The sequence below is a fragment of the Vipera ursinii genome (assembly GCF_947247035.1).
Source record: "Vipera ursinii genome assembly, chromosome: 1".
In the NCBI taxonomy this organism is placed as follows: domain Eukaryota; kingdom Metazoa; phylum Chordata; class Lepidosauria; order Squamata; family Viperidae; genus Vipera; species Vipera ursinii.
In genome coordinates this window covers 293,409,938-293,482,026 of record NC_139512.1, presented here as the reverse complement: position 1 = coordinate 293,482,026, position 72,089 = coordinate 293,409,938, and the positions used below count along the sequence as shown (strand labels likewise).

General features: G+C 41.3%; 1 protein-coding gene across 1 annotated transcript; it reads right to left on the bottom strand.

The window, feature by feature from the left end:
- Positions 1-19,402: 19,402 nt before the first annotated feature.
- Positions 19,403-70,470, bottom strand: CDC42EP3 (CDC42 effector protein 3). The gene is made up of 3 exons (XM_083349423.1): positions 70,028-70,470; positions 26,035-26,086; positions 19,403-21,601 (listed from the first exon to the last, which is right to left on the bottom strand). Exon 3 carries the CDS (start codon positions 21,307-21,309, stop codon positions 20,539-20,541), a length of 771 nt encoding a protein of 256 aa, XP_083205549.1. The 5' UTR covers positions 21,310-21,601; positions 26,035-26,086; positions 70,028-70,470; the 3' UTR covers positions 19,403-20,538.
- Between the last annotated feature and the right edge of the window lie 1,619 nt (positions 70,471-72,089).

Here is a 72,089-nt window from a genome sequence, read left to right as displayed (position 1 = left end):
TAATTAAAGTCCCCCATTACTGTTGTGATGTCTTCTTACATACCTTAGTTAACTGACTAGCAAAAAGTTCATCTATTTCCTCTGCTTGGTTGGGCGGCCTATAGTATACACCTATGGCAATGTCATTTTCCCCCCCCTTTTATATTGACCCAAATGCATTCAGGTTTACAGTTTTTGTCATTGTTGTGCTCTATTTCTGTAGAGATAAAGTTATTTCTTACTGTATATATAGAGCAACTCCACCTCCTCTTTTGTTTAGTCTGTTTCTTTTAAATAGTTTTAATCCCTCTAGCTGTGTGTTCCATTTGTAGGTTTTGTCCCACCATGTTTCCGTAATGGCAACAATATCATATCCGCCCTCATTTACCTGAATTTCTAGTTTACCCTGCTTACTGTTCATACTCTGTGCATTAGTGTATAGACATTTGAGTCCTTTATGACTGACCCTGTGTTTACTTCCTGCATAACTTGTGTGGTGTCTGGCTTCCCCTATTTTCTTAAATTTCTGGGGACAGTGATGTTCTGTATCAATTAACTCACTGTCCCCATTGTTTAGTTTAAATGTTCCTCCAGAAAAGCTGTGAATTTATTGCCAAGTAACTCAGTCCCTTTCTTGGATGGATGCAGACCATATCTTTTATACATTTTTTCATTGGACCAGCTACAGACATCGTGACTAATATAACCAAAGCCTTCTCCTTTACACCACTCCTTTAGCCACATATTAAATTCTGCTATACGCTGGCCTTTTCCATTTTGCTCCTTATACACTGGTAAAACCTCTGAAAAAGTAAGCCTACAGCCTATTCTGCTAAGTTCCTGCCCCAAGCTCTGGAAATCATTCTGCACAGAGAGGAAATCATTCTGCACATAATCTGGAATTTGCAGTAAGGAGCCAAGTTGTCCACTGTAACATCAATGTGGTGGTCAGAAAGGAGAACATTGACAGCCAATCATTGAAATAACTCCTTCCTTCTTGTCTTTAAGTTTTGCCAATGAAACCTCAGCCTTAACTAGCTAATTCTTGGGTGCAGTAGAGGCAGTCCACTAGTTATTTCCCACTGGGGAAGGGTAGAACTCTATCTATAACCAATTCTCTTTTCTACTTAACTGTCCTGGCCCATTGCTGTCAGATATGATGCAAAATGCCACTCATCACCAGTTTGGAATAAGATTTAGAGGCTCTCTAGTCAGTTGCTCAACATGCTATAGAGACAATGAGCTCTGCTCTGTCTAAGAGTACAGAATGTCTTTGGCCAATCACAGGGCTCAGGAAATTATGCGAAGCTCAGGCTTTTAAGACAATCTGCACTCTGCTTTCTTCAACAGTGGTTTAATAGGAAGAGAGAACACAGGAGTTTGATAAAACAGAAATCTGAAAATAAAACCAAAGAATAATTCCAAATGACAAAGGGATTTGGAAACAATTCCTCCTCCTACAAATGAGAGAAAGAAGAGAGAGTGGGATAAATGAAAGGAAATGGCTTATGACAAAAAGATGACACTTCCAAACAACTGCCAGCCTCTAATCCTTGGCACCAGTTTTATACTATTACTAATGTATTGCCGAACACACTCTCCAGTTCACCAATAAGAGAGCAGAAAAAATAGCAGTCAGCCAAAGGTCTGTCTCCCACTTTTTTTCTTGCTGCATTTGCTTTTTACAATCAGGGGAGAAAAGGAAGTCTTGTCATTTTAATTCAATGTTCCAGGCAGCCTCTGTTGAATTTTATGACAAATGGAAGCATAATCTTTGCTTAAGCTCTTCTAAAGTAATTTGATTTTAAGAATTAGTGGCTTTAAAATGGATAGCTCTTTGAATAACTTCTCATTCAATTGAGAACAAGAGAATAAAACAGAAATTCTCTTTCAACTACTTGCAATGTAAAACTTGGTTTTTTTAAAAATCTCCTTGTCTCTTTACCTTAAGGCCATAATGAAGAAAATAGCCAGTAAAGTTTTTCTTAGCAAGAAAATTGTCAACAGGATTTCTGTAATTTTGTGCAGGCTTGGACAGCTGGTAGACCTCCTTACCTATGTTTCTAATTCAGATGTATAATAAAATTTGTCTTTAGAGGAGCTCAATCACAGTACTGGATGTTTCTTTCCCCATCAAGACATGCTCCATTGTACCCAAATTGCTGACAACAAGAAGGCCCAGTCTTGGAAAATGTTCACTCAATCATTTTTATTGACAGTTCTCAAAGTGGGCAAAGCTTATTTTTACCAGTAGCATAATACAGACAAGCTTATTGGACTAAGGCAAATTGTGATAATAGATTGCCTGTTATGATTTTTTTTTCAAGGCATGGGCCCAAGGAAACTGACACTGCTTTTATTTTTAAAGGTAGCTAGTCATTTAAATCTGTGTAAGATGGGAGTCCACTGTTCCTTAGAATTTCTATAGGAAAATCGAAAGTAGATAATGTTGATCATTATTGAAGCAGACATCTGGCAAAATTGGTGCAATTTGAGGAAATGGCTGAATGGTTAATTGCCTATAATGAGAGTCAATCATTATATACGGAGCCTTAAAAATAATATCATACAGTGTAGGATATTTTAGAGTCAAAGATAATGTACTTCTCATTGATATGTAAGCTCAGTAGAGTTGTTTTTTCAGCTGCTGTTACAGCTGTTATGCTTCAGACTTCTATATTGGAAATGTGAGGACACATGAGCTTACCCTCCACATGAGAGGTCTAATTTCATGTGACATGGCTCTATCACAAGTCGCTTGCACCGCACTAGAAATCAAGTCGTTCATAACTGAAAGGCTTTCAGCTCACATTACCACATAGCTAGAGTTTTGCCACTGAAGCTGTCAGAAAGTTTAGACAGCATTTCCAGATGAATTTTAGCTTATGCACCATAATCACGAATCCCATCTAGTTCATAAAAGAACAATTGTCTGCCTTTTGTGGCGCAAAGTTTGCCTATCTATGGCTCAGTGTCAGCCAAATCCAAAACATGTGCCATTAAATGCTGCTCTGACTAAGCCACACAGCACATTAAGCTACAATGTGGTTTTAGCTCAGTGTGCATATAAATGACCTAACTGATTTATTTAATGAACCACCCTGCTGAAATCATTAGATCTGTATGAACTAGCAAACAGCTAAGCTAAGTGAGCCAAAATCTCAATGTTTGCGATATGTAATGTATGCAATTCTTAGGAAACCAGTGTCTGAGCTTAGCTTCCAGATTTAGTATGCCATTTAGTATGACAACTCATACAACATGTGGAGTCCACTACAAATTAGCTTGACACAAAGCATACACCCTGGTTGAGCGTTCACAGGCTGCATCAGAACTGAGATGGTGTGCCTGTAACAGTTTCTGAAAACTGGCAAAAATCACAGTAGTTGGATTAATGCCTAAGCCATTCTTTCCCCATGCAATAACTTTTGCAGCATCACGAGGCAGAAAATTCTAACTCTGAAGGCCAGGACGGGTCAGATATCCCACCTGTAATTTTCCTTAAAAAAACCCTGACCCCTGAAATTGGACACAGCGGGGACCAAAGCAGCAACTTGTATAGCCACTGAGTGCATCACTTTCTGAAGCAAACCGTTCCAGTCCCCCTGAACAGATTACTGGCAAAGTGCAGGCATCATGTGAAGTTTTATTTGCTAGGTAGCCATTCTCACAGAATAAAACAAAATATTTACCTGCTTTAAATTACCGGTATTTCTTAAGAAAAGCTAAAATCTAAAGTTGTACTTTGTTCTTGGTTGCTGGAATATTTTGACCTGACAAAATATAGTCTGTGGCAGAAAGAAAGAAAGAAAGAAAGAAAGAAAGAAAGAAAGAAAGAAAGAAAGAAAGAAAGAAAGAAAGAAAGAAAGAAAGAAATCAAAGCTGACCAGCAGGAGAAAGAATTTGGGGAACACATAAGAGCAGGGAGGATAAGAAAAGGCAAGATGATACTCATGATCATACAATCAAAGCCACACCTTGTTTTAAAAATTTGATTGCATATTTTGATCATGCAGTTACAACCACCATCTTGACTTTTATGACACACAAATCCCCATGGAGGCACTGGAATTAGTAGAATAGTATACATCATCTAGGATTTTATCAATAAACCAGAATTCTGACATTTATGGTTTACAGTTCCACGAAGATGCTGCTAATGTGTCTGCTATTTCAGTTAGACACAACAAATCACTTCTTGAAATGAGATTGAAACATGTGATTCAAAAATAATTCAGAATAACAACGGGATGCTGAACTAAATTACCAGTAGGCCATACAATATTTTATGGGGAATTGAAGGCCATAGTTAATGGAATGATGAGTGATGAAATGAAGTAGGCAGGGACATATATACATGGGTAGAATTAGGATTTCTCAGTGTTTGGGTTAATGGCCTTTAAAAAAAAACGTTCACATTGTGTCTATTTTAGGGCTTGCACTAGCTGTTCTTTTCAAGAGTGGGAAAGCAAACTTGGTTGAGATGTAACACCAGAAAATTGGACGGATTACCAGCTTCCCCTTTTATTACTGTATTTGCAAGTCATTTTTTTAAATTCCATTTATATCCCGCCCTTCTCCGAAGACTCAGGGCGGCTTACACTCTAAGCACAAATCCATGTGCTTAGCAATAGCCTTCATTCTATGTATATGCCTGCTTATTAGGGCTTTCGCCCCCCCCAGCAGCATTATTACAAAGTCAGCTTATTGCCCCCAACAATCTGGGTCCTCATTTTACCTACCTCGGAAGGATGGGAGGCTGAGTCAACCTTGAGCCTGGTGGGATGCGAACCTGCACTAATTGCAGGCAGCTGGTGTTACTTAAGGAGGCATTAGCCCACTGCTCCACCAAATTTGATGGTTAGTCCTGATGGTTTCATAATAGGTCTCACTAAGCGGTATGGCACATGCAACTGAAGTTAGCAACTCTGAGAACTTCCACTGTTATCATTCATCAAATATGCCTTTTGGAAATAGACACCTGCATAGACCTTTGAAGTGCCAGCTGCTTTCTGTGCTTGGCTGGAACGCACAGCGGTGAAATTTCTTTCTTACCCACTGCTGGCCAGCAAGAATTGGTCAAGGGTATGTTCATCTATTGAAGAGTTAGAGAAGGAAAAAGCACAGAAGAAATGCTTTGATATATAAAGTGCACACGGAAAGTTACTTAACAGCCCAAGAAAGGCCCTTTGTGGTCAGCAGGGTGCATTTTATCCTGCAGTTTTCCAGACTCCTCTACCTGGTAGTCCTGAACGGTATTCATGCCTCTGTGAATTGGTGCAGATATTAACACCTTTGTTAGGTGGTGCAAATATTTGGTCTGCCTGTTGGGTTAATAACTGGGAGCAATAGCACAGCCATAGATTTGCACTTTCCAGAACCCTGCCACATACAGGTGGCCCTCAACTTATGGCCACAATTGAGGCCGAAATTTCTGATGCTAAGAGAGACAGTTAAGTGAGTTTTGCCCAGTTTTGTGACCTTTCCTGCTGGAGTCATTAAGTGAATCACTGCAGTTGTTAAATTAGTAACATGGTTGTTAAATGAATCTGGCTTCCCCAATGATTTTGCTTGCCAGAAGGTTGCAAAAGAGGATCTCACATGACCCCATGACACTGCAACCATCATAAATATGAATCGCTTGCCAAGCATCTGAATTTTGACCACGTGACCACGAAGATGCTGCAGTGGTTGCAAGTGTGAAAAACGGCCATAAGTCACTTTTTTTTACTGCAGTTGTAACTTTGAACGGTCACAAATTATTGTAAAGTTGAGGACTACCTGCACAGTCATTGCCTTCTACTCAGACTGCTTAGCTCTGAAGCCAAACAACAGCTCTGTAACCAATCAATGGCATTAACTTCTTCTCTAATAATGTATCAACTGGGCCATTTGGGGACTGTTGTAGTCTACTTACTCTTGGCAGATGTAAATGATGCTTTAAAAAGGGGTTCTATTCTTACAATACCAGTCACGTCTATTATTTTTTTTCAGGATTTTATACCATAAAATTTAGAGCCAGGAATGCAAGTTGAAGGAAGAGGTGGCAGAAGATGGATAGCCAAGCCAATAAATTGCCAGCAGTAAAGAAGAATAGGAGGCAATCCTCCCAATCCATTATTATTGTTGATTATTAGTTTAAATAGTATTTTTTAAAAATTATTTGCATATAATAAATGTTTGGGGGCCAATGAACAATCTGAAAGCTCATAAAGGAGTAGACGAGTTGAACAGTTTGGGACTCCTGATCTAAAGGAATTTTTGATGATGTAACCTGAGATATGTACTAAAGATTTTGTTATTGAACTATTGACTTACCCAATCACCACACTGCTTTCCAAATACTCAAATGTAAAACTGGAAAACCAATAAAATTTGTTGTAAAGTTGGTATTCGTTCATTCATTCATTCATTCATTCATATTACTGACCAGAAAAATCCCTGGGCAGTTTACAATTAAATATTTAATAGATGCACCCCGTTTTCAAAGGCATTTAGAGTGAAATATTTTTTCTTTATACCAATATTATGATATGGTTGAGAAATAACTACCTATTCATGGCCTGAGGATGAATATGACTGGGTCCATGGATGGAAGGTTTAGAAGAATGAGGAACCTTTCTTAAATAATCCCCCCCTTTGTTTTCTCTGATTCTTGAAAATTTGGTGAGCTATAGTAATCACACTGAAGCCAGTGAATAATCCTGGTTTCATTATGTTTGTTCTGATCCCACATCCTGATCAGAAGAAAGTGAAGAACAAAAGCATACAAACCAAAGGATGCTGCCTGATGCCAAATCAAACCACACTTCCTTCTAAATTAGCAAGATTGAAACCAACTTGGATGTGGCTTTTCAAATGTTAGGCTTGAGGGTTTTGTTTTTGTTTTTTGTTTTACTTTACTTGGACATGCCAAGAACTGAACCTGTAACCTTCTGCATGTGCTATCCCAACCAGATTAGTCCTTCCTGATATAGGCCAAAATCAACCAGAATAACAGCATGCAACTTTTTCCAAAATTAAAATACCAATGAAAATACCATTGCATACTGTGGAATGAGTATTTACCCACCAGGACCCTAAGATCATTCCCCTAAGTTCCTTCACTGCATGGGACAACCAATAACCCCAAAGGAGAGGGCTTTTCCTGTTAGGGTGCCCATCTATGGAATAAATGGCAGAGAGAGAGAGAGAGAGAGAGAGAGAGAGAGAGAGAGAGAGAGAGAGAGAGAGAGAGAGAGAGAGAGAGAGAGAGAGAGAGAGAGAGAGAGAGAGAGAGCTGGCATCTCTATGATCAGATATGGGACACTAGATGAGACTACAAACTCGTTTTCCCAGTCATTTTAAGAACTGCATTTTGTATTGTGGTGCTATTACTATCATTACTTTATGCTATATTTATTATTGCTGGCCTGACTTTTATCTTGTTTGTTCTGCTGTTCTTTGGGGAGATTTCTATACTATTTATGTATTGCATTGTTTTACACGGTTTTGTATTTTATCGTGTATACCCTGGAAGATTTTTATTGGATTATGTAAAGGAGCAATAAATAAAAGAGAGATACAGTTTTGCCATTCCTACAGTGTTTATTTCTTATTTAAGAAGATCGCCATTGCTATTTGTTTAACAAAACTGTTTTTATGCCCACCATATTCTTTAATGCTTTCCCACTAGCTGCTGAGCTCACAATTAGTAGAGACAACTAGCATTTCATTTAACATCCTTCCACCATGAATACCCTCAGAACTGTGGCAACATCAGCTCTCTCTGGATTTCCAGTCACATAGAAAGTTGGTCTAAAGAGTCCCAAGTTTAGGAATGCTGCTTTCTGTTGTCACTCACCTTACTTAAAGCTTTGCATTTTTGTTCTTATTTGAGGAGCACAACTAGTATACTTAAAAGTTTCCCGGAACCTCTCCACAACCATTCTTTACCAATTCAAGGTCTGTGGCAGACTTCACTCAAAGCCAGCTGGGTTAAACTGCTGAGCTGATTTCTCTCTGACTTTGCAGTGATATAGTTGAAATTGAAGCAAAGTAGTGAATTTCATAGAATAATTGGCAATGCTTAGTCGGTGGTATGGTGTCCCCATTGGCAGGAACTCTTCTCGCGTCCTACTTCTTGCCTTCTGAACTTAAGACAAACTTTATGTTCTCCAGGCCACCATAACAGGTTCAGCTTGGAATATCTCTCAAGGGACATTCCATGTCAAGGCTATTTTTCAAACACATACACATTCACACATATTTACACATACACAACAACCAGGCACAACACCCTAACCTTTGTAGGGCCCTTGCAAACTGTTTCAACAGTCCTGGTCATCCTGATACCACAGCAACAAGTAACCACAGTTAGTGCTAATGTGAAAAGGGGCTAGTTTCAAAAATGCCAGCTTGCTTAGCTTTTGGCTTCGACATTTCCAGCAGCTTTTAGACAGAAAAGGAATGGGATCCCCATTGCCAGTTAGTTCTTCTCATAGCTCAAGTTAACTTTGCTAGACAGATGCATACCATTTACTGGAAAGATGTGTGTGCGTGCGCGGATGCATATACGAGACTAGCAAATTGTTTTCTATGTCTTTTGTGTGACGTAAAAATAGGTACATTTTGGTTACTCCAAAACTTTTTATAGTTCAATGAGGATGGCATTACCCAAATGCTCTTTTTGCATTTTTCTATTGTTCATCTGGAAGGAACATTGACTAGCTCTTGGTGTTCTTAGCTGTCCTCAGTCTTTCAAGGTTGGCTGAATTTTATTTATTTATTTTATTTTATTTTATTAGATTTATATACCGCCCTTTCCCGAAGGACTCAGGGCGGTTTACAGGGCATTTTAAAATCACACCAATACAAAATACAAATTAAAAGACAATTAAAAGATTAAATTATCCCTGAAAATAAAACCCCAGTTAAAATTCTCAGCTTGGGCCAGAGAGCAAAGAGCCAGGTCTTCAGGTCCTGGCAGAATGAACATAGGTCAGGGGCAGTCCTGAGCTCCATGGGCAGCTGGTTCCAGAGGGCAGGCGCACCCACAGAAAAGGCCCTCCCCCTGGGTGTTATCCGCCAGCAATCTTTTACCGGCGGCACCCTGAGAAGACCCTCCTTCTGCGAGCACACTGGACGAAGGGAACTTGATGCTGGCAGCAGGTGTTCCCTCAAATATCCCGGACCCAAGCCATTTAGGGCTTTATAGGTCATCACCAGCACCTTGAATCTCACCCGGAGGGCAACCTTTGAAGATAATCAAATAGTTGGCTTAATTTGCTTCTCAAAAATTGGGAACAAAAGTAGAGATAGATGTACTCTTCACCAACCCAGACATTTGGAAATCTGAAGAACTGATAAGAAGTTTAAGGATTCTCCAGTGTCATACCCAGCCCAAGAACGACATTGAACTTTCCTCATATCATATAGACAGAATCTTGCCAGACTAAACCTGTAGTACTTCAACCCTAACAGATATACCCTGTGGAGCTATCCTAAATATATTTCTCTTTCTCTGATCCTGCTCTGGATTGTGTTGTCGCTTGTCTTGCCTCCCCTCCTTGGAATGTTTTCTCCTTCTTGGGAAGCTGCCGCTTCACTGCAGTCCATCACATCCAGTCATGTTGCAAAGAGTGTCAGTTGCAGCAACTTTCCCTAGTAACTAACTATCTGACAGACCAAAGAACAGAACTATACCCGCTAACTGTTGGGAAGGAAGAGTCCCAACTAGACTCCACCATTCCTGTATAATCTCAGCTCAGGTAAAGAGGAATATAAAGATATGCTTGAGGAATTAAATGACTGTTATGAAAACATCCACTAATCCCAGATAGACAGGATGGGGTAAAGAAACTCGAGATTGCCCAAACTCAATTCTCTTTAGAACTAAGAGGGGGAAAAATCTGTCAGGCTTTCAAGATTATGTTATTATACCCCATAACAATAAAATAGATTTGAGTTGTTCACATGGTATGTTTCCTTATTTAGTCTACCTCAAAGGGCTGACATCAGGACCTCGGAGGTTGTTATGTGTTTAAGCTAGCTCAGAGTAATTCACACTCTTTTTTTCCTAGCTAAAGCTCATGCGAAGTGAGAGCCAAAATAAAATCTCCCATGAAAATTCATGAGAACAAAGATTACCTTCCCCCAAGAAAGGTTCATAGGGAGTGAAGCTGAGGTTTCCTAAAATTTTAGATTCTCTAATCCCCATGGCTGTTGAAGACCTCTGGATCCTACCTAACCAGGGAGTGAATTTCATGGTGGTCTGGAGGCACCTGCTCATACTTAATTGAGTTGCCCTAAATTTGACCTTCCCCTGACATCTGTTTTTGTGTGACAGCCAGGTTAAGTATGACAGTGCTTCAAATAGACCAGTGCCTGGCACCTGTTATTTTATTATTTATCACAGAGATTGTGTCAGTAGTCACTTCCTTGTGCTCCCTGCTGCCCAAACATGGAAAGGTGATCTGCTCTTCTCCATTCCCCCATCCCATGCAACAGATTGCCTGAGAAAAGAAACAAAGGAAGGAATATGCATACTTTGGAAGACTCATGAGCGCTTAGCCATCGTGTAAGAAAATAGTCACTTTCTCCAAGCTCATTATATTCATCTTGTCTAATGGGATTTAAAAGCAAAATTAGCCCTGAAAAAGGTTATTGTGGAGATGCTGGCCATGATCTGAAACATCCTTATCGTATGCAAAAAAAGGGGTATGTGCATCCTTTCAAATTCAGCTGCTGCCTTGTTTCCTAACTTCCAAAATGGCTTTACATCAGTGGTGGGATTCAGCCAGTTTACACCAGTTTGGGAGAACTGGTAGCTAATTTTTTGTTGCCAAGGCCCAGAATGGAATTCTGGAAGCAGCATCTACACAGAGAACCGGTTGTTCACATATTTGAATCCCACCACTGGTTTACATTCAGGAGGATTTATAAGATTAAAAAAAAGAGAAGAAATGAGGAAAGACAAGAGCTTATTGCCCAGAGCTGTTTGCTCTATAATATGACTGCGATCACATGGGTGGGATGGGGGGGTGGGGGGTGTACAAAAGTAGGATGGTTGTGTTAAAATGAATCAAATCAATTAAAACAAGTTGCTTTATCTTAAAATAAAATCACAAGATGAAGTATATAAATAGTTATTGGGGCTCATGGCAGCCTAAATTATGTTAACTTGCAAGGGAGATCAAAGAAGTCAGGAAGTCAAGAAGGCAACTCTGACGTCAAAGTCAAAATTCTTCCTCTTTTTTATGTCTCTTGTATCTGCCAGTTTGACTTTTGTGATCGTATCATCCATCCAGACATTCCTGTTTCCTTGTGTCTATTTAAATATGACATGCTTACCCATAGACATTGCTCAAATCTTCTGATTCTTACCCATGTACAAAGTAATGAGTCCACTGACTTTCCACTCCAATGCAGGATCTATGGTGTACAGGTTGATGAACTGTGGGTAGGAAAGAGCCATCCTTAAAGGGGGTACAAAGGCTTCTGTGGGTTGAATGATGAGGACTGGACTGGGATTTATTATTTCCTTTTCTAGGTCATGGATACAGAGGAGGAAAGGGTGTATTTTTTGTTTTTATTTAATTTATAATTTATTTGTTTTATTTAAAGCCTAACTTAATTATTGTGAATTTTTCCACTGAAAAGTTCCATTCCTTTCACTGAAAAATGGAAGGAAATCAATCATTTGCCTTCATTCGTGGGACATGACATTGTTGATTTGGGCAGTTGTGTACCAAAATTCAGCACTGCAATTGGGGTGGGGTGGGGAAGAGACACTTTTGGAGCTGGGGAAAAAGGAAAGTTCAGAAGCTTGATTGCTAAAACTCAAAAGGCATTAAAATGCCTGAGCCAAAACAGTCTTCTAAATTCTTGTACCTTCCAAATGTGGTGGAATTACACTTCAGAATCTATCCATGATGGGAAACAGTTAATAAATACTTGAACAATTATATATTAGTAATGCTTGTATGTTTTCGTATTGACTGACAAATCCAAGATCTGAGTGTGCAAGTTAGTGAAGATAGGTAATATGATACGGAGCTAAATAACATCAAATTTCAATTAATTTTTGTAGGAAAAAAAATGGGTCTCCATAAAATTGTTCACCATGGAGTGTACTTGTGCATTTGATAGTGCAGTGAAATCAGGTCTTTTTTAAATACTAAAGATGCATTCCTGCACCCACTTACCTAGGTGTATACACTGAAACTCCATTCATACAGCACATTTGACCAGTTCAGTTGCGTAACATGAGCCTCAGATACTATCAGAGGCCAATGAAAAACCCAAACCCCTCATCACATAGTGCACTCTGATAACTTCCCTGTGTGAACTGAAGCAACCTCTCCATAAAACATGCAGACTTTGCAACCCTGCAGGACAAATGCTAGTATGAAGAATTGCTTTGCAACATGTTAAAATGTCTTGAATTGTTAACCTTGGCCTGTTTTGTCTTATTTATTAATATTTGAGGGGATGAGCTAAATCTGTTGCATAATAAACCCACCCTTTGGCTACTTTTTTCTTCAATGCATTGTGATAGCAAAGTCAAACATGTGACTTTGAGTTGAAACTCAAATACTTTGGCCACCTAATGAGAAGGAAGGACTCACTGGAGAAGAGCCTAATGCTGGGAAAGATTGAGGTCAAGAGAAGGGGATGACAGAGAATGAGGTGGCTGGATGGAGTCACTGAAGCAGTAGGTGTGAGCTTAAATGGATTCCAGAAGATGGTAGAGGACAGGAAGGCCTGGAGGAACATTGTCCATGGGGTCACGATGGGTTGGACACGACTTTGCAACTAACAACAACAACAAACCTTAAAGCATCCTAAAGATGAGATCTCAGTTGACCTTTCATGTATGTTTCTATCTATCTACCTCTGATTTTTGGGGTGAGGATCAATCATTTAGAGTTTTTCCCCCCCAATGAAATGGTATAGCTGGATTGGAGAGTTGGTCTTCAGGATAGAATCTACATGAATGTCCATGTACATAAAACTGTAGTTCTGTGAAGTATACATACAGGGGCAGACAAAACAGTTGTATGTTACATTTTCAGAGTTCCAGGTACGTCCTCAGCTGTGTAACCTCTGTGTACATAACTCTAAGATTTATCACAGCTTGTGGATTGTCTGGTTGCTTTGAAGGGCCTCAGGCTGTTTAGATAAGTGAGGATACACTGCACACATATTTGATTCATGAACGAGAAAAGCACTATTCATTTCAGGAAAGCTTTGCAGCTAATTTTAAACAACTGTCTCCCTGGAACCCATGCTGGCAGTTCCTTTCAGTGTTCACAGCTGCAGCCCATTTTATAAATGTTTGGGTTTAATCTGCATTAGGGGTGTTGACTATTGACAGCCCCAGAGGCACCAGTGGCACCCTTGAAAAAAAGAGCAATTTTCTTTAAAATTGGTGGTGGAGGAGCAATTACCTGAGAATTACTTTTGACATTAAGGCAAATTACCCTACTGAAATAACATATTTATTGATTTATTTAGATCATTTTTTTAAAAATCCTGCTCTTTAGCCCCCAGAACTTGCAGAATGACCAATGAAGATAATTGATAAAACAATCTGGGCACTGAGGCCTCCAGCTGAAAAGATTGGCCCCTACCCATGTGGGTATTTTTTAGTATCTTTAGTATCTTTCTAGATCAAGATACTCAAGTCAGGCTGTGGGAAGAAGAAGAGTTTACTGAAATAAACCACGTTTTGCTCCAGGCACATTCACATCTTTGTCCTTCCAAATAAGTTTCCTGGAAATGTCCATGTCTGCTCTTAAGGTTTCCTGAAGGGCGGCACAGAGAAGGAGGCCTACAAGATTTTGAAACAAGACTGGATTTTAATGCCTTGGTAGTATGTTTGCACTATTCAGTCTGGTTGGCTATAATTTAAACTAAAATTTCTCAATCTGGTGTCCTTGCATGTCTTAGATTACAGATATCGATAGGCTGGCGTTAAAGGGAGTTTTAGACCCAGAGATCTGGAGGGCACTGAGTAGGGAAGAACAGCTTAAATCTTTTTTTTTCCTAATGAATTCCTGCCTTGTCATTCCTACTCTTCCCAAAAAAGAGATAAGTTTGCAGTCCAAAGTCACCATTCATCATCTTGTCTCAGGGGATTTTCTGCAGAGCCTGTGGCCATAACATGATAGAAAGTGGTGTCATGAATACCGTCCAATTAACTGCCTAATGAAAACCATGCACCATTCTCTACCTTTGCATTTCAGCAAAACTAAAAGATAGTTGTAACTGCATGCAGCATAATTATCTTTGCAATTCTTCTGGAAGGATTGCCTATAGGCAATGAACCAAAAGATTGTTTCCTATCTGAGTAATTTTCACCTTAAAATAAAAAAAGTCATTTGATTATTAGTAAATATTCACTGAGATCCATAAATAGTTCTGCGTAGCCCAGATCAACTGGGAAGCAATGTAAGAGTTTGCTGTATGATAAATTGTATGATCCTTAAAAATATATATATTTTAATTTCTTTGTATCCTACCTTTATTTTTACAAATAATTCAAGGCAGTGAAGATGTGCAACACACCTTCCTCCTACTGTTTTCTCCACAACAACAATCTATGTGGGGGTTGAGCTGAGAGCGACTAGTTCAAAGTTAACCAGCTTGCTTTCATGGCTAAAGCAGAACTTAAGAGCCCTGGCAGTGCAGTGGTTAGAATGCATTATTGCAGGCTAAATGTTTATGGAGATTCTCAGTCATCAAGGTCATGGTTGTCCCAGAGGGGCTTTTTCAGGAGGCGACGGGACTTTGTTTTCTTGTATTGCCCTTTGGCAATTCGAGTCTCACAGACTCAAGGTTCACTCAGCCTTCCTTCCTTCCAAGGTTGTTAAAATGAGGACCCAGATTGTTGGGGACAATATGCTGACTCTGTAAACTGCTTAGAGAGAGCTGTAAAAGGGTAAAGCACTGTGAGATGGTATCAGTGGTGGGATTCAAATATGTGAACAACCGGTTCTCTTTGTGGATGCCACTTCCAAAGTCCACTCTGGGCCTGGGCAACAAAAAATTAGCTACCGGTTCTGCCGAAGTGGTGTGAACTGGCTGAAGCCAAACCACTGGGTGGTATATAAGTCTAAGTGCTATTGCTATTGATCTCATGATCTCCACTTTCTAGGCTGGTGCCTTCACCACTAAACTCACTATTAATATCTGAAGAGTATATTTATATTCATTTTATGTTATATGTTATATATTTATATATGAATTATATATGAATAATATCATTATTTATCAGCCCTATGAGTAAATCCATATTTCTTACCAAAGTCTAATATAAAATGGCTACATAAATAATGGGCTGGTGCAAAAACACATTATGGTTTTGATTAAGATTGCTTTACATTTTGATATGGAATACTTATATTTCAGCCTACAACTCTGTTATATCAAGGATCCTGAAGTGGGGTGGGGTTTTTTTTTGGAGGGAGAATGGGTGGGTGAACCAGGGATAGCCAATATTAAATTATCAGTTAAATGTGAAAAAGAAGTAAATGGCACCAAAAAGAGAAAGATAATGAATAGCATCAAAAGATTGTTTGCTTTGAAGCCTTGCTCTTTATCTACTTCTCTTTAACCACAATTTGATCTCAGATTACCTAGGTGCTCCCTTCTTAGCAGAGTTCTGTTGTGAAGGAACTAAGAAAAAGTACTGAGTTTTGGAAAAAGCGAACATCTCTTTCTCTCCTTGCTCCTTCACAATGAACCCCACCTGTGCCTGTCAGCCATTTTTTAGGCTGCTTTTGAAGATGATGTTGATACTTTTCTGGAGCATGTTAAGGCTATATTTAAAATGAGCCCAGTTATAATGGAGCTTCTTTTGAATGCATCAATACAACTGCAAAATCAGAACAAGTTTTGAAAGATTGTTAGAGTTGTCAAAACTCCTCTCCTTCCCCAAGTCCAGTTATGTCTCGCATGTAGAAGAATGATTGGTGGGGTTTTTTCTCCAGCTGCCTATTTGGTGGGAAGGCAGAGAAACAAAGCTGGGGGAATCCACCCAGCCCTGTTCTTAATGTGTCTTCTTCACTGTTAAGTGCTTGTACTGTAATGTCCTTGCGCAGGGCTTTTTTTCTCATAGAACGCTCAGAACGGAGTTCCGGCACCTTTTTTGGATGGAACCTTGTAGGGTAGGCAAGGCGGGTTGTATGACATGTGTGAGTTCCGGCACCTTTTTCTTTTACAAAAAAAGCACTGTCCTTGTGTATGTAACAGATAAATATCACCAGTGGAAACAGCAGATTTTATGCTAGTAGTTTTCTGCTGGCTCAAGACCTGTTGGATAGTATTAACTAACCATGAGAAAAATCTAGAGAATCTCCACTCTCTCTGTTTCACCGGGCAACTGCCACTGTTGTTTAAGCTAATCTAGGCTTCCAACCTGAAAGAATAATGCCCAGAGACTGCTTGGAGGGGATGTATATCCTTGTACCAATCTAAAATGGCCGATGGAAGCCATGCTGATCTCATACCAAGGGTAACTGAGGAACAGCTGACACAGTACATTTGCTGATATCCAAGGGAAAGCCTATGCTGGCATAAGGGAAAAACACCATTTTAACAATGGTAGAGCTATGGATGATTTAAGGCAGCCTCAAGTGTGGGCTAGTGAAAGAAATGTCACGAGGACACAACCACAACTAGTTGATAGATGTTTGTACCACAGTTAGTCGCATGTGAAGAAAGGTTTCAGTTTATTACTGTGTAAAAGGGCAACATTTAGCCTCTCTGCCCAGTCTTAGAAGAGGATTGCTAAATATCCTTGCCCTATTCTTCCTTGGCTCCTGTCCTGTTTTGAACTAACAGTAAGCATGTAAAACATGACTGTCCCTTACTTCTTTAAACATCTCTATCAGCATTTAACTTCAGCAACTTTAAGAGAAATGGATTTCAACTCCCTACCAACTATGGTGGTTGGGGAACTCTGGATGTTGAAGTTCACCTATCTTAAAGTTGCCAAGGTTGAGAATTGCTAATCTATATTATTTCCAAAATAATCCAACCCACACCATGTTTTTTAATGTTGACATTATTTATAGAATACAAACAGATGTTTAACCACAACCACCTCCCAAATATCATATATAGCCTTATCTATAATGCCTCTTGACTCAATTAAAAAGTTAAAATGAAAAATACAAGTGGAAAGAGGAGAGAAAGAATTGAAATATTCAAAAATTTAGACATATTAAAAATGTGCTCTCAACATGCTATTTAATCTTAGTTTTTGACTGCACGTTCTAGAAGATCCTTATTCAGAAATTCAAAGACTATTGGATCAATGCTTCTTTCACTAAGGAACAATTTCTCTTAACTCCCATTGCAGTCCATAAACCTGTCATTTTGAGTATGTTGTTGTAACCTCCTGTTTTTAATGGAATGTGCTGAGGATAAAATTGAGGGCTGACCATTTTTAAGGCTGAGTCAGGGACAAAGATAATGTATTGCTTTACTTCTTGCCAGAATAGGGCAAGGATAGGACAACATCACAATATATCAATTAAGGGTAATCCACATGCAGCCTATCTCCAGCAAGATCAGTAAATTCAGGTTGATGATATTGATCAAAGGTCCAGTGAACACGCAAGGCAATTATTTCAAATTATGAATAATATAGGTCCAATGAGAATTAAAGTAGAATTCCACTGCAATGAAGAATGTGTAATCCAGCATCAGCACTATTCTACTTAAGCTGTGGAAAGATTTGTTCAGCACTCTATATAGGGTTGTTTATTAATTTCAAGATGGAGAAAGCATCAGGAATTTCCAATCTGAGCCTCAGGGCCAAGTTTAGCACCAGAGCTCAAATACTGCCAAATTGCTAAAGGTAAGCTAAATTCCAATTTAAAATCCAATTGTACCTAAGACAATTGCCTCCTATTATGTATTTCTTCAAACTGGTGTTTTCTGCAGAACATTTGATCTTGCTCCTAATTTTATATTTGTCCTAATAAGGGTGTATCTTTCTCTGGCAAGTATTTTTATTCACAAGAAATCTACACAATACTTCTTTGATATCAACTCCAATCTCTAGAATTGGTAAAAATTAAAGTATCACTAATCCCAGTGAAATGCATTTATGCACATATTTAACTGTTTTGGATGAAACCAATGGGTTATAACAGTGCATAAGTATCTTGGATCATTATTTCATGCAAGAAAACTTCAAAACCTGCATTATAAAAGAAACCATATCAGAAGGCTTGCCTTTGCCATATATTTCAAACCAGTCTTCTTCTCTGTCTCCTGAGTAGTCTACTGCTGTGAAAATAGGCAGGTTCTCACAACATCAGCATTCTGATTTGATGAGCTCAAGTAGAAGCAGTTGCTATTTTGTTTAGCTTTCTCTATCCAGTAAAGTGGCAAGGGAAATAATAAAAGAATACAAAACACAGAAAGGTATTATCTTAATTGCAAGATCACCTGATATATTTCCCTAGTGAGAGATTCCTTTCCAAAGAATAGCACTTTCTTAAAGGCAACATAACAGATTGCCTCAAACTTGTAGTGCAGCCAAAAATATCAGACTTCTGGTCAGTGCAGGTCCTGGAAAACTGCATTTTCTGATTCCATTGTAGCTGCTCTGAATAAAGACTATCTGGCCCTGCCAAAGATGAAACCATTCCCACAGACCCCCTCCCTCAATCCTCCAACACTTCTAGTATGTATTTGCTGACTTGACAGAAGGTAGAAAGTTCACATTTATTGAGTTCATCTGCGCTTTCAAATTGTTTGGGTTTTGCTTTCTTCTCCTTGGAAATCAGGTTCATTCATACATGGTCATCCTGGTTAAAGTCACAGCAGTTGCTGTACAGTAAAACAACACACTACATTTTTTTTACTTTCAAAATGTGGTTAGTTTTTCTGCAGCTTATCTTGCTAGGTGAACCTATAGTCATGCAAAACACTTAACCTGACAACTGGTTTTCTGGGTTTGTTGAGTAAGAAATAATGTATGCATGCTCCTACTTTAATAACTTAAAGCATATAAGCATTAAACCCTAGAAGAGACATCTCATGCAGTTCAATAGCAGAACCATATTTAGACAAACACTTCCATGTGTATACAAATCTATGTATTGTATAGTTGATATAACAAAGTGACACAAAAACTCCATACACTAATTGAAAAACTCAAGAGATTAGGGAGATCTGAACTGCAATAAAAAATGAAGATTCAATTTTATTTTAACACTAGTGTACACAGCTCATGACACAGAGATCCATTGTGTTCATATATCATACTTCACCTGGTTAAAGTGATAGCAGTTGCTGTACACTGCTATTACTAGTAGTTAGAACTATGATACTCAGCCACATTTTGAAATAAACCATTCTTTCATAATATATAAAGTAATCACAAACATGATTTTACATATTTATTCTTTATTGTATTGCACAAAGTATCTACGCAATTCAGGGATATCACAATATTCCCTGAAAACCAATTGCTCTAGCACAACGTCTTCTGAGCATTGTAACTAGTTGGTGCTTCCTTCTAAAATGTAAAAGAATCCATCACACAGTTTTAGACATTTGTCAATATTAATAACTGAAAGGACAAAGTTAAAAGATCAAAATATGGATTTTATGTGAATGCACACAAATATACAGTTTATACTCAGATTCTCAAAAAAAGGAAAGAAACAACAGTTCTCTGGTGCAATCACAAGAGTTTCTGTTTGTAGAAGTTGTTAAAAGTGTAATGTGCATAGAATAGATTTCAGCTCATAAAATAATGCAGTTTTAACTTCACTTTATTTCTTCAGATTGTCTAGTACTGAAAACGTATTGGCATAAGAGCTTGCACAGGAATTGCCCTTAACTTCAGTGGCACCAGTTTGTATTGGCTACACATTCTTAATATTTGAACAGAAAAAGCCATTCCCATTTCAGCTTAGAACTACACATTAACACTAAACAATAACAGTGCAGCCAGAATGAAAAACATTGCTAATATAATAACAATAGTTATAGTAGTACTAGTAAAAAGAATTTCATCATTCTGGGGAGTTACAAATAATTGTGAACTAATTATTACTTTACTTCATAAAACCTCTGCCTAACATACATGGAATCTCTGAGAATCAAACACTTTCTGATTTTCAGAATAAGTTCAAATATTACATTGATATCTCTTGTTTTAATGAAATATTTTAATACAGCTGAAAATTGTGTCATTAAAATATGTACTCATTTGAAAACATTTGCCATGCTAAAAAATATGTAAAAAAATAGTTTAAAGTCATTTGTTTTTAGAAAACATGTCAATTGCAAAAAGAACCAATTTTTATATACAAAGAAAAGGCACAATCCATCCAAGGCTAAGCCTATTTCTTTTTCATTTATTCTCAATAGCTGAGATATTTAAATATTTACTTATTTTTCTCATTCAAATGAGTTGAGGTTTGACACCTTTTTATTAATAAGCAAAAACATTAGATTGCAACTTTAATCGCTTGACATTGGATGGATGGTGTCTGTACATTTAAAATATATTTCTTTGAAGAAAACTGAGATGGCACAAAGCAGCAAGTTCTATGATTTGTTTTTGTCCATTACACTCAGTACTTCATCCAAAAGTGAGGGTCCGAGGTCAAGCTGCAAAGAAAGGAGGGGTTCTGCCAGGTCTGAAAGAGGGTCGTCTGATTTAGGCTGCATCTTGGTTTGATCACATGAAAGATGGGGGTTGTCAAGGAACTCCTCTGTTTGCCATTTCGTATATTGTTCTGAATGGCTAGTTGAATGGCTGTCTGTTCCATTAGTATAATATGATCCTGGCGCTTTCTGCTTCCATGTGATGTCATCTCTGTATATTTTCCCATTCTCCAAGTGTTTGCTCTTCTCCTGCAACTTTTCTTCCATTACCGGCTCACAACTATGCCTGGGATTCCTCAGGGGTCCCAACGAGTCCCGCTTTGAATTAAATGTCACTGGTGACAACAAGGGCAACATAAGGGCTTGAGAACCACCGATGGCAGGAAGCGATATGGCATTTTTAAGGACCGGAGAAGGAGTTTCAATAAACACTGAGTCAGAAGTGCTGTTTGCCCTTAGGAATTCACTGCATCCTTCATATTGGCTGGCTGTTGTTTCTCCCTCATTTCCAGGTAGAAGCTCATAATTTCCTTTCAGAAAAGAGATGTCTCCAAACACATCATGTTGTCCTTCTTTCCCAATGTGAATTGTGTGGCGGAAGTCACCCAAAGGTGGACTGATCATATCAGGAGACAAAATGTCCCTCAACTTGAATTTCTTTCCTTTCTTATTATTGTCAGCTTTCAAGTAGATGGGTGTCTTGGCTGGCATCTTTTGACAATATGAGGAAAGAGAAGACTTTGTCTTCCTTGTCAAAAAAAAAGGAGGGGGTGTTTCAAAATATTCTAGATGTACAAATTCTTTTTCTTCAACAACTCCTTTATGTATAGTATAAATCTATGTTACATTATTGATAGCAGCATCATTTCTAAAAACATTCATATAACTACCACTGATTCTGTCTCACAAACAAAATTTTGGAAGCTGGGTTGTTTTTATGTATAGTATGTTTCTTCAAGGTGACTAAGGCAGTTAGAATGCTGTGCTGTTTTCTCTCCCAATCCTGTAAAATAAAACAAAAAAAGCTTAGTATTTATTCTTTATAATGTATTCAATCTCTATTGCAGAAACAATAAATGGTACTTTTAATAGTTCTGGCATGATTAGCTCTGTGAAGTAGCTTGTCTTCGTTAAGCAAGATAAAAAAAATCTAACTAAGAGCTAACTACCCTTTTTTTTCTAACTTGGCTCCCTGGACATAATTGCCAAACATAACTATCTTAATAAATTTACTATTTTGGATTCTCATTTTTCTTGTTGTGTCATGGAATGGAATTCTTATGTTTAGTGCTCATATCTAAGGACATTCGATTTAAACATCTTACCAAAAAGTACCTTCACGTTTGTTAGTCTTTGAAACACAAAGTTGAAATATGTTTCTGTTTGAGGTTTTAAAGGTCAAAGCTAAAACTGCTTAAACAAATGCCAACAAATCTTTTGACTCATCCAGGTGATTAGTTGAAATACAGGTCTAACTTCCTATTTGTATAATCTGGCAAATTCTCTTTCAAGTACTATTTCATGCAGAGAGTTTAATGAGTTGGGCTGGCTGTCCTGGTTTGTGTGGTATATGTTCATGCACATCAAAAATGCAGATGCGGAAAACTCAGGCTGCAAGTGGAGATTAAGTATAAATATTGAAATCATAATGTTAGTATTAAAACTGTAGTTTCAAACCTTGTTGACATATTTTGTTCCTATACAAATTTGCTTTTAGCAGCTGGCTTCCAATTTTAGGGCAAAACAGTTTAACAAAATGAAACCATGATTAAATTATCAGTTAAAAGCCACCCATTAAAAATCTAGACTTGTTATAATAACCAGTTGAATAATCGCTTCCTCAGCAAACAAGTAGACATGAAAAAATGCGGAAGCATAATTCAATCAAGTATTCAAATTAACTTACTATTCCGAATTTAACATATTTCATAAAGAAGACACTAAATAATGGGTATTCTAATACATACAAAAGTATAAGTGGCTCTTCCCATAATAAAATGAAGGGAGGCACTTAAAAAAAGAAATAAAAAATTACTAGAAATATACAAAAAATGTAGTCCAATTATATAACAATAGAAAAGGAAATAATTGAATATTCTAAATCAGAAGTCCTTAAATTTCACAACACTACAGCCCTATAAAATTAAAAGATGATTCTTCAAAATTCTCAGAATGTTGCACTTAACCAAATATATTGTAAATAACTGATTTTTAAATATTAGAAGCATAAGAAAGAAAAATATGCTGAAACTAAGAGTAACCTACCAAGGGAAAAAGGGAAAAAAAAAGTAATTTTGTAGGATTGAGTGAAGCCAACTGCATCCAAGAAGGAACTGTGTTGTGAAAAGCAAGGGAAAAGAAAATATTCCCGAATATTTAAATGAGGAAAAGATCCAAATGGCTTTCACAACAAGTTATCATGATAACCAGAGAGAGGATGAAAGCCTTCAGCAATGAGCTAGAGGCATGCACAATGACTGAATACAGGCTTTTATCTTCAAGCAAGAAAGAATAAGAAAAGATATGTAAATCAAGAATGTCAATAAACAGAGGAATATAACCAGAAAGGAAATGAGTGCTCTTTTAAGAGAAATCACAGGAAAAAAGTACCCAAATAGGTAGAGCAGGAATGCTCTCAAGAGTAAGCGTGATCTGACAGAACAAATGAGATTAAAGAAAAGCAGAAATTGGAGCTCAGAAACAGATAAATATGTACATGTACTGAAAATGCTAATAGGAGATTAAGGAGGAATGCAACAAAATGTTTAGATAAGATTATGGAGGATGAGGTTATTTCTGCAACAGCAAAGACTGGAACAGTTAGGCAATAGTCTTTCTAGTATTAATATGTGAAAGACGAACACTGAAAAATAAGAGAAGAAACAGAAATGTCTTTAAATTATGAATTTGAAGTCAAATTCTGAAAATAACAAACTTTAAGAAGAATTAATCACTCAATCAATCAATTATGCAAAGGTCCCTCATGATATATTTAAGATTGCTTGAATTGGTTTGTTAAGAGTATGCCTGCACTCTTCATGTTCTCAGATCTGATTATTATTCTTACAGTTAAAAAGCAGTAAAAATAAAATAAAATACATGGCTGCTTTTTCTGTCCTTGCTTCCCACAAGGATAAAAAAAAATCCAAAATATACCACAGATATTATTTCATCTCTTGAAAAAGGTTGGATGGTCATCCCTATTGAAAATAGAAGGAAACAATCTGTGGCTCTCTGGCTTCTATAACCTCAAGCTGAAAAATGTGCTAACGAAAAGAATGTTGAAGAGATTAGTCCTCTTTGTCTGATATGCCTGTTAGCTAAGTGTCCGATAACATACTCTAATCTAAAAACAACAACAACAACAACTGTTTTTCAACGGGTAAGAACAAAGTTATGCTTCCATTGTTTCCTGTGAGGATTTTATTGTTTTCAAAAATGTTTAAAAATCATACTCTCTGGGAAATTTTCTGCAATTTGAATGGTAGGCAGCATTCCACATAGACTACTACTCAATTACCTTGGGTAAAAAATCAAATAGCTGATCAAAAATACCTAAACCATATACTTATTTAAGGGACAACAGTTTAGAATCAAAATCATGTCCCTATTGTAATTCATTTTGATTTTTTACAAATCATTTATAGGTTAAAGAAATAGATCTCTGGAGTTTCTAGAGATATTTGGAATAAAAATATTTCTAATAAAATGCATAAATGTATTTAGAAGCAGTAAAACTACCATGGTTCTACCTGTAAACGCTCAGAATTTGAACACAACAGCTTAAAGTATAGTACAGGATCCAATCTGGGTTGGACACTGGGACCAGATGTTTAATCTTCCGAGTTTTTGGACTTATACTGGAGCCCATCCTCAGGGAACTTCTCAGGAACTGAAAACGTGGAAAACTAAACCTCTGGTTCTGGTGACCAACCCAATTTGGATCTTGCAAAATTATCCTGCTACATATACTTGCCTCCATTCTTAAGTATGACACAATCCACACATCTCTTCTCCTGAAGATGCCTCTCTGAGCCCTCAAAATATGTGATTGGAAAAATATGTGTGCATTTAAATGTGTGTATTTTAATAAGCATTTAATTTAAGAGCCAAGGTGACACAGTGGTTAGAATGCAGTATTGCAGGCTAACTCTGCCCATAGCTAACAGTTCAATCTGACTGGCTCAAGGATGGCTCAGCCTTCCATCCCTCTGAAGTCAGTAAAATGAGGAGCCAGATTGTTGGGAGCAATATGCTGACACTATAAACTGCTCAGAGAGTGTTGTGAAGCAGTGCTTTTCAACCCATGGTATATGTATTATTGGTGGTACTTCAGCACCTGGTGGTATGCGTATGATGGGTTGAAAAACACTGTCAAAAAAAGTGTAAGAAAATGTAAAAGTGTAGAGGGGAATGAGCTAAAGCGGCGGCAGCGCTGCACATGCCTGTGGGAGAGTCAGCTGGAGCTGCACTATTGCCAGGGCTCTGCTGAGCGCCCAGGATTGGTGCATGGCTCCAATTGATTGGTGCGTGGCTCCAGCTGATTGGCGCTTCCAGGAGCAGTGCGCAGCCTGGGGGGAGAGAAGTCAGCTGGAGCTGCACCAAAGAGAAAAGGAGGAGGAGGGGGGATAGAGGACAGGATATAAAAGGAAGAGGGTTTGGCACGAAAGGAAGAGAAAAAAAGACAACAGGGAAAGAGAAGGGGACGGAGGAAAGGCTTTTTCGAGACAAGCAGAGGGAGAGAAGGGGATAGAACGGTGCAGAGATTAATGTCAGAAAAACAGGCACAAGTTTCCCATTAAAAGTGTGGTAAGTTGGTGTACAGATAGTCCTCAACCTATGACCACAATTGAACCCAAAATTTATGTTGCTAAGTGAGAAATTTGTTAAATGAGTTTTGCCCCATTTTACGACTTTTCTCGCCACATCTGTTAAGTGAATCACTGCAGTTCTTAAATTAGTAACATGGTTGTTAAGTGAATCTGGTTTCCCCATTGACTTTGCTTGTCAGAAGGTCACAAAAAGCGATCACATGACCCTGAAACATTACAACCATCATAAATATGAATCAGTTGCCAAGCATCCAAATGTAAATCATGTGACCCTGGAGATGCTGCAATGGTCATAAGTATGAAAAATGGTCATTAGTCACTTTTTTCAGTGCTGTTGCAACAGTCACTAAGCAAACTGTTGTAAGTTAAGGACTACCTGTACTTTGTCACTTTTTTCCTTTTTTTTGTAATCAAGTTTTTGACACCTTGTTAGGCGACTGGTGGTACTCAAATATTGCCATATCCTAAAAGTGGTACAATTGGTGAAAAGCTTGAAAAGCCCTGCTGTAAAGCACTATGGAGCAGTATATAAGTCTAAGTGCTGTTGCTATTTAATTTAACAAATCAACTGTTTGTGACAGATTGACTTATGAGAAAAGCTCACCTTTTGTCTTTATAATGTTGCAAAGTTTGTATCGTAGCAGTAGAGGGTGGCTCTGAAAGAGAAGAAAAGGCAAAATTGAAATATTATTATACATGACAAATGTGTATTTTTTAAAATATACATGTCCTTTTTATATTTTTATAATCCTCTCCTATCTCTTCAGTGCTTCTTCCATTGACTTATTTCAAATTATTTCATGTGAACCAATGACAGGTTTTATACAACAAAAGAATTATACATTTGTGAACATTCAACATTTATTAATTATCTTATAGATTATGTAAGGTTCACTAACTGATTAGGAGAAAATTTTATTTGAAACACTGAAATCAGTTATGAAGTCCACACTTACAAAATATGGTGACAATGACAATTTAGAACACAGCTAGATAATAAAAGCTACGTTACTCATTGTTTAGATTTACACAATTCTTTTCCAAGTTTGCAACAGAAGGTGGAAATTTAGAAATAAGGCAAGCACCTAAAACGAAAAGACTTTAACTATTAGTGTGATCTAGGTAAGTTTGAAGTTAGTCACGTTGACCATTTAAAAATATTTATGGTATTCTCAGTTTGTAAATTTCAGTTACATCTGTGGGATTTATTTTAAAATAGCTATGCTTAGACTAACTTTCCTTAAATCTCACACTGAATGCCTTTTATTGTAATCAATAGGCTTGAACCTTTATTTCATTAATGAAAGCATCTGTGTGGGGAGAGTTGCAAGCATTATTTTAAATAAGTAATTGAACTGGCATGTCTTTATCTCTGTCTTTTTCTCTATCTCAAGTGAAACAGACAAGCAGTCATTAGAAAGGAAGACTGTATGTATAAATATTTAATGTTTTTATTCTTCATTCAAAAAAACCCCAACCAATTTCTTTTTAATGTTTAGATATTAAAATTATAGAGAATATGAGGATTGCAGCCTCAAGAATTTTTTTGCCATATAATCCAAATATGTAAGACTGGAGAATATATCAGTAAATAAAATTTATGAATTATAAATAGCCTAGTTTATGTTTGGATTTTCTTTTGCTAGACCCCCCATATATGATTTGTGAGCAGCTATTCAACCTACTGTGGGAAATTTACAGGTTTGTTGATGGATTTAAGGTAAACATGAGCAGAAATTGATATAAATGTTATGAAACTGGAATGGTGAGAGTTGAACTTTTTCAGTCAGGCTTGTGAGTTTTTCCATTTACCCATTACAAATTGGATAGGCCTGAAAATTATGGCTTTGTAGAGTTTCCTTGCCCAACATCAATAGTTATTCTTCAAATGTTATGAGATTAGTATAAATGTTTGTGTAATAGCTGCCAGGAAAGGACACTAGTACTGTAACACTATTGTGGAAAACTGTGTGCATATAAATCTGAGAAACCTGTGCAAATAATGGCTGGTGCAGAAAGCATGAAACCAGTTTTATATCTTCAAAAATGCAAGAAATAACAACACGGTAGATTCAAAATATTGCACTGAATTACTGAAAAGACAGACAAGAAAATACATGCAAACCATTATCTTTAAGCTAGTTTATTGCTTATATTTTACATTGCAATGTTTATTCTAACTCTGTATATCAGCCTTGGAGGTTTAATTCAGTATCCCCACCTCTGCATGGCCACATGTATCTGCACTGATCTATGTTAGCCTTTGTAGCACAGAATTGCCTTTAAAAATCCAAATATAGCAGTTATGTGTGTGTCTCTCTGTGTTTGTGTATGTGTGTACAATATGTCAAAATATGACATGATGACCACAATTTAAAAAAACATAGTAAGAGTAAAATGAGCAAAAATCCATACATTGCATGGCAGTATATAAAAAATTCACCTGTAGTATTAATTTTAAATTCTCCATAGCAGAGGTAACTTATTACCATAATTAAACAAGGGAGGCCAAATATGAGTTGACCAATTATTAAGTAAAGGATTCTTCAAAACATTTTGTTGAATTGTTAATTTTGCTGGTAGTATTTCCTGTGTTTTAAATATAATTTATCCCTGAATGATAGATGATGTACTTTATTTTTCCATTATTTTTCTACAGTAAATTTCGCAATTTAACACAAAACCCATTGTGCCATATTGATGGTAATCCAAATGGTTCATTAGCATTAATAGATATCATGAAGCTATACATTTTCCCTTTCCTCAAAACCTTTGATAAAATTTCGGTTAATCAAGAGTATTAACTAAATGGAAATCATCACCATAAATGCCAATATGTACTAATGTTATAATACATCCATTGCTAATCCAGAAAGACCTGGATTAATACATAGATATTTGAGTGGTTGTATTATCATCTATGAATTCCTGATGTTTTGCCAAAATATATTTGAAGAGAATTTTGTATCATAAAGACTTTCAATCTCAATCACTAACATATAGCACAATATACCGAAATGACAAAAACACATTTTTTGTTAGGCATTGTGTATTACTGATCCTTACATGTGTTGGAAAATTGCCGTAGATAATTTCCAGTTTACTTTGCCCAGCACACTCCTAATCAATCCCTACATCCAGATTACTGCAAGTGCACTTGCCACTCAGTATAGGTAGCATAAATATAGCTTGATGTTTATTAAACATCAGTAAACACCAAATACTGTATGGATAATAATGCTGTGGGAATTAGCATCAACAATCCCAAATGGAGTGGCCGTGGGTTATTCCAGGTTTAATCTTTTTAATGTACATAATGGCAGCAAAATAGACATGGAATATACAACAGTAGGAATCCCTCCTCTATTTTGCACCATTAAAGAAACAATTTGATGGGTGGGATGATTGTATGGATGAATCACAGAAGGGCTGATTCAACATTCTCATGGTTGGGTGTCACTTGGCAACTCCATCTATGTTAATCTTTTATATAATTAAATGATAATACCCTAACTATCCCAAGTAAACCCTTTCTTCTGATTTCCATGCTTGTAATGAGTATTGCCACATAACTCACTTTTTTGCCCAACTGTGAAGGAATTTCCCAGATCACAAGTTTCTATGCAAAGAACAGCGCATCCATAAAAATATAAGGCATCTGATTCTGTTTTTTTCCGTGAATGATAACTTTCCAAACCAATTTAATGAGAATCAGTCAAAATGGAAGAAAAGCTGCACAAGCTTTCAATTTTTCCAAATTCCAGATTATATACAAACTAAGGAAAAGAAACAAAAATGTTTTTAAAATATAGATTCACTGATTGAGTTCTGCAGTTTGAGACATGTAAATCAGTCTCAAACTGCATTATATAAAAACCAATTAGTAGTGTAAGGATTCATTAGTGGTAGGTGTTGTTGGAGGAGTAAGCCACACCTGTGATTCAAAGGGAAACAATAGTAGCTACTTTCCTTTTACTTTCCACCCCCTGCCCATCCTGAGACACAGTGGATATTGATTCTTTGATTGGGCTTTGGCTCTCAGTGAAAAAGATTTAAATTCCTGGCCTAACAGAGAGCAGAAATAAACTTTATACTAGGAAATGCCCACAAGTACACTTTCAAAAAGGAATACTTATGGGAATTCTACCATTTGATTTCCTGAATCTTTCAATAAGCACTCACTAAATCTGAGAACAGTTTGCAAGAGCACAGTTGCTTGACAGAATGGCTGTTGAAATACAGCACATCACAAGGGATTTCTAAATTAAGTGTATGCTGTGATGTAACAATACGAGGTGGCATTTTGATGAATGTGTTCCATGTGTTTCAAGAGCTGTCTTCTTGAATCTGAGAAACCTGCTTCTATTTTGGTTCACCCTGTCTATGAAGAGACTCTGCACTTGGGAAGGCAGGTCAAAAGAGCAGAATTCTAGTTCAAGTGTGATTAGAAATATAATCAGGAAATATCCGGTGACCTTGAATGAGTTTAAATATGCAGGACTGGATGGGCTGCACTTAGGTTACAGGCCGTTTGGCAGAATCTTTATGTATTCTCTTTAAGAAATGTTGTAGTACAGGAGAGAAACCAGATGACTTGGAAAAGAGCAAATGTTCCTATCTTGAAAAGGGAGGAAATGGAGAGGAAATGGAGAACTACTGGATTTGTCAAGGCCAGTCTTGCCAGACTCAATCTTAATTTATAATTCCAATAGAGGTAATGAAAATGCTGTGGATACACTATTGATGTTTGACAAAGTACATGTCTGCCTTCCAAGGCAGACCAAATTTGGAAACCCAAAGATGTACAAGCTAATACTACTTTTATTATAAGGCTACAGTAACAAAATCTTGCAAGCTGAGATGTGCTTCTTCTCCACTCCCTCCCTTTGTCTTCTTGAGAAGTAGGGAGGGCCTTGCCTGAGATGCTGTTTCAAATTACATTTTATCTGGGACTCAGATTTTTTTTTTAATCTAACCCTTGCTATGTTGCATCTCTTTCTCTTCTTCCTCAAGGTTATTCTTTTTACCCATTACAGCAATCCATGATTTTGTGTTCAATGCTTTTGAAATACAAGGGCTGGATTAAAAAGTACCATAAGATGCACTTTTTTCCCCAAAAGTGTGGGGGGGGGAAGGTGCGTCTTATGGTCCGAAGGTGATCTGTATGGCCAGCCCCAACCTCCGCAAGTGGAAAGCAAGGGAGATTGCCAAGAGCACGAATCGGCACGTGCTGAGAAACACCGATCTCGCACTTCTGCACTCTCCCTCGCTCAGTTTCAGCTTCCCTTGCTACAAGAGAAAGCAGGCTGAAACGGAGTGAGGCAGATTGCCAGGAATGCGAATCGGCTGATCTCGTGCTACTGCAATCTGCCTCGTTTCAGCCTGCTTTCTCTTTTAGCAAGGGAAGCTGAAACCGAGCGAGGGAGTTTGCAGGAGCGCAAGATCGGCCGATTCGCATTTCTGGCAATCTCCCTCGCTCCGTTTCAGCTTGCTTTCTGCAAGAGAAAGCCGGGCTGCAGGGCCGCCTCTGCGGGTACTGCTCTAATGCAGAGAGGGAAGGACAAAGAGGGAGGGAAGGAATGAAGGAAGGAAGGGACAATGCAAGAGGGAGGGAGAGAAAAACTGGGTGCATCTTATGGTCCGGTGCGTCTTATGGTCCGAAAAATACAGTATTTGCTAACAGTTTTTCACCAGACTGGAATATAATAAGAGCTGCAAGGACCAAGATAGTTCAAGAACTTATTAACAATATGGACAAAGAGGTGGAGGTGCAAAGTCATGTCCGACCCATCGCGACCCTATGGACAACATTCCTCCAGGCCTTCCTGTCCTCTACCATCTTCTGGAGTCCATCTAGGCTCACGCCTACTGCTTCAGTGACTCCATCCAGCCACCTTATTCTCTGTCGTCCCCTTCTCTTGCCCTCAATCTTTCCCAGCATTAGGCTCTTCTCCAGTGAGTCCTTCCTTCTCATTAGGTGGCCAAAATATTTGATTTTCAATTTCAGGATCTGGCCTTCTAAAGAGCAGTCAGGGTTGATCTCCTCTAGGACTGATCGGTTTGATCGCCTTGCAGTCCAAGGGACTCTCAGGAGCCTTCTCCAGCATCATAGTTCAAAGGCCTCAATTCTTCGGCGCTCAGCCTTTCTTATGGTCCAACTTTCACTGCCATACATTGCAACTGGGAAGACCATAGCCTTGACTTTTGTTCGCAGGGTGACGTCTCTGCTTTTTAGTGTGCTGTCTAGATTTGCCACGGCTTTCCTCCTCAGGAGCAAGCGTCTTTCAATTTCTTGGCTGCAGTCCCCGTCTGCAGTGATCTTGAAGCCCAGGAAAATAAAATCTGTCACTACCTCCATTTCTTCCCCATCTATTTGCCAGGAATTGAGAGGGCCGGATGCCATGATCTTGGTTTTCTTAATGTTAATTTTCAACCCAAGTTTTGCACTCTCCTTCTTCACCTGCAACAAGAGACTCTTTAGTTCCTCTTCACTTTCTGCCATTAGAGTGGTATCTTCTGCATATTTTAGGTTGTTGATATTTCTCCCGGCAATCTTAATTCCAACTTTTGATTCATCTAGCCCTGCCTTTCTTATGATGTGCTCTGCATATAAGTTAAAGAGGCAGGGTGACAGTATACAGCCTTGCCAGACTCCTTTCCCATTTTGAACCAATCAGTGGTTCCGTGTCCAGTTCTCACTGTTGCTTCTTGACCCGCATATAGGTTTCTCAAGAGGCATATAAGATGGTTTGGTACTCCCATCTCTTTAAGAACTTGCCACAGTTTGTTGTGATCCACACAATTAAATGCTTTAGCATAGTCAATGAAGCAGAGGTAGATGTTTTTCTGGAACTCTCTAGCTTTCTCCATGATCCAACGTATGTTGGCAATTTGATCTCTAGTTCCTCTGCCTCTTTGAAATCCTGCCTGTACTTCTGGTAGTTCTCGATCCACATACTGCTGGAGTCTAGCTTGTAGGATTTTAAGCATAATTTTACTAGCATGAGAAATGAGTGCAATGGTGTGTTTGAACATTCTTTGGCAATGCCTTTCTTTGGAATTGGAATGTAAACTGATCTTTTCCAATTCTGTGGCCACTGCTGAGTTTTCCAAATTTGCTGGCAAATTAAGTGTAGCACTTTTACTGCATCGTCTTTTAAGATTTTGAATAGCTCAACTGGAATACTGTCACCTCCACTAGCTTTGTTGTTGCTCAGCTTTCCTAAGGCCCACTTCACTTCACATTCTAGGATGTCTGGCTCGAGGTCAGTGACCACCTCATTGTGGTTATCAAGGATGTTAAACTCGTTCTTGTATAGTTCTTCTGTGTAATTTTGCCACCTCTTCTTAATCTCTTCTGCCTCTGTAAGGTCCTTGCCATTTTGGTCCTTTATCATGCCCATTTTTGCATGAAATGTTCCCTTCATCTCTCCAATTTTCTTGAAAAGATCTCTGGTCCTCCCTATTCTATTGTTTTCTTCTATTTCTTTGAGAAGCTCATGGTCTGAGCCACAGTCAGCTCCTGGTCTTGTTTTTACTGACTGTATAGAGCTTCTCCATCTTTGGCTGCAGAGCACATAGTCAATCTGATTTCTGTGTTGACCGTCTGGTGATGTCCATGTGTAGAGCCGTCTCTTGGGTTGTCAGAAAAGAATGTTTGCTATGACTATCATATTCTCTTGACAAAATTCTATCAGCCTGTGCCCTGCTTCATTTTGTAATCCAAGGCCAAACTTGCCTGTTATTCCGGTTATCTTTTGGCTTCCTACTTTAGCATTCCAATCCCCCATGATGATAAGGACATCATTTTTGGGTGTTAGTTCTATAAGGTGCTGTAGGGTTTCATAGAACCAGTCAATTTCATCCTCTTCAGCACCGGTGGTTGGGGCATAGACTTGTACTACTGTGATATTGAATGGTTTGCCTTGGATTCGAACTGAGATCATTCTTTCATTTTGGGGATTGTATCCCAGTATTGCTTTTCCTACTCTTTTATTTATTATGAAGGCTACTCCATTTTTTCTGAGGGATTCTTGCCTACAGTAGTATACCTGATGGTCATCTGAATTAAATTCACCCATTCCTGTCCATTTTAGTTTGCTGATTCCTAAGATGTCGATGTTCAGTCTTGTCATCTCTTGTTTGACCACGTCCAGCTTGCCTTGATTCATGGATCTTACATTCCAGGTTCCTATGGACAAAAAATGTTTACAGCATCAGACCTTCCTCTCACCACCAGATACATCCACAGCTGAGCATCCTTTTGGCTTTGGCCCAGTCGCTTCATTCTTTCTGGCACTACTAGTACTAGTACTAGCCCTCTGCTCTTCACCAGTAGCATATTGGACGCCTTCTGACCTGAGGGGCTCATCTTCCAGCGTCTTATCTTTTTGCTTTTTGGTACTGTCCATGGGGTTTTCATGGTAAAGATACTGGAGTGGGTTGCCATTTCCTTCTCCAGTGGATCACATTTTGTCAGAACTCTCTGCTATGACCTGTCCGTCTTGGGTGGCCCTGCATGGCATAGCTCATAGCTTCATTAACTTTAAGTATATGTCTAAAAAAATCAAATCAAATCAAATTCAATTGAATTATGCAAGCCCCTTCACCACGACACGGCAGTAATCCATGAAGGAGATGGGATGTGTCATATTTGTAGATGACACATAGATAATGTTGTAGAATAGTGTTTCTTAAACATTTTTTCTCTCTCGGGACACTTTCTACATATAAAAATTATAAAGGGCTCCATAAGAGATTTGGTATGAATTATATTTATTGATATTTACTATACTAACAATTAAAATTGATGCATTTGCTCTGTTTCTTCTTATGATTGTTTGAAGTGATTTAAATATTGTATTATTTTTCAACATAGGCTGGCAAACTATTTTGGTCTTGCAGATCCCTAAGAGAGTTTTGGGGAACCATGAAGGATCCTAGGAGCACACTTTAAGAAACAGTGTTCTAGAACAATGTTTCTCAACCTTGGCAAGTTTAATCTTCTATGTCTGCTATGGAATTCTGGGAGTTGAAGCCCAGGAATTTTAAAGTTGCCAAAGCTGAGAACACTGTTCTGGAAGAGAGAAAATTCAAAATTATATTGATAAGTTAAAGAAGTGAACTAAAATAATAGAATAAAAGCCAATAATCAGTAGTAGTTTGGTAGCACTTTTTCAGACTAATACATTTTACTCAAAGATCTTATGGAAGATTATGCTTTTAAAAAGTGTCCAGTCTGAAAACTATCTCTTAATATCTGGCTGGAGAGAGTACATGTGAAAAGAATTTTTGCTTTATATTTGATCACAAATTGTATATGTCAGCATATATCATGGATGAACTTTCCCCCAAGAATAAAATAAATTATGTACTATCAACGTAATGCTAATTATGGGACTTAATAATATATTATGTCCTATTCTGGATATTATACTTTAAGAAGCATTCAGAGGAATTGAAACAAGCACAAAGAGGGCCAACGAGGATGATAAACAGACCAGAAACTAATTCTTATGAGTAAAGATAGTAACTATACTTAGTGAATTTAAAAGGAAATGACAGTACTTTTCAAATATCTGTGGTTTTGGAAGGATCAGAGAGAAATGGCCAAATTCTGTTTTATAGTTATGTGTAAAGAACACATAGTAATGATATTCAATTGCAGAAATGCTAAGAAAATCTTTCTATCAGTAAGTTAAATTCCATAATGAAACGGATTTTAATTACACTGATTTTAGTCTTCATTGTACTACCCTTTCCCCTGACATTTATTTTACAGTTAATCCTTGACTCATAACCAGACACTTAGCAAACTATCAAAGTTATAACAGATCCCCAAAAAGCTACCTCTCTCCAGGATTCAAAGTTCCAACATCTGCCCCACTGGATATGTGACCACATTTGGGGCACTCGGCAACTGGCCCACATTTATGGCCTTTTGCAGCATCTTAATCATGTGGTCGTGATTTATATTTTTTTGAGAAACTGGTGGTTATTTCTGGCTTCCGGCAAAAAAAAATGCCCCATAGTAAACATTGGGTTCATTTAATGACCATGGTAAAAAAAGGACATAAAATCAGGAATGGTCATGTGGTGACTCACTTTAATACTATCGTGACATATAACTGTGATTGCAAGCTCAGTTATGATCATAAGTCAAGGGCTAGCTGTATTGCTTAAGCTATTGACCACTTCTATGGGGCAGAAAACAGATAAATAAAATAAATGATGTGTCCCCCTTTGCTGAAAGAATACAAGTTGGGTTGCCAGAAATGCTGCAGCTGACATCCCCTCAATTAAGTGGCAGACTGGACTCAGTAGCCCAAAGTGTGATCAAGCAAACAGAAAGGTTTAACATGTAAAAAAATAAATGCATTAAACCTTAGTCATATGAAGGAGCTCAGCATTTAAGCTTGCTTCACTATCTCTTTTTATAGTTATGTTTACTATCACCAAACAATCCCTCAATGATGCATTTAGAGCTGTTTTATTTTCTACTGACATTTTCCTGTCACTGTGTGAAAGGCAAGTCCTAAGTGGCAGTGACATTCTACTGTCTTATGTCTAACTTTCACCTTTGGCTAGGATAAGACACAAAGGAAGAGAGCAAGAAGCATTTCTAGACTCCTCTTATAATCCTTCTTGAGGCCATCTGAGCATTGTCTATTGCAAGCTATTACCTTAGATTCTGCTTACTATAACAGAAAAAGACTGACTCTATCTTATGCAGCACTGTGCATGGCTTTAGTGGGAAGAAGAATCTGAGAAATTGACAAGGCTCACAAATCTAGAAGGCAACACTTATTTTGTACTTGTTTTTTTTAATATGGTCCATATATTGTTTATCTAAGAAACATCATGGGAATCACTGACTGCTATTCTGAAGTCCTGTCCTCAGTGGTTGTCTTTTTAAAGTCAAGTTTATTATTATTTATCAAAGTTATTATTTATCAAATGTATTAGCTGTCCATCTTTAAAATGAGTTATATTTGGAATTGTGTTTATTTTAACATTAGGTTTTTCAATAATAACCAGTGGTTTGCTATTGGAGGAAATAAATTAATTTTATGTATAAACAGGATGTTTTATGAAATTAGTGGATGTTTGTGAACTGCATAGTTTTGAGTCATGTATTTGTATAAAATGCAGAGTAGGAACGGAAGAGCTCTTATATATCAGCATTCCTTTTAAAAATATGGATCACAAAGACATTCATTTAGAAACACATCCCAGTGAATTCAGTTGAAATTATTTTCAAGTAAGTGAACTTAGAATTTATTGTAAGTAAACAAACTCTCTCCACAATCACAGCACCCCGAACTGCCTACCAAAATTATACCTTCTTATCAACTTTTATCCAACTGACATAATTACTGTGGTAAAGCAATATTACTTGCAATAGGGAACCAACTGAGTGGTTATTTACAATTATTATTCACCTAGGCGTTTGATGATCTGTTTGTTGTATCAGCAAACATTTTAAGTTGTATTCGCGGATCATCTCACATATTATACTGATCATATTACATCATTATAGGTAGTCCTTGATTATAATTGTTCATTTAATGACAGTTCAAAGTTATGAAGCCTCAGAATGATGTATGACTCATCCTTAAGTTACAGCATGATTGCAACTGGATACTAGGCAACCAACTTGCATTTATGAGAGTTACAGTGCCTTGCTGCCATGTAATCATGATTTGCAATCTTCCCAGTTGACTTCTAGCAAGCAAAATTAATTGGGGGAAGCCTGATTTGCTTAACACAAGCTTGATTCAATTAACAACCATGTGATTTGGTTAACAACCATGATAAAAATGGTTGTAAAATTAGGTCTGAACACATGATGACTTATTCAATGATTGCATTGTTTAATTATTAAAATGGTCCCAACTGTGATCATAAGTCAAGAACTACTCATACATTTGTTTTCATATTTAGCAAGCCAGTTTAGACTAGTGGTTTAGGCCTCAGACTAGAAACCTGGAGAATTTGAGTTCTACTCTAGTCTTAGACATGAAAGCTAGCTGGGTGATTTTGGGCCAGTCATTCTTTCAGCCCACAATATCAGGCTGAGTGACAAGACTTAGTCACAATTAATGATCAACAGTTGATCTGCAAAAAGTGAACCCTGCATTTGCGAGAAAATGCTAGGAAGAAAATAACCTCTTTACTATTCATTACTTATATTATTTTGATAGACGCTGCCTGATTATTTGTATAAGCATGTTATTGAAATATGTTTAAAAAATCAATACACAAACACACCTCTGAATGTCTATGTTCTTTAATTATTTTATTTATTTATTTATTTATTTATTTTAATTCCATTTATATCCCTCCCTTCTCCGAAGACTCAGGGCGGCTTACAAGCTTAGCAGTAGCCTTCATTCTATGTATATGCCTGCTTATTAGGGCTTTCACACACACACCCCCAAGCGGCATTATTACAAAGTCAGCTTAATTGCCCCCAACAATCCGGGTCCTCAATTATGTATGTATTTATTTATTTATTTATTTCATTTCTATAGCTGTCCATCTCTCTTAACAAGTGACTCTGTACATCATAGAATAAATAAGGACAAATATTGAGTGACATGGGAAAAATCATTTAATCTTTAAATGGTAAATTGTGTCTACGTTAAGAGTATTGTTTTAAGACAGTGGTTCTCAACCTGTGGACCCCTGGGGAGCCATGATGTTGTCACAGGGGGTCTGCGAAGGCTTGAAGAAATGTTATGATTTAAATTTTGAGTTAAGTGTTGGGGAGATCCATGGCCAAGGTCCGTAGCCACAAGAGATATTTAAAGGGGGTCCATGGTGAAGAAAAGGTTGAGAACCTTTCAGTTGAGATCCAACTGATCTAAAACATGGCATTAACCTTGTTAATTGTTCAGTGCCAGGAAAGAGTTTTTCCTAGGATTGTCAATATTCTCTTGGATATTGACCTCCACTGCCCATCATGGCTTTGGCCAATCAAGGTTTTCACCTACTGCTTTTTAAATAAGATGGAGAGGTTACAGACTGAACTACCAATCTGACTAACATGTGTGCAATATATGTGTTACCCATCCTAGCAGTAAGAATAGTACTGGTCAGTTTAGCATGTTTTGATCACTATGTGACAAGAGCAATCCTAATCCAGTTCTATTTCAAGAAGGTTTACCAGTCTGATGTAGAAATGTGCTAAATACAAAACTATGCTAAGGTTGCAAAGCCTTCTAGGAGGGAGTATGCTTTAGTTTCTGGTTTTTTAAACATATTTTTTTAAAAGAGGATTAATCATGCCTGGAAGACATGCAGAGCTACGCAAAGCTCTGACTATCTGATCTGATGCTCCCTCTACAAAGGGAGTGATGAAGGAGGAGAGCCTGCAGCAAACAGGAAATGACAAAAGGTGGAGAAGGGGATTTACAAGTCCCAAGCAAGGCTGAGAAAGGAAAAGAATAGGGTGAGCTGTGATTGTTACCCTCAGTGTAATGTAGAGTGTAGGACAGAGTGACAGAAGAAACTGACTCATTTTAAGAGAAGCTGATTTGAAGCAGGGAACTACCTCTCCCTCCTCCCCTCCCCGCCCCCGAATTGACAAATGAGAGAAGATGCCTCTCTCATCAAACTTTCTGAATTTAGGCAAAATAAGCAAATTCATTTGTTGTTGTTGTTAGTTGCGAAGTCGTGTCCAACCCATCGCGACCCTATGGACAATGTTCCTCCAGGCCTTCCTGTCCTCTACCATCTTCTGGAGTCCATCTAGGCTCACGCCTACTGCTTCAGTGACTCCATCCAGCCACCTCATTCTCTGTCGTCCCCTTCTTCTATTGCCCTCAATCTTTCCCAGCATTAGGCTCTTCTCCAGTGAGTCCTTCCTTCTCATTAGGTGGCCAAAATATTTGAGTTTCAATTTCAGGATCTGGCCTTCTAAAGAGCAGTCAGGGTTGATCTCCTCTAGGACTGACTGGTTTGATCGCCTTGCAGTCCAAGGAACTAGCAGGAGTCTTCTCCAGCACCATAGTTCAAAGGCTTCAATTCTTTGGCGCTCAGCCTTTCTTATGGTCCAGCTTTCACTGCTGGACCAAGTATGAAGCAAATTCATACTTCCCGCTAAAATATGGTTTTTAACATTACTGATTGCTTATTTTATAAAATTCCTAGTGTTTAATTTTATCAAGATATAAAATACTATCATTGTGTTATTTGCTTTATATATGAAATTTTATTAAAAAGGCCCAAACCGGACCGTAGTTACATCATTTTATTCATTGTACAAATCGGTGTTATTTTAAGGGAACTTGATATTGCAGAACATCCTAATACACGTGAAACTCTTCTTTTTCTTACCAAAAGACCATTATTACTTCTCCTACTAATAACACAAAATTTCATTCCCCAGACTTTTCCTATAGCCAAATAAATTTGTTAGGAGACCTGTGGAAGAATTAAAATGAGGATCTGACAAGCTCAAGAAAAGGTGGATAGAAATCTAACAAAGAAACATACAAATGTTCTCTCCTAAAACACAGCAATTAAAAAGACTAAACATTAACTTATTTTCCAGCATAATTTTAGCTATTTGTCCTCAAGATTAATTTTTAGAGGTTAAATAAGACATTACAAATTGGCTGGTATTACACATTGCTTTCAGTAATATGGTTTGCTAAATAACCCACATTAACTGGATTTATACAGCATGTTAAGCTAAAATTATTTTTTTCCTAAACCTTAATGGCTGGCTTCACTTACCCATAAACCAAAATATTTGCATTGTGTGTGAATGCAGCTTATAACCATTGCTAATTTCTCAATGTGAGCCAAAACTGCTGACTTCCGGATATTATTGAAGCAGAAGGATGACAAGATGCAAAACAGCAGAATATGTACTGAGATATTACAAATTAAAATTGTGGTTTGGTCCAGAAGAAAGAAACTTTTTACTTTGGTGACTACTCAAAACAGAAAATAAAATTTAAAAAATGAACAGTTAAAACTACAGGCAATCTTCACTTAAAATGGTAATTGGGACCAGCAATTCTGTTGCTAAGTGATACAGTCATAAAGCATGATGTTACATGACCTTGCCAACTTACAATGGCAACTGCAGCAGTCCCAGTTGCTGTTGGTAGGTGAATCCTATGCAGTTGCAGCATCCTGTGGTTATGTGATCTTGCCATTTGCAACCTCCCGCCAGCTTCCCCCAGACTTTGCTTCTCAGAAACCAGCAGCGAAGGTCGCAAATGGTGATAATTTGACCACAGGATACTGCAACTGTTGTCAATGTGAGTCGGTTGCCACGTATCTGAATTGCAATCACATGACTACGGGGATGCTGCAACAGCCACAACTATGAGAAAAGCCGAAAGTCCCTCTTGTTCAATGCTGTTGTAACTTTGAACAGTCGCTGAATGAGGACTACCTATAAAGACAAAATTTAATGACAAATGCTAAAATTGTCTAACTATTAAAAGCTTAGCAAAAGATAAGCTTCTTTAGTTTACCTAAACACTGAAAGTAAGGAGTCCAAGGAAACTCCCTCAGAAGCATGTGTTATGCCTGGAAAAAAGTCAGCAGGAAGATGGACCAGAAAAATGGGCATGTTTTTAAAAAATCAGATATTAACAGCCAAATAAGGACTTAAAAGAGAGGTAGTCCCTTAGTCAGTCAGGCCCTAAGCTGTTCAAGGGCTTTAATACTCAGTATAAAGAACTTCAATTGTTCTTGGTAAGTAATTAACAACCTGCATCGTATTATCAGAGGAAGGGAGGCAAATGACGAAATGAGAATTATGGCGTTGTGACCTTTTTGTATGTGCGCTGTAACATTGCATGGATATACATAAGGGTGGAGTTTGCATTGTGACATCACAGTTTATTTAATCATCCTGAAAAAAGGGATTCTGCAGATGCCTCTGCAATATGACCTTATGCTTTGTACTGATTGGCACATTAGTTACTGCATTTTTTTATCAGCTACAACCTCTGGACACTTTTGAAGGATACCTTCCAAACAACATGTATTCTAGTGAAAGCATGCAATGAAGGTGTGGATAACCATTCAGTCCAACCAGCTCAGAAACAGTTGTGGCTGGTACACTTGGCAGATTTGTGCAAAAGTACTCTTTGCCACAGCTGTTATACCGTAGGTGTGAGTCTAGTGACAGCTGAGGATTGGTAAACATTCCAAGGCTGCAGATCTGCTTTCTTATGGAAAGACAACTTCTCTAAAACAAGTTGAGAGCTTTAATCCCTAAATGTCATTTCCTATTCACCAATAGTTTCTCTGTCTTGCCTGGATTTAATGAATCCACAGATGGTGAATAGATTGCCACTGCTTTTAAAATATTCTTTTACAATAAAAAAAGTACAAAAATTTTCTAAAAGTAATACATAGTTGGCAATGTTCAGTAACGTTGTTATATTTATTTTCTCTTCAAGGAAACTCAGGCAACTATGAAAGTCTTTTCCCATTTTCTATTATACAGTATTTGATCCTTCCAACAGCCTAATGCAGCATATTAGACTGCAAAAGAGTGACTGGTCCCAGACAATTTTTGTGAATAAGTGATTGCTCATAATAATATATTTGGTTTTAAACCAAACCACTGCTTGAATTACATGGAGCAGGATCAGGGCTCACTATAATTTAAGCACATACTTAAATAATTGGTTCTTTCCCACCAAAATATTGTACTATATTTTTAATAGTGCATTATGTTTTCAAAGGAAGATGTACTTTGAAAGACAGAGATGTCACTCTTCAAAGATCATTAAAACTTATAATCATAATCATAATAGTAAAGTTGGAAGGAACCTTGGAGGTCATCCAGTCCAACCCCCTGCTCAGGCAGGAAACCCTATACCAGGGGTCAGCAACCTGAAACAGTGAAAGAGCCACTCGGAACCGGTTCCCTCACAAAAGGAAAAACTGGGAGCCGCAAAAAATGTGTGCACATGCGTGTACATGGGCACTTGCGCAGAACAGGGTTTGACTGAAGAGTGGAGCCAAGGCGAGATATGCACCTACCCTGCATATTTGAATTGATTGGTTGAACTTTTTTAGTCCCACTTTTTTTTTTTTGGACTGCACATGGCAGAGGACTGGGAGCCGCAGGAGATGGCTGAAAGAGCCACATGCGGCTCCAGAGCTGCGGGTTGCAGACCTGTGCCCTATACCATCTCAGACAAATGGCTGTCCAGTCTCTTCTTAAAAACTTCCAGTGTTGGAGCATTCACCGCTTCTGGAGGCAGGTTGTTCCACTGGTTAATTGTTCTAACTGTCAGGAAGTTTCTCCTTAGTTCTAGGTTGCTTCTCTCCTTGACTAGTTTCCATCCATTGCTTCTTGTCCTGCCTTTAGGCGCTTTGGAGAATAGCTTGACTCCCTCTTCTTTGTGGCAGCCCCTGAGATATTGGAACACTGCTATCATGTCCCCCCTAGCCCTTCTCTTCATTAAACTAGACATACTCAATTCCAGCAACCATTCCTTATATGTTTTAGCCTCCAGTCCCCTAATCATCTTTGTTGCTCTTCTCTGTACCCTTTCTAGAGTCTCAACATCTTTTTTACATTGTGGTGACCAAAACTGGATGCAGTATTCCAAGTGTGGCCTTATCAAGGTATTAATACTTCATGTGATATAAAACATTTCAAAACTGTGTTGGATATCTTTAACCACTGGCCATTCTCTTATACTACTAACCTAGGCTGGTGAAGAGAGACACAAATGGAGAGGCATTTTAAGTATACATATTTATGCTTTTAGTATAAATTAATGGAAATATGTTCCCGAGCATAGGGGCTGCTTCCATTCATGGAAATGTCTGAGATCCAGTGAAAACTTCTAATGGTAGAAAAAGAAACATTCTGGAACTATTTTACTTTACCATTTCTCCCTTCCACAAAGAAGCCAACCAAAGGAACACAAGCAAGGTTGTGCAGGAAGGGTTCAGAGGCAGGAGATCTTTATTACCTTTTTGCTGGCTGGAATTTAACTTATAAAATAACCAAATAAAATAGAATGAAAATAGCTATTCAGATACTGACATATATTCAAGGGTTTTTTTTTGGGGGGGGGGAAACAAAATCGGTTGCTTGAAAGACATATTTTAATTTCATGCTTTTGCAAAATTAAATTATTTTATAAAGGGAAGTTATGAAATGTGTTTTCAAAAAATGTTGCAACATCCTAAAGACAGTAGTAGCAATGCTTTTCTAAACCTGGTGGCTACCATACTGTTTAACTTTCTTTAAAGTTTACTTGATGCAGAATGGAAAGGATCCACATTCTGCATCAAGTAAACTTTAAAGAAAGTTAAACACTATGGCAGGGAAAATCCAGCATGGTGGGGGAAAAAAATCACGTTTTTTTAAGATGCCAGACTAGAGTGCATTCACATGCCTCCAATCCCCTTGCTTGCTGCAAAGCCAGATTGGAGCTGGCTTTCCAGTCCATTTCGGAGCCAGTCCAAAAGTGAAGGGAATGGTTCCCACCCCACCCGATCGCTGCAGGGCTTTGTTTCCAAAGACCCTCTGCACAGGCTCCAGATAAACTGAGATCCGGGACTGAAAAAGCAGAAATAGGAGCGAAGGAGGAAGAAGGAGAAAGTGGGAGAAGCCCAAGGGAGACCTCCTCCGTCACCCTGCAAACAGAGACGGGGGGGTAAGGCAGGTGATCCAGACATACTAAATGGCGGCAGCAAGCAGAGGCAAGGGGGAAGCCTTCCCTGCCTGCCTCTGCTTGCTGCCGCCATGCAGCACGTCTGGATCACCTGTCTTCCCCCCTCCATTCTGCCTTCGTTTTCAGGGTGATGGAGGAGGTCTCCCTTAGGCATGGAACAGGGCGTCAGCTTCAGGTCAGTGCTTTGTAGAACCTCCTCCATCACCCTGAGGAGCACGAGAGTGGCAAACCCCGAACAGATGAAGTGAGGAGCTGAGAGAGAAAAAACCTCAGCATCGGATTGAAATTTTTTTGAAAAAAAACCAGAGATGGGAAGGCCAGGAGTGGAGAGTCAGATTTATCATAATCAGTTCGCCAAACTCAACAAAAAAATCAGGTATCGGTTCTGCCAAACTGGTACAAGCCGCCTGAATCCCACCATTGGAAATGCCTCTGCAGCTGAGAATGGAACTCCAGATTGATCCATGCAGCGCCCCCAGCCTTCATTTTTCCATCAGAGGCCTTCCGGAAAGGCCTCTGCAGCCAAGAACCAAGCTACAGATTCAATCCATAGCTTGGTTCTTGGTTGCAGAGGCTTTTCCGGAAGGCCTCTGATGGCAAAATGCAGCCTGGGGGTACTGCAGAAGAAGTGGGCTGGCAAGGCAGGTGTTGGGGCATGGGAGGCCTGGCTGCAATGGTAAGTGGGTCTGGGGCTCATGGGAAACCCCACTCCCCACCCTAGCTTGATTTTTAAGCATGTGCCTCGCCCCTAACATACGGCTTATTTTTGGGGTAGGGCTTATTATATTAAGCCCATATCTGGTAGCTATCTTGAGATATTAATTCTATCTTTTCAGTAACACGTACAGTATCTGTTCTGCCATGGGACATATATAACTATTACTAAGACACCATTTCACAAGTATGTTTAAACAAACATAACCAGTTAGACACATCTTGTTAGGGCATGGTTTGCTTAACCCAGATTTCTTGAACCCCAAATGGTTAGATTCATATAACAGTCTAAGCCAAAACCAAGCCACATATTTTATTCATACTGCTTTTCAGAGGTTGTGAGCAAATTCGGTGGGTGGGGGAAATGCAGTTGCCAGAGCCAATAGGGGAACGTGCTTCATCACTGCTCAGCTGTCCTTCCACCCAGGTAGGTGATGCTGAGTGATTCTTACTTCTTTGCCAGTTAAGTTGGGCTAAAAAGAGTCTCAGCAACATCACCCAGGAAAGGTTAGTAGGGAGGCTAAGCTTGCCTCCATCCAAGGATGAGATTGCACATAAGCCCACGTTGCCATGTAAACACGCCATACCCACATTGCTTGGACTTCTGTATTTGGTCATACAATATCCTAGGGGTATAATGGCTGAATAGTGAATGGTAGATCTGAGAGGGCAGTGAGTAGTTAATGGAGACACTCTGGGGTTTATGCATTTATTAAAGTAATTTCTCCACCTCTTATGCAACAGAGTTCCAGAAAGCATGAGGATGATGACAACACACAAGATAATGAGGTTGTATAAAAAGAAACAGGGATGGCACTGGAAAGTCCCCCTGCCCCTGGCATTTAACTGAGTGGAAAAATGGGAGTGGGGGAGGGTGGGGGTGAGGAAAGATGTGAACATTTAGAGAGAATGAGTTTATTTTGCACTTGTTTTTTTCCTTCATTATTACCATTGTACCAGTATTCATTGCTATTTAAATATTACTTTATTAGTATTAATGCTATTTGTTGCTATTGTTGTTAGCATATTTTCCAATGTGGCGTTGATGAAAATGTTATACATTGGGGAAAAAATCTAAACAGTTTAGCCCATCTCAATTGGCCCTCTCCAGGCCATTTGTTCCTTGGCACAGCTCTCATATTACTATCTCCAATGGGCAGCCATGCTGATTTTGTTCCAATTCCTGTGTCCCTAGAGAAACTGTTCATGCTGTTATTTCAGTTGCCCTGAATGGGTAGGATGGCAATCTTGACCCTGTCCTTTTTTTGGAATGAGGATTCTGTAAATATGTATCCAGGTTGGGGGCAGAAATACCTCCTGTACTTGTTGCAGCTGGAATTAGAAAGTGGATGTTGCACAAGACTTTTGTCTGTGATCATTCTTCTGTCAACTCTTCTACTTCGAGAGGGATCACCTTCAATTTACTAGGACTGTGCTGATTCCTATGTGATATCTAATGTATTGGTAAATTGTATTCATGGGAAAAGTGGGTTCCACATAAATTCATTTATTATTTTAGGGGGATCATGGCACCATAAAATTTGAGAATACCTCAGAAGTGAATAAAATTACACATCATACAACGTTCCATTTCCACCAGAAGATTGTAGTTTAAATACTCTACTGCTGTTCTGAGTACTATTACTGTGAATAGCAGCCATGAACACAGCGAGATTAATTTGTAAGCAAACATGTATTTGATTGGCCCATGTGTCAGTATAAAAAGCTGATTAAACAAAAGATACCACAGCAAATGGGAATTTTCCCAGGCATTTTAAGGATGTGACAATGCAGACAAATGTAAGAAATCTTTTTTAGGATTGTGTTTTTAGAAACATTTATTATTATTTTTCCTAACCCCATATTATTTTCCTTAAAAATTCATTTCATTTTTTATATTCAGTAAAAAGTAATATTTGACTTCTAGTATGATACTGATAATACTTGTCTTTCAGACAAGCAATGGTATTTCCAATTAAGTAAATATTTGATCTTGAATATATCACATCAGGCAATAGGTATAACTAGTAATTTTGGTAGTTTCCCAAATGCAAAAAGTTTTTTCTTTAGTTTCAAGCCAAAATAAACTAGGAGGCCAAAACACTGAGTATTTTCAGGCATAGACATTGACAACTAAAGAAGAACCAAATTGCTTTGGCATGTAATTCATGTAGCTAAATTCTCAGGATTACATTTATGTTATTTAACTGAGTCAATTTACCATGGTAAACTAAGAAAAAGTTCCCATCTTGTTTTGTTTTGTTTTTGCATGCTTGTTTTGTTGACTACCCACTATGACTGCTGGAAACAGGCTGAATGAAAGCATATGATTTAAACATTTTTAATGCATTTTAAATTAGCTGAGGTTAAGTGAGTTGAAATTAAATCTCTTCCAGTGACCTCTGTGGATCTGTTATTTATGTTAATGTCCACTCTCCCATATATTTAGCTGAAAAATATATTTAAGCTTTTTACATTTTTCAAGGAGACTCATTAATTTCATCAGATAGTATACTGCAAGGTAGAGTTTGAGACACAATAAACCACCAAGTATTCATCAAGAATTTCTTCTAATGCAGCTAGAAATAAACCACATAGCATTGCAAGAATATTACTTATGTACTGGATTTTATATAATACATTAGGATTTACTTGCCTTCGGTGCCATGAGGTAGAAAGTGGAATATGTGTTTAATAAAATAAGCAAAAGTTAAATAAGATACATTTGTGATCATTTATCTATTCTATTGTAGCTCAGATTAGTTAGAGTTAAGATTAGCTCAACTTTGGCAAGTGACATTATAAATATAAATCTGCTTCTTTTACAGCCTATTTAACCATTTATTTGAAGAGTTGATTGACTCATTTGGCTTCAGGCAAATCTTTTTGCAAACATCATTCCTCAGACAGAGTACTACAGTTCAAGAACTAGCTTTTTATTAACATTGACGGAGATCGCAGGGGGGAGGAGCGGGGGTCGGTCACCTCCGGGGCTCCAGGGCTGGTCGTGGGGCTACCTATTCCCACGACATCAGGGAATGGCAGCAGATGGAGGAGCAGAGGGCCGTATCGATCTCAGGGAAGGCCTCTCCGCTGCTTACAAGCGGTGAGGCACTCCGACCCTCTGGCTCTACCCCAAGGTCCCGGGAGTGAGGGTGTGCAGCCCCCTGAGCTCCGGCTGGTGTATTTGAACGCCAGGTCCGTCTCTAATAAGGCTCCTCTCGTTCGTGAACTGGTCGAGGGTGAGCAGGCGGACCTGGCTTGCATCACGGAGACTTGGTTGGGCCCAGAGGGCGGGATTCCTCTGGTTGATCTTTGCCCACCAGGTTTCCGGGTGCTGCACCGGCCTCGGGCTCAGGGTAGGGGTGGGGGTGTGGCTGTTGTTATGAGGGAGACCTTGTGTCCGCGGGAGGCCACTGTTCCTCAGATAGTCGGGTGTGAGTCTCTCTTTTTGAGATGCGGCCCTGGTGCGCAGTTGGGCTTGCTGCTGGTGTACCTTTCGCCTAGTCACGCAGCAGCAGCCCTGCCTGAGCTGCTCGATGTCCTCTCTGGGCTGGTGGTTGAGTTCCCGAAACTTATAGTTTTGGGGGACTTCAACCTACCATCGCTGGGAGGATCATCTGAGTTGGCCCGGGAGTTCATGGCTTCCATGACGGCCATGGACCTGACGCAGGTAATTTCGGGACCGACTCATGAGGGAGGCCACACCCTTGACCTAGTTTTCTTATCTGGACGGTGGTTAGATGATCTTGGTGGGGGCTCTCCAATTATTATGCCCCTGTCATGGACCGATCATCATCTCCTGCGGCTGGTCTTCCGTTTTGCCACCCCCCGCCGTGGGTGTTTGGAACCAATTAAATGGTACCGCCCCAGACGCTTAATGGATCCCCAGAGGTTCCAGGCAGCTCTGGGGTCCCCACCTGCCTCCCTTGCTCACAGCTCGGCAGATGCCTTAGTGGAAGCCTGGGAAAGGACGGCCACTGAGGCTCTTGACCGAGTTGTACCCCTGCGGCCCCTGACCCGGTGCAGATCCCGTCGAGCTCCATGGTTCTCTGCGGAGCTTCGGGAGATGAAGCGTCGGAGACGGGGCCTAGAGAGCGGTTGGAGGTCCAGCCGATCCGAATCCGACCGATTGCGACTAAGAGCCTATATTAGGTCTTATCTCGCTGCGATAAGGGAGGCGAGGTCTAACCACTTATCGCGTCCGCAGATAATCGCCCGGCCGCCCTGTTTAGGGTGACTCGCTCCCTCCTAAATCAGGAGGTGAGGGAGGATCCCTTGCAGGGCCGTGCCGAGGAGTTTAACCAACATCTGTCGGACAAAATCGCTCGGATTCGGACCGGTCTGGACTCTGACTGGGCAGAGTCTGACGATCAGGACACGGGTGGTCTTGTCGATATCACCTGGGAGGAGTTTGATTCTGTGACTCCGGAGGAAGTGGACAGGATCATGGGGAGGCTGAGCACCACCACATGTTTATTGGACCCGTGCCCTTCCTGGCTGGTCTATGCAGCCCGGGAGAGGACACGCAGCTGGTTCCAGGCAGTTATATCGGCTTCTTTGAGTGAGGGTATCTTCCCCGCCGTCTTGAAGGAGGCGGTGGTGAGGCCTCTCCTCAAGAAGCCTGCCCTGGACCCAGCTGTATTGAACAACTTTCGTCCTGTCTCCAACCTCCGCTTTCTTGCGAAGGTTGTTGAGAGTGTGGTGGCGCATCAGCTCCCTCTGGTCCTGGATGAAGCGGATTATCTAGACCCTTACCAATCGGGTTTCAGGCCCGGGCACAGCACGGAGACGGCATTGGTCGCGCTGGTGAATGATCTCTGGAGGGCTCGGGACAGAGGGCATTCCTCTGTTCTAGTCCTATTAGACCTCTCGGCGGCTTTCAATACCATCGACCATGGTATCTTGCTGCGGCGTCTCAGGGGATTGGGAGTGGGAGGCACAGTTTTACAGTGGTTCTCCTCCTATCTCTTGGGACGTTCGCAGTCGGTGTTGGCAGGGGGGCAGAGGTCGACCGCGAGGTCTCTCATTTGTGGAGTTCCTCAGGGGTCGGTCCTCTCGCCTCTCCTGTTCAACATCTACATGAAGCCGCTGGGTGAGATCATTCGTGGCTTTGGAGTTGGGTATCATCAGTACGCTGATGATACCCAACTTTTCTTTTCGACCCCAAACCACCCCAGTGATGCCCTCAACGTGATGTCCCGTTGCCTGGAGGCGGTTCGGGTCTGGATGGGGAGGAACAGACTTCAACTCAACCCCGACAAGACTGAGTGGCTTTGCATACCTTCATCCCGGGTTTATTCGGACATTCCACCTCTGGCTATGGGGGGTGAACTATTACCCCCCGTAGATAGGGCTCGCAACTTGGGAGTCCTCCTAGATTCACGGCTCACCTTAGAAGACCACATAGGAGCTGTGACTAGGGGGGCCTTCGCCCAGGTTCGCCTGGTGCGCCAGTTGCGGCCCTATCTTAGCCGGGATGATTTGTGCACGGTCACTCATGCGCTCGTGTCCTCTCGTCTGGACTACTGCAACGCTCTCTACATGGGGCTGCCCTTGAGGACCACCCGGAAGCTCCAACTGGTACAGAATGCAGCCGCGAGAGTGGTGTTGGGAGTCTCCCGATACTCCCACGTTACACCTCTGCTCCGTGAGCTGCATTGGTTGCCAGTTGTCTTCCGGGTGAGATTCAAGGTACTGGTAACGGTGTTTAAAGCCCTCCATGGCATGGGGCCGGAGTACCTCAGGGAACATCTGCTGCCGGCATCAAGCTCCCTGCGCCCTGTGCGTTCCCACAGAGAGGGCCTCCTCAGGGTGCCACCGATCAGAGAATGTCGATTGGTGGCCCCCAGGGGGAGATCCTTCTCTGTGGGCGCTCCGGAGCTGTGGAATCAGCTACCGGTAGAGCTCCGGATGGCGCCCGATCTTCGCTCCTTTCGTCGCGATCTCAAGACATTTTTGTTTGTACAAGCTGGCCTAGCCTGATGGGGATCGGTGGGGTTGTTTTATTTTTGGTTTTTTAATTTTATCTCGGGGTTTTTTAGAACTGTACTTCTATTGTTTTTAATTAGGGCAATTGTTTAATCACCTTTTAATGTTTGTATTGGCTATTTTATTCTGCCCTGTGAACCGCCCTGAGTCCTCAGGGAGAAGGGCGGTATATAAATGTTATTAAATTAAAAAAAATTAAATTAAATTGTGTACAATAGTCTAGAACAGGGGTGTCAAACTGCCAACCCACGGGCCGGACGCGTCATGAGGAAACTGCGTCCACCCCATTACCAGCAATAGGGAAAAAGCTCCAAAACATGGAGTGATGTGATGTGACGTCGCGAGTTTGACATGTCTGGTCTAGAATCACTGGAGAAAAGACTTGGAAAATGACCTTGATGTTTGGGCATATTTATGAAAGAACAGACTACCTTTCAGCATGTTCATCACACTTTGGTAGTATGGCAATATAAGTATTTGCCATATAAACAACCTTCCATTCTATATTCCAGTTCCTAGGAAAAGGTCTGCCTTCAAGAAGCCTTTGCAGAGAAATTGGCTATTTGTTTTAACAGATTCCATCCCTACTTTTATTTCAGGTAATCCTTAACTTATGACTGGTAGCTTAGCAACCATTCAAAGTTCTGACAGACCCATAAAATGTATTTATGACTTGGATTCAAAATTCTGACAGCTGCTGCAAACACCCCCACCCCCAATGATTGCATGTTGGGTTCTCAGTAACTGGCCCTCATTTATAGTCATTTGCAGCATCCTGTGGGCACACAAATGTGATTTACACATTTTTTTACTGGAAATTGTTGATTACTTCCAGTTTCCATCCAAAAATACCTATTTTGGACAATGAGTTTGCTTAACGACCATGGCTTTAAGATTTATGATTGTGAGCTGCCCAGAATTACCCTGTGGTAAGGTGGACAGCCAATAAATTTTATAAACAAACTATTTATTCAACTTAATCACTGCAAAAAATGTCATAAAATCAGGTTGGCCACATGGGTGCCTCAACTTACAGCCATCATGGGATATGACAAAAATTCCAGGTTCCATTCTAGTTGTAAATTGAGGACTAACTGCATAACATTTTCTATAGTCTGAAACAGAATGGCCCAATCCAATTCTCTGAATTGCATTATGTAACTTAAAATAGGCTGAAATAAGATTATTCAATTGAGTGAATTATTCAGCTCAAAGAAGCAGAAGTCTTCAAATAATTGTTCAAAGCATACAGAGAATTATTCAGAAGAATTATTCAAAGAGAGAGAAGTACTTCCAGGGATATTCTAAAGACAAAACAAGGAACACCAGTCCTACACTATTTTCAATGGAAAACTTCCTGTTAGTATGATAATTTGAATTTATGAACAGTAAACTGATACCAAAAACCATTTCCTATTGGGAATTTAATTTACCATTACTAGTACTGGCAGTTAGCTATAGAGTCATCCAATTACCTAGTTTCTGGATATCTTAAGTAAAACAAGACATTTCACAGAGCGTATGGAATGTGTATCTTGAAAACTGAAGACAAAATAATAGTATATGTTTCTGTCTTCTAAAACATCCCACTTCTAAGTTGTTCACCCAGAGAATAAATTGAATTAAAGGCAGTTGGGATTCAAAGTTAAACCACATTATCTATTGAACTTAATTTTAAATCAAATTGCAAAGGTAGTGGATTTGTGTTTGTCTATGTATATTGAATGCATGTCAAGCTCTGTTCCAAAGTCAGAAAATCAGTGCTCCTTTGGTTCTGAATTTCAGACAGCATAACTCACAACTGAAGTGCATTTTTTCATGCCTACCAGCAAGGGAAGGGGAAAAAACATATTGTAACACAGGTGAAGTGTTTTCTATATGCAGATATGGGGCTCCAGGGCTCAACAGAGGAATATATTTTAATAGTGGGCAAGCAATATCTGAGATGCTTATGGAGTGCATGACAGTCAGGAACCAAATGCTTTTCCTTATCATCACAAAACTGGATACTGCACATATGTTATTAAGAAAAAGGGCTTCCATTGTAGATGTCATAATAAAGATCCCACTTAATTTTGTGTTTAAAACTGTACATAGCTTTGTACCAAGAAATTGGTTGGGAAACAATTTACCGTACTTCTTTTTTAGTTGTCTCTGTTTTGTTAATCACAGTACAATACCATCCCAACAGGTCATTCTTTCAGTGATTTCACTTGAAATTTGACAGATCACTATGGGAATGGAATCTGTAACTGCAGAACAGCCACCTATAATGCCATGTCCAGTGCTCTTCCCAATTAAATTAGCATGCAGATGATGGTACCTGTACTGGTTGACCTGAAAAGTCCACAATGCAGCAAAGAAACAAGTGGTAATGAGTTAATCAGAATCCCTATTAATGAGTTATGACTTCTTCTAGAAAAGCGTTTCTCAATCTCAAAATGTTTAAGATGTGTGGACTTCAGCTCCTAGAAATTTTATTATTTATTAATTTTAATTACTTTTATAAGTAACTCAAAGGAGAAAACATACATAATATTCCTTCCTCCTCCTGTTTTCCTCACAACAGCAATCTTATCAGGTGGGTTGGGCTGACAGAGAGTGACTGGTCCAGAATCACCCAGCTGGCTTTCATGACTAAAGTGGGACTAAGAACTCACAGTCTCTATAGTTTGTAGGCCAGCACCTTAACCACTAACCAAGACTAGCCTGGTACAAGCCATCTAACACTGTTATCGCTAATATCCCAAACAATATGCTGTACTACACCCACTTATTCTTCCTTCCCTAGTATTCCCCACAAGCCTATCTTCCAGGGGCTTTCAAGCTACACAGAACCATCACCATTCAACATCTTCCAGCCTGGGAGATCATCTCCAACATCACTCTTTCACTCCACAAAAGACGCAAAAGAGTACTTGTGGATTTCACCCAGAAAGCACCTTCTAGCAGCTCCCAATTTCTTCAATCTAATCTTGTCTGGTCCGCTTGTTTTTTTTGGTCAGTTACCCTACAATTCCTGATCCAGCTTGTCCATGGAATTTACTCACCAAACCTCTGATGGTGACCCCCAGTTATTCCCTGCGCAGTTTAATTTAATTTAATTTAATTAAATTTATTAATATTTCTATACCGCCCTTCTCCCTGAGGACTCAGGGCGGTGTACAGGGCAAGAATAAAACACAGAAATATACAAAAATTAAAAGATAATTAAATGCATGTCCGATTAAAATACAATAGATACATAGTAAAAACCCCAATAAAAATGATAAAAAAACCCCACCAATCCCCCCTCAGGCCAGGCCGGCTTGCTCGAACAAGTATGTTTTCAGATCGCGGCGAAAGGAGCGCAGATCGGGCGCCGTCCGGAGCTCAACCGGTAACTGGTTCCATAGCTCCGGGGCGCCCACAGAGAAGGATCTCCCCCTGGGGGCCACAAGACGGCATTCTCTGACCGGTGGCACCCTGAGGAGGCCCTCTCTGTGGGAACGCACAGGGCGCAGGGAGCTTGATGCCGGCAGCAGATGTTCCCTGAGGTACTCCGGCCCCATGCCATGGAGGGCTTTGAACACCATTACTAGCACCTTGAATCTCACCCGGAAGACAACTGGCAACCAATGCAGCTCACGGAGCAGAGGTGTCACATGGAAGTATCGGGAGACTCCCAACACAACTCTCGCGGCTGCATTCTGTACCAGTTGGAGCCTCCGGGTGGTCCTCAAGGGAAGCCCCATGTAGAGAGCGTTGCAGTAGTCTAGACGAGAGGTCACGAGCACGTGAGTGACCGTGCATAAATCATCCCGGCTTAGATAGGGCCGCAACTGGTGCACCAGGCGAACCTGGGCGAAAGCCCCCCTAGTCACGGCCACCATGTGATCTTCCAAGGTAAGCCGCGAATCTAGGAGGACTCCCAAGTTGCGAGCCCTATCTACGGGGGGTAATAATTCACCCCCCATAGAAAGAGATGGAATATCCGAATAGACCCGGGATGAAGGTATGCAAAGCCACTCGGTCTTGTCGGGGTTGAGTCGAAGTCTGTTCCTCCCCATCCAGACCCGAACCGCCTCCAGGCAACGGGACATCACGTTGAGGGCATCACTGGGGTGGTTTGGGGTAGAAAGAAAAAGCTGGGTATCATCAGCGTACTGATGATACCCAACTCCAAAGCCACGAATGATCTCACCCAGCGGTTTCATATAGATGTTGAACAGGAGAGGCGAGAGGACCGACCCCTGAGGAACTCCACAAACTAGAGACCTCGCGGTCGACCTCTGCCCTCCTGTCAACACCGACTGCGAGCGTCCCTGGAGATAGGAGGAGAACCACTGTAAAACCGTGCCTCCCACTCCCAATCCCCTGAGACGCCGCAGCAGGATACCATGGTCGATGGTATCGAAAGCCGCTGAGAGGTCTAATAGGACTAGAACAGAGGAATGACCCCTGTCCCGAGCCCTCCAGAGATCATTCACCAGCGCGACCAATGCCGTCTCCGTGCTGTGCCCGGGCCTGAAACCCGATTGGTACGGGTCTAGATAATCCGCTTCATCCAGGACCAAAGGGAGCTGATGCGCCACCACACTCTCAACAACCTTCGCAAGAAAGCGAAGGTTGGAGACCGGACGAAAGTTGTTCAATACATCTGGGTCCAAGGCAGGCTTCTTGAGGAGGGGCCTCACCACCGCCTCTTTCAAGACGGCAGGGAAGCTACCCTCACTCAAAGAAGCTGATATAACTGCCTGGAACCAGCTGCGTGTCCTCTCCCGGGCTGCATAAACCAGCCAGGAAGGGCACGGGTCCAATAAACATGTGGTGGAGCTCAGTCTCCCCATAATCCTGTCCACTTCCTCCGGAGTCACAGAATCAAACTCCTCCCAAGTGATATCGACAAGACCACCCGCGTCCTGATCGCCAGACTCTGCCCAGTCGGAGTCCAAACCGGTCCGAATCCGAGTGATTTTGTCCGACAGATAATTGTTAAACTCCTCGGCACGACCCTGCAAGGGTTCCTCCCTCACCTCCTGATTAAGGAGGGAGCGAGTCACCCTAAACAGAGCAGCCGGGCGATTATCTGCGGACGCGATAAGGGTAGCGAAGTGATTGGACCTCGCCACCCTTATCGCAGCGAGATAAGACCTAATATGGGTTCTTAGTCGCAATCGGTCGGATTCGGATCGGCTGGACCTCCAACCGCTCTCTAGGCCCCGTCTCCGGCGCTTCATCTCCCGGAGCTCCGCGGAGAACCATGGAGCTCGACGGGATCTGCATCGGGTCAGGGGCCGCAAGGGTACAACTCGGTCAAGAGCCTCAGTGGCTGCCCTTTCCCAAGCTTCCACTAAGGCATCTGCCGAGCTGTGAGTGGGGGAGGCAGGTGGGGACCCCAGCGCTGCCTGGAATCTCGCGTAATCCATTAAGCATCTGGGGCGGTACCATCTAACTGGTTCCACACACCCACGGCGGGGGGTGGCAAAACGGAAGACCAGCCGCAGGAGATGATGATCGGTCCATGACAGGGGCATAATAATTGGAGAGCCCCCACCAAGATCATCTAACCACCGACCAGATAAGAAAACTAGGTCAAGGGTGTGGCCTCCCTCATGAGTCGGTCCTGAAATTACTTGCGTCAGGTCCATGGCCGTCATGGAAGCCATGAACTCCCGAGCCAACTCAGATGATCCTCCCAGAGATGGTAGATTGAAGTCCCCCAAAACTATAAGTTTCGGGAACTCAACCACCAACCCAGAGAGGACATCGAGAAGCTCAGGCAGGGCTGCTGCTGCGTGACTAGGCGAAAGATACACCAGCAGCAAGCCCAACTGCGCACCAGGGCCGCATCTCAAGAAGAGAGACTCACACCTGACTATCTGCGGAACGGTGGCCTCCCGCGGAGCTAAGGTCTCCCTCATGACAACAGCCACTCCCCCACCCCTACCCTGAGCCCAAGGCCGGTGTAGCACCCGGAAACCTGGTGGGCAGATATCAGCCAGAGGAATACTGCCCTCTGGGCCCAACCAAGTCTCCGTGATGCAAGCCAGGTCCGCCTGCTCACCCTCGACCAAGTCACGGACGAGAGGAGCTTTATTAACGACAGACCTGGCATTCAGGTACACCAGCCGGAGCTCAGGCGGCTGCACATCCTCACTCCCGGGACCTCGGGGTAGAACAAGAGGGTCGGAACGCCTCACCGCTTGCAAGTAGCGGAGAGGCCTTCCCTGAGATCGATACGGCCCTCTGTTCCTGCACCTGCTGCCATTCCCTAACGTCGTGGGAATAGGCATTCCCACGACTTGCCCTGGAGCCCAGGGGGCGACCGACCCCCGCTCCTCCCCTCCGCGATCAATCCCGGCCCTGGCCTGAACAGTGGTTGCTGGACTGCCCCCCATATCCGAACAACCAAAAGAAGTTCCCACCCCCCTCCCTAACCTCCTAAAAATTTAACCAAAAAACTAACCAGGGGCCTCTTATTTGGCTTATAACGGAGGCCCCTACCCATGCCCAGCCATCTCTCAGGGTCCCAACACTCGGGCCCTTCATCAAGAGGAGATGTAAACAGTAAGGCGGGTCGCTCCCAGGATGGGGGGGCCCCCCTGAGAGCGTATAAGGTCGTGCTAGAATAAGTCAGACGCATGATCTTAACAAGTCCGACAAAAAAACAGCAAGGCAGACCAGATCAACATGGGAGGATCTCAAAATGAATAAATCGAAGGCAAATGACCAGAGAGCCAGCCCAGCTCCACTGCCACTAGAGCTGGGAAATCCCGGGACAGATCGAATCCCGCCCTCTCACGGCGGTCAAAGCCAGGGGGCAACCTGGTACATACAAACCGGGGGAGCAATACCCCCCAGAGCTCTCACCTCTGGGAGGCAGCAGATGTAAAAAACTTAACCACTCTACCACCGTGGTTACAACCCGGGCCTTCTATTATAGGGGAGGGGGGAGAAGGGGAGGGAGTTAGAGCAAGAATCTATGAAATACATCAGGATTAATAAGCCAGCATGATCACAAAATGGTAGGAGAGATTCTGGTTATATAAGTCACTTCCATGTTGCAAAAAAGACTGGATGATAGTCAGTCAAGAAGGGAAACCACAACATGGTCCAATGATTTTCTGGCGGTGCAGAGATTAAATTTTGCCTCACAAATGTCCGAGGCAACAGCGTCCGCGTTCCACCACCAGGCCAGGTCACCATATCAGAGAGGCCCACTCCCTTCACCGTCAGCCATCTCGGGAACCAGCTAAACAACGTCTCCACCACTCCAGCATTTTCACCCCCCCCCGCCGCTCCAAGCCGCGATTCATAGTCATTCCAGCAACAGGAAGGCATTCCGGAGCATCACCGAGCTGTAAACAATTAATCCGGGCGTCACAGATCTCAGGAACACCACCAGGCTCCGTAGAAGGGGTCTCGGGACCTCCGTTACACAAATGGTCAGCCGGTCGGAGCCACGCTGAGCGAAGCGTCGGCAAAAAAAATCAAGGTCTTTCCAGGCGCCTCAGCAGCCTCCGCAGTCTCCATCGGGGCTCCGCCCAGCTCCTCCGCCTCGAACAGCCTCCATCGGAGTTCGCCGGGTCCTTGCGGCACCGATAAACAGCTGATCGGCGCCATACAACACGGGGCTCTGCTCGGCTCTTCCGCGTCCACCAAGCCGTCCAGGAACTCCCGAAACTCCTCCGGGCTCCTCCAGGCTCCTCCGGGCTCAACTGACAGTCCTCAGAAGGTCCTCAGAGAGTCCTCGGAGTCCTTGGTGAGTCCAGGCTCCCAGAGCCAGGCAAACCATGTAGGCGTTCTCAAGGCAGGCACCAAAGGCGTTCTCAAGGCAGTTCTCAAGGCAGGCACCAAAGCTCAGCTCCCTCGTCCTCATCCTCCTCCTCCTCACCTTCACAGGACCCAAATATCACTGTGAAGCTCCCCAGGGTCGCCACATTGTTAAAATTGCCGAAGCTCCTAACGGAGCTCAGCCGTGCACGTCCGCCATCTTGGGCATGTTATCCATAGTCAACTGTTTCCTACAGTGCCTGTAATTCTCACTGCATCAACTTTGTTACAAATGCGTAAACTGAGCACTACAACTTGTTTACTGGACCCATGTCCCTCCTGGCTGGTTTCGGCCACCGGGGAGGTGACAGGGGGCTGGCTCCAGGCAGTTGTCAATGCTTCATTGATGGAGGGTGTCTTCCCCTCTGCCTTAAAAGAGGCGGTGGTGAGGCCCCTTCTCAAGAAGCCTGCTCTGGACCCGGCCTCCTTGAATAACTATTGTCCTGTCTCCAACCTTCACTTTGTTGCTAAGGTTGTTGAGAGTGTTGTAGTGCATCAGCTTCCGCAATTCCTGGATGAAGCGGACTATCTGGACCCGTACCAGTCTGGTTTTAGACCCGGTTACAGCACGGAAACGGCATTGGTTGCACTGGTAGATGATCTCTGGCGGGCCCAGGACAGGGGTTGCTCCTCTGTCCTGGTCCTACTTGACCTCTCAGTGGCTTTTGATACCATCGACCATGGTATCCTGCTGCGACGGCTCAAGGGGTTGGGAGTGGGAGGCACTGTTTTACGGTGGTTCTCCTCCTACCTCTTGGGCCGTTCACAGTTCGTAGTGGCAGGGGAGCAGAGATCTAACCCAAGGCCCCTTTCTTGTGGGGTACCACAGGGGTCGGTTCTCTCCCCCCTCCTTTTTAACATCTATATGACGCCGCTGAGTGAGATCATCCATGGCTTTGGAGTGAGGTATCACCAATATGGCGATGATACCCAGTTGTTTATCTCCACCCCGAGCCAACCCAGTGATGCCCTTGATGTGATGTCCCGGTGCCTGGAGGCGCTGCGGGTCTGGATGGGAAGGAACAGGCTCAGGCTGAACCCTCCAAGACCGGGTGGCTGTGGATACCGGCATCTTGTATTGTCCAACATGTTCCACCTCTTTTGATGGGGGGGAGCTATTGCCCTCCTCAGAAAGGGCCCGCAACTTGGGTGTCCTCCTGGATTCATGGCTTAATTTGGAGGATCATCTAACTGTTGTGACCAGGGGGGCCTTTGCACAGGTTTGCCTGGTGCGCCAGTTGCGCCCCTTTTTGGACTGAGATGCCCTATGCATGGTCACCCATGCCCTTGTCACTTCTCGCCTGGATTACTGCAATGCTCTCTACATGGGGCTGCCCTTGAGGTGCACCCGGAGGCTTCAACTGGTGCAAAATGCACCTGTGCGGGTGCTTATGAGAGTATCTTGATACTCCCATGTTACACCACTCCTGCGCAAGTTGCATTGGCTTCCGGTTGCCCTCCGGGTGCAATTCAAGGTGCTGGTAATTACCTTTAAAGCCCTACATGGCTTAAGCCCGGTGTTCTGTACCAGCCTGCTACCGGCCCCGCAGCAAAAGCAGGGACAACCCCTTTAGAAACGGCAAGAGGCTGGAATAAAGCCTGCCAAATTTATTCACATAAAACAGAGCAAGACAAGACACCAACCATAAAACACGAGCTAAGAAGCAGGAACAATCCAAGCGGTTGCCTTCAGCAAACCAGCCCTCCCACACATTCCCCTTAAATACAGTTCAGGGCGTGGCCTCTCTGTGCCTCATTCCGAGGTGCCCCATTGCCTTCCTCTGTTTACTCCTGACTGACTGCCTCCTGCGTCGGGCGTCCTTGAACAGGGCCAGCTGTGGGTCATCTTCATCCACGCTGTCAGGCTCACACAGCTGGATCTGCATCGTGACCAGATGAGAGGGGCCTTGCTGGGGGCTCTCATCAAGCTGTCCAATCCCCTCAGCAAGCTCTTCAACACCCCCCTCCTCCTCCTCTGAGTCGTCCGACCCAACTGCCGAACCCACAGGCTGACCCTGAATCACAACACCCGGGGTACTTGCGAGACCACCTGCTGCCAATGTCAACCTCCCATCGCCCAGTTCGCTCCCACAGAGTCGGCCTCGTCAGGGTGCCGTTGGCCAGGCAATGCCGGCTGGCGACCCCCAGGGGGAGAGCCTTCTCTGTGGGCGCGCAGACCCTCTGGAATGAACTGCCTCCAGAGCTGCGGACAGCCCCTGACCTTCGATCCTTCCACCGCGACCTGAAGACATGGTTGTTCCAACAAGTGGGCCTGGACTGATCATGGTTTTTTAAATTTGGTTTTTATCGGCTTAAATTGTCCTTTATTTCTTTATTGTTTAATTCTTTTTTAATCTTTGTGTTCTATGAGTGAGGGTTATTTCCCCACCGTCTTGAAGGAGGCGGTGGTGAGACCTCTCCTCAAGAAGCCTGCCTTGGACCCAGCTGTATTGAACAACTTTCGTCCGGTCTCCAACCTTCGCTTTCTTGCGAAGGTTGTTGAGAGTGTGGTGGCGCATCAGCTCCCTCTGGTCCTGGATGAAGCGGATTATCTGGACCCCTACCAATCGGGTTTCAGGCCCGGGTACAGCACGGAGACGGCATTGGTCGCTCTGGTGAATGATCTCTGGAGGGCTCGGGACAGGGGATATTCCTCTGTCCTAGTCCTATTAGACCTCTCGGCGGCTTTCGATACCATCGACCATGGTATCTTGCTGCGGCGTCTCAGGGGATTGGGAGTGGGAGGCACGGTTCTTCGGTGGTTCTCCTCCTATCTCCTGGGACGTTCGCAGTCGGTGTTGGCAGGGGGGCAGAGATCGACCCCGAGGTCTCTCGCTTGTGGAGTTCCTCAGGGGTCGGTTCTCTCGCCTCTCCTGTTCAACATCTACATGAAACCGCTGGGTGAGATCATTCGTGGTTTTGGAGTTGGGTATCATCAATATGCCGATGATACCCAACTTTTCTTTTCGACCCCAAACCACCCCAGTGATGCCCTCGCTGTGATGTCCCGTTGCCTGGAGGCGGTTCGGGTCTGGATGGGGAGGAACAGACTTCAGCTCAACCCTGACAAGACTGAGTGGCTGTGCATTCCGGCATCCCGGGACATTCAAAATGTTCCACCTCTTTCTATGGGGGGTGAGCTCTTACCCCCCGTGGATAGGGCTCGCAACTTGGGAGTCCTCCTAGATTCACGGCTTACCCTAGAAGATCATGTAGTGGCCGTGACTAGGGGGGCTTTTGCCCAGGTTCGCCTGGTGCGCCAGTTGCGGCCCTATCTGGACCGGGATGCCCTGTGCACGGTCACTCATGCGCTCGTGACCTCTCGCCTTGACTACTGTAATGCTCTCTACATGGGGCTTCCCTTGAAGACCACTCGGAGGCTCCAACTGGTACAGAATGCGGCCGCGAGAGTTGTCTTGGGAGTTTCCCGGTACTCCCATGTTACACCTTTGCTCCGCGAGCTGCATTGGTTACCAGTTGTCTTCCGGGTGAGGTTCAAGGTCTTAGTTATGATCTTTAAGTCCCTACATGGCATGGGTCCGGGGTACCTCGGGGACCACCTGCTGCCGGCTTCAACTCCCCTCCGCCCTGTGCGTTCCCACAGAGAGGGCCTCCTCAGGGTGCCTCCGGTCAGGGAATGCCGACTGGCGGCCCCCAGGGGGAGAGCCTTCTCTGTGGGTGCCCCGGCTTTGTGGAACCAACTGCCGGTGGAGCTCCGGACGGCATCGGACCTCCGAACTTTCCGTCGTGGTCTGAAGACCCATTTGTTTGAATTGGCCGGTCTGGCCTGATGGGGGAGTTGGGTTTTAAATTGTCTTTTTAGATTGTATTATTGTTTTTAATTGGGCACTGATTTAATCTTTGTTTTAACTTTTGTATAGTATTGTATTTTTATTTATATGCCCTGTGAACCGCCCTGAGTCCCCAGGGAGAAGGGCGGTATATAAATTAAATAAAACATAAACATAAACATAAACATGTTTTTTAATTTTTTATTGTTGTGGGCCGCCCTGAGTCCTTAGGGAGAAGGGCGGCATATAAATTTAATAAATAATAATAATAATTAGTTCCACCAATGTCACCTGATATAGCTCCAACAACTGCCTGGCAGTCTCTCATCCCTGCTTCTAGCATTGCTCCTCTTGCCACAACTCAGCTGACAATGGTGATGGCAATAAGTTTCCTTTATTGGAGCTAAGCCGACTCCCTCTGGCCACTACATTGGTCAACAACAGTCTTGCAATTCACACTAGAACAACTGAGGAATCAAGCAGCAAAGAGTGGGCCTCTCCAAAATAGATCACATATAATCTCTCTTCTTTGAAGAAAACCTTGGTGTAGAAATTATTTAAGTTTCCATAGAAGCCTTTTAAAAGAGAGCCTAATACTTTTGGTCTGAAGTTTTCAGAGTCAACAAAATTTATGACATGAAATGAGTAAAAGGTAATTAGATAGCAGTATGGTACCAATTTCACACAGTGAAATTAAGAGTTTATAACTGCTATTGCCTCTATAATTATAGGGAATAATATATGAAATTATGTTTGGTATTCCATGTAAATCTATGCTCCCAAAAGAGATACTTTCTTGGCAATGTAACACAGCCCTGCCTTTTGAAATTCCTTCTGTTACTAATATCTCTCAGTCTTTTCTTGGAGTAACAGTTAGAATAACCTGAAGTAAGTTTTCTTAGCAAAGAACAGCTTGGTCATTTATATCATTTACGGAACAGTTTTACTAGTCCTTAAAGGCTAATGAATGTTAAAATAGTTATTTCCTAAGTATCAGGATATCCACAAACCTAACCAGACAATTTCTACTATAATTAAAGAGGTTCACATTTTATAAACATGATTATGATCACAGTATAATAGAAACTAGAGAATGAGTTTGGTGTAAAAATTAAGGTACAAGGCTACAAATGAGGAGAGTATGAGATCTAGTCCTGCTTTAGGCATGAAGCCATCTGGATGACTTTGGGCCAGTCACTTACGCTCTCAGCTGTAGCAAGCACTCAATGTCAAACCACTTCTGAGATCTTGCCAAGGAAACTGCAGGGACTCCTCTAGGAAGTTTCCAAGAGTCAACATTGATTTGAACACAAACACAAAATAGAAACTAGCACCAAAATCTAAAATACAAGTGCTCTGAGATCAAAGGGGTTTACTTGTTCCATATTAGACATGACAGGAATTGCAGAAAAAAATCCCTTACCAAATAGTTTACTAAAAACAATCAAACAAAAACCTTATGATACTGCTTTCCTATCCACTACTTAGATTACACTCTTACATTGTATTTCTTTACTGATTGATTAACCATGTTTAAAAGATATCCATGTCTGCAATTTTGGGAATTCTTTGACAGCTTCCTTGAATAAAGCTCCCCCCTTTCCTAGCCTCTGAAAATACAAAGATAGCAATAAAATTGGAAAAGAAGTAATTTGATTCACTTCAATCATGTTTAAAATGGGCACTTCTACATTCCACTTAGCTAGGACTCCAGAAAGGACGATGAAATTGTTCCATGTATTATAATGGAGCAGTTATAAAGAGGAAGAACATTTTCTGGCTGGCTCCCAAGTAAAATCTGCAGTTGCCTCCCTAAACATACATATTTTAAAATTTGTTGATTTTAATTAGCAAGGATAGAGTTCTTAAGTTAATGTGTTTAGGTTCATTTTAATTTTCTTGTTTTCATCACGGCTGTATTCCAGTACTTCCCAAGCATGAAAACAATTATAAATTGCTTTACTCTTTCATCTCCTATTGTTATATGACAAATGTTGAGGAACCATGGAATGAATTATCATTTCCTACCAATAAATAAGCAACTCAAAGAAGGAAGGAAAAATACTTTCATTTTTTTTCAAAGCTAATAAATTTCAGATTTTTATATACTTTCTTGGTGCTATAGCTAGTATGATATTAAAGCTTTTACAGCATTTATTTATTTATGAAATGTATACATTGCCTCAATTCAGCTGGACTGTAGTAGAACATAACTTTGAGCCCTGATAGTGCAGTGGTTAGAATGCAATGTTGGAGACAAATTCTGCTAACAGTTTGGAGTTTGATCCTGACGGGGCTCAAGGTTGACTCCGCCTTCCATCCCTTCTGAGATTGGTAAAATGAGGACCCAGATTGTTGGAAGCAATATGCTAACATTGTAAACTGCCCATGGAGTCTGTAAAGCAGACATGTCAAACACAAGGCCCGGGGGCCAGATCCAGCCCGTGGTTTCATGCGGCCCACGAAGCCATCCTGGAAACAGTGAGGGAACAGCCCCCACTGCCTTGGCCCTGGCCCAGAGACCCTCCTTCTGCCAGAGACCCTCAGATCTGTCCCACTCCTGCCCAGGCCCCCATAGGCACCCTTGATGCCAACGATGCAGTTGGCCATGCCCACCCAGTAGGCCATAAGCACTCTAGCCACGCCCACCCAGTAGGCCACACCCACCCAGGCCATACCCACTCGGCCCCCTGAGGGCAACCGCAATGCTGATGCGGCCCTCAATGAAATTGAGTTTGACACCCCTGCTGTAAAGCACAATGAAGTGGTATATAAGTGCTATTGCTCTTCCTATTGCAACAGTAGCAAATTTAATTGGTTTAAAAAGACTTCTTGACTTAAAGTTTATTTTCTTCCATTTTGCTGGTGCAAGTCATCCTCTTCAGTCCAGTGTGAACTCAGCTCCACTCTGAGGACATGAAAGTTAAGACCATTCATTGCTCCAGATATAAAGCCCTCATATAGCCCTCAATCCCTTTCCTTAGGCTACTCTTATTATTTCTGATAGGATTTCAAGGCAATAGGACATACCAGAATTATATATAAGTTGTGTCCCTGCAGCATATTTACCCATAATTAAACAAATCATGGTTTACTGTATTCAATGAATCCAATTTTCTAGATTTGTACAATGAAAGCCATAAATTAACTACTGTACACAGATGAAGTTCATTCCTCATATTTGAATAAAAAGGCTATTAAGGATTCAGGATGAATACAGCCAATATATAGTTTACAGTAGCATCTGTGAAAGTGGAGTTTGTCAAAATCTGCAAAAGGAAGATAGATGTAATTGCACAATATAAGCTCCAACACTTTTCTACCTGCAGTAATGTTACCTGCATACACAAAAGAGGCAGGGCTTCGATTTTGATGTTGTGCATGCCATCTTGCAGACCACATCCCCTGCTTTCCTGTGGATACCCTTGATACTTTATGATCATCCATATACAGCTCCCTTTATTTCAATGAATTCTTTCCTGATGCAGGCAAAATATAATTTTTTAAAAAAATTACTCTATCAAAACTATTGTTCCTTTAATAAATCTGGAATAAAAATCATATACATTTGTCCCAAACATATGTTCTTTGCTAGGGTTCAGAGAGTCCACTATCACAGGATATCATTCTTCAATTGCTATCATGGGACTCACATTTTCATAATTACAGCCACTGGCCATGCTACTTGGGGATTTTTGTAGATATAGGGCTCAACCTATAAACAGAGGAAGACTACTATGAGTCATTTATAATGCTTTCCTATCTTCACAGCTGCCATTCCCTCTTTCTGAATATTATCGCCTAACTGATTAATGCATTAATCTACTGATTTTCTTCAAACTTATTGTATTGAGAACTATGGCACAGTATCTTGTGAAGGGTTGACAGTCTTTATAAGCAAACATACTTAAACTCAGCATATAAAAGATTTTAAATGGCTAGAAGTCTATCTAGATGAATAATTCCAATCAGCTTAGATGATTATGGACAATGAAATTCTGTCAACTATTTTTTCTAAAAGTTATTATTGAAACTTATTCTTTTGCTTGAACATCAAATTAAAATTTGATTTTGCCCTTTATGGTGGACAGTGATGAATCATGGAAGAACAGATACATCTAATAAAGCAGATCAAGTCTTGACCCGCATATACAATTGAATTGACATATTCCTTTAAGAGCCCAGAATGATCCATCTACCAGATGCATTATTGTTCCTACCCTCTGTTTTAACTGACAGCCTCCAATTCAGAGCCATTTGTATGAATGTGTTTGCCATCTCTATAAATACAAGCCTAGCTACTAAATTGTCAAGAACAGAGAGTGAATGTAGAGAAATTGCTACAGGCGATTGAATAAAATTAACCCACACTGACAAGATGACACTCTGACAATTTAATTGCTGCATCCCATCTATAATTAACATAGTAAAATACTGCATCTAAAAGCAGCTATGAACTTGGAAAAATATAGGCTTAAACCTAGATGCAAGAAAATCACAAACAGCTTTAAGAACACACATTATTTTTCAGATGACACATAGTAAAATACTCCAGATAAAATGAAGTACTGTATGTTCCTACTCAATTAATGTATGGGATTCAATAAACTGGGAATGAAGATCCTGTGACTGTCAGAAGTTGCTGAATTCCAGTTCCCCAAAGCCTCAGCTAAGATCTAGTACAGCAGTTCCCAAAATGTGCTCTGGGGAATCCCTGGGGGGGGGGGGTATCCGAGATTCTTTCAAGGGTCTACAAAGTCAAATAAATATGTGAACATTTCTCAGTTTTAATCTCTAATTCAATAGTACATACCCTAATGGTAGATCATATAACCCATATAAACCAAAATTCAATCATTGTTAAGTATGTAAAGGAGTTCTGACAACAAAATGTTTGAGAACTGCTAAAGACATAGGCCATCCATTAGAAGGCACATGATGAATGTTGCAACATTGTGATGCAACCTCAGCCTCAGCCTTTTATATATGCATTGTCTATAATGTTCATAAGGGATAGAATCTTGAGGCACAACTCTAATTTTGTCATTCTGATGAAACCATTGGGTTCTGCAGATGCTCCTCTCTGGAGTGTCACAAGTCCCTACTCTTAATGTTCCAGGTCCCAGCATTCTTATATAACAGTGATAAGAAACTTGGTCTAATTCAGTATTGCTGAATTAGAAATCCAGGGTTCTTCCATTACTGTCCAAGCTACCTCTAGATTGCTGTACTTGCTGTAAGACCATCTTCATTCTTATACCAGTCCAATTATGAGGTTCAAGAGCACCCTTTATTTGCCACATTGGTAATAAAAAGTTACCAGGGTCACCCCTCTAATGGTCAAGCCTCACCTGTGGGATTATATTTCTCAAGAAACTGTCCAAAGTCTCAAATCAGATTTCTTCTGACAGTAGCACAAATACCTAGGAAGATAGGCTTTATAGCTTTTTAACAGCTATTTATTTATTTTTATTTATTTTATTAATCACATTTATATGACCATCCATCCCACAAGAAGCAACTCTGGGCAGCATTTGCAATACTGTAATGCATGATCACTGAGTAGGATCTCTTTTTTCTAGAAGCAGAATAGCTATCTTATTCAGGAGCTTTCCAGAGTATCTGGCTGACTCAAGCTGAAGACAGAGTGTTGGGCCAAAAAGACACTTCTGTTTCATGAGCCTCTCTTGACCATTAGTTCCGCTTGCAAATGTTGTTAATACAGGACAGAAAGCAAAAGATAAATCCTCCATCTTAGCTCATGCAGATTTTACATTGATATTTAAGGACAAATGAATCCAAGCCTCACTTTTTGAAATGCTATTAAGTAACAGCTGAAAATACAGAGAAGAAATATCATTAACTACGAAGCCCATAAAAAGAACAGTGAGCAGAACGCAGCTAAGGCAACACCCCCTTTCATTTCAAACTTCTTTTCAAATTACTATCCACTTTCACACCAGGGTTGAAAAAAAATATATGACAGCTCCTTTAGCTTAAGAAATATGGTATCTCACTATGTTTATGAGCTCAGAGTTTTATCTTACAGGATTTGGACCATGTGCTCACTTTCAATTTTCTGTGCTCTCTGTCTTTTCCTTTGAGGCAGTTAAGGTCACAGCTGCTCGACTATACAATAATCCAGTGTTTGAGCAGACATTTATTTTTAAACTTGTCCACCCAGAAATCCAGAGTTAAAAAAAGAAAGAGGGCAAAAGAATACTCTTTCAAAAATTACAGTGTGGATTTTAAAAAAAATTCAACAAAAGATTTTTGAAGGAAAGAACTGTAATGTAGATTTGCAAGGAATATCTAGTTGGCAAGTGAGGTCAGAACACAACAATAACTGTTTTTCCCCCCTCCTCGGATGGTTAAAAAATAAGAGTTCCACATCAATCCAACATCTCCATGCTGTGAGAATGGAACAAACCTAGGGAAAAAGTATACTGCATATATTCCAAGAAACTGCAGCAATGTATAACAGTGGCCTCCTGCCTAATATCTTTCAAAAGACATCAACAGTTTTGTCCATTCGAAGATGATTAAAATGTCCAAAACGGGGATGAAAATGTTCCCTGAGTTCTTAGTAAACTTTGTTATAAAATTCTCTCATATTCATTCTTTGTTTTATTATAGAAAAGCAGTTGTGCTGCAGTGGGACCTGTCATCCATAGTAAGCATGTAAAGCATAAATGCTGGTCTTCAGCACTTCACAGCATAGTGGCTGGTAACTAATTTACAGATATATTACCAAGCTAAATTACGTTCCTCAATCCAGGTTTGTTGAACTATGACTTGGTTCACACAGAATTCTAAACAATATATAATTTCTTGTCCAATGTTATTATTGAGTTCACGCATCATGAGAGGCAAAACCAAAACTCATCATATTATGGCTCAATGCAATATATCTTTTCCCCGGCTTAAAGCCATCCTAGATTATTTTAACCAGTCTCTTTCAGATTACAACTCCTAACTAAGCTCTTGGAATTTTCAAATAAGATAGCGTGGACAATACATATTACCTCAGGCTCCTTATCTCCCAGTTAGTCACTCATTTTATTTTTATTTTTTTCTGGATACCATCAGCTGTCACAAGTCATTATAAATCTGGACGTAAAAAGCGCACATTAGCTCCACATAAGGAAGTGTGGTTTGGAAAACTACATACCCAAACACAATTATCAGACCTCTCCATCAGACTGTGAACAAATAGTGTAGCCGTTCCCAACCACGTGCCATCTAGATGAAATCAAATACCGCTAAAGAACACCAAGCGAGGAAGCACATTCTGGCAATAATACATCTGTCCATAGCTACCTGTGCAAAAATCGTGCTTGTTCTGCTACACAGCCTCTTTCTTTCCACACCCAGCCTGCTCCCCCCACCCTTTACTCTGGTATCTTCTCAGCTAATTTCTAACTCGGTTCCCCACCACCACCACCACCACCACCTGCCAAGTCCCTCCCGTTATCCCCAACGTCGGAATCCACCGATCTCGCACACAAAGCAACCTCCATCCTACAGCACTGGGCGGCTCCCCGCGCCCTCCTCGGTAACACGCGCCGAAGAAAAATGGGGGGGGGGGGTGGTTTGTCAAAAAATCAAATCCTACCAGGCCGGATGGGGCTGAGGGACGGGAGAGAGAACCTGTCCGGTCCTCGTCCCTCCCAGCCAGCCAGCCAGTCAGTCAGTCAGTCAGTCAGCGTCTTGCCATGGCTTGGAACCCCGGTGGGTGCGCGAGCTCACATCCAAGGGAACGGTCGCGCCTTGCAAAGAGAGCCAGTTGCCCCGAAGCCGCTGCTGGTCCAGCAAAAGCAGAGCAGTTCCAGCAGCTGCAAGCGGCGGGAGGACCCAGCAAACTTACAGGCTCCGCCGAAGCGCGAGGCTTTTTCGCTCGCTCTTCCCCTTGATCGCTGGCTTGTCCGAGAGCGCGCGCGCGCGCGCGCGCGCAGCTGCCGAGCTCGCGCTGTACTCCTGCACGCGCCGGCTCAGCAGCACCAGCACCAGCACCAGCAGCAGCAGCAGGAACGGCGGCGGCAGCAGCTGCCACCCGGAGGCAGGCGGAGACGGCAGCAGCAGCAGCTGTTTGGGGCACGGAGGCGCCTCTCCTGTGTTTCAAGGCGGCCTCAGCACCTGTGACCGCTTGTCACCCAGGAGCGCCCGCCTTCAGAGGCTCTTCCTCCTCCTCCTCCTCCTCCTCTCCTCCTCCTCCCCCTCCCCCTCCTCCCTTCACTCTCTAGTACTAGTTAGCTGCGTCGCCCCCTGACGGGGAAACTGTTCGGTCTCGAACGCCAGCCTAGCCAGAAAAGGGAATGGGAGACGAGTCGGCGGCGGCGGCGGCAGCGGGCTTTGTGAAGGCGGTTGGCTCTTTTCTTTTAGCCTCGTCAGCGAGAGCAGCTCCGCTGAAAGATGCCGAAAGAACCGAGGGAAGGCAAAAAGGGGTTTGCGGCCTTTCTTGGAGGCAGTTCGGCTCAGATGGTAGCAGCAGTCGGGACGCTGCCTCCGCTTGTCTGACGAGCGAGCAGCCTCGGCTGGAGGTTGTGTGGAGGGGCAGAGAGCGGACGACCCGGGACGCGCTACTACAGTACTGAGTGGCCGGAGCTGGAGTGACGTCACTGGGTTCTGGGCTAGTGAAGTCTTTAATTCTGGCCAAGCAAGTAGGAGCGCTTAAGGATCCTGTTGGGGAGAGGATAGTCCTTCGCGTTTTCGTCTTCTAGGTGCGTAGCTGGGATCTTGCAGGCATAGTCCTTTTTACCTCGGTTTTTGACAGGCACTGGAATGTAGTGTTGGCCAACCTCTCCTTATTTTAAAAGTTCTCAACTCAGTACCAGTTGGAGGCAATTACCAATATTCCGGTCATGTTCTTGACTTGCTCTGTCATGCCTTCTTTTGGGGAAAGACTCTCAACCGATCCAGACCTAAGCGATACTTAAAAGCAGGGGGAGAAACTTCAAACACATACCATGCACGTAAAAAGGTTTTTAGCTGGATTCGGATGCATACGACTACTACTGGGTAGTAATAGAGTGAAACAACAGTAGCATTGCTAGGTTTAATCACATTCATACAACCACCCTCCTCTCCGTCTTATGTTCTGTTTTATGTCTTTACATTATGAAAACGTCTCAATGCCTAAATAAATATTGTCTTGATTTGGATGCAAACATCCAGTTAGAATGAGTTATAAATAAATAAATGTAGGTATGACTCAGTTTGCTTGCACTGTATTTAAAAAAAATACTTGAAGAAAACACCCACTTTCACATTTTTGAACCAATTCACAAAATGAAACTTGAATTGTATTTGAAATACTCAATTGTTCATATTTTGTAATGCAAATACATCAACTTTATTTTAGATCTATAAAAATATTTATACAGAAATGTATATATATTCATGAAAATTATATAGAAAATATTTATTTTTACAAAGTACAGTTCTTATTGAAAAGTTTTAACATACAATTTTTCTTTAAAAACCCCCCTCCCCCTCCCTTCTCCCTCCCCCCTACCTCTCCCCCCTCCCCCCCTCCCCCCCACTTCCCAGAGCTAAATACAAGGTATATTTAAAAAAAACAATCATAAACAATCATATACTAACAACTATAAACTCTAAAATCCATCACTCTCTAGCTTATATAGGATAAAACAAGCCTTAGTAATATTAAATATATA

What these genes read in the sequence shown, in the direction of transcription:
- CDC42EP3 (XM_083349423.1), bottom strand. Translation starts at nt 21,309, where the DNA reads ATGCCAGCCAAGACACCCATCTACTTGAAAGCTGACAATAATAAGAAA.